Genomic DNA, 50,842 nt, shown 5'->3' with positions numbered 1-50,842 from the left:
ACTTCCTGTACACATAAAATAACACCTTGTGCTCAATAACACCTTGTGCTATTATCAGTGGTTTCAGACCACGTAGACACTTCATTAATGCCTACAGACAGCTGTCAGTGGGGTCTTTTCTATGGTACCTTTCCTGCCCTCACTCTAGCCTTCTCCTAAGATTAGTTCTAGCCTTCTTCAAGACTAGTGGTACCTTTTTATGTTTCGTTTTCTTGGTTTTATTATAAGATATTTTTTTTATGCAAATCTCTTCAAATTGACTCACTGAAATTCAGTCGCCATGTCCCTCAATTGTTTGCGGATGATGTGTCTCCTCCTGGGCAGCTCACAGTAAGGGTCTGGTCTGGGTGGGTCCTCGTCGTCTTTTGGTCAGACGGGAATTTCCCTCACGCTTCATAAAATGCTACACCGGTTTCCCTCGCAGACCCTCCCTGGAACGCTCCACAGGCAGAAACAATCATCCTGTTCATTGATGCCATTTTGTCGTACACGTCCCTCACTCTAGTAGTCTCCCTCACAGTCACTATGCGGCTGCTACCTTACCCAGGAAGAGGACATAGTCGTCCATGGTGTTGATGGTGGCCACTCTGAAGACATTCTCTACTAGGATGACAAAGACGTCACGTGTCGACTTACAGAAACTGGTTATGTTGATATCTGTCGCCGTGTACGCATTCTGTGGTGAAAACAGACAAACAAGAGACAGAAGTATCGTCAATAACCATGTGCGATTGCTGTCATCTTGGAATGAGTCTCCATTGTAAAATACATTCTGTCAATGATATAACACGTGTAATAGCAAGAATAATCAACATCGCACATGACAATCAATCTGATTCTGATAGGACACTTACTTGATTCAGGTATTTTAGACACTAATTCAGGCACCACAAGCAGCAGATGCAGTCTTTCAGCATACATCGAGCACAGGTATTTTCCTACCTACAGAAAATACTTTCAGCTTTAGTTCTCCACCCAGGGGCGCCGTATGGGATGGAAAAGTTAGAATGATTCTAAGGTCCTGTGACTGACAGGGGCCCTAAAAAATTATTAGAACATTGGGTACATTTTTTCCTACATTTTATTTACAATGCACTAATAAAACTAACGGTTTCTTTTTCTTTCTTTGTTTTTGACAAAAAGTAAACATCCAGAGAGCCTCTGTATTGCCCCCAAACCAGGCGCGAACGGTACTTGCTAGCAGTGAATTGTGAGTGAGGAGGGCCGGTGGAGCATCATGTCTCAGCTTCCTAAAGAAAAATCTGGCTTCCAAAAACGAAAAAGAAAGAAAAGAAAGACAGGAGAGGAAAGAAAGAAAATAAAAAATTTCACAAAGGTGGGTGAGTCCGTGAGTGGTGGAAATTAACCTGTTAGCATAGCCCATAGTGAAATAGGCTACTTTTACTCCCCTAACATTAGTTACTTAATATCTTCACAGAAAATTCTGAGTGTTTACATTTCGCTCCTCTTTTAGCCGACATTTAATCAATGCAGGCAAACTTTTAGCAAGCTATTCAAACTCAATCCGTTGTCCCTGTCCCTGCCTGGTGCCAGGCCCAACACATGCAGCTTCAGGCTCAGCAGTCCTTTCTCCCCATCCCCATACCCCTGAACCAGCCCTACTCCCAACTGAAGGAGGTGAGCAGCTTTGTGTTGAATGACATGTCAGTTGGGAGAATTGCAGGGACTGCAATGCATTGAGGACAGGAATGTGATTCTCCAGTCAGGAAAAATCTCACTTGACACAGAGGCAGCCAGTATCAGAGCCTTAAAGGAAGAGATGCAGGCTCTTAGAGATGGATGGGAGTCTCTCCTGTCTGAGGCAACACTGATTGCTACACAAATGGATGTTGCACCTCAATTTAGCAAAGAACACAGCCACCAGAGGAAAAGGAAGAGATTCCATGGTGAGACCTCTCAAGAGAAGACAGCTCAGGACAGTGCAGCAACAGTGTTTCAGAACACAGTGTTGTTTTACTGCTATGGACAACATGATAAGTGACTTGGACACTAGGTTTCAGAACACAGTGTTGTTTTACTGCTATGGACAACATCATAAATGACTTGGACACTAGGTTCCACACTACTGCCAAAAATTGTAGAATAATTTTCTGCTGTTCTGAAAGTTGGGCAGATTAGTGAGGATAAAGTCCCTTCTGTGTGCCAACCACTGATCATGAAGTATTCCAGAGAACTTACACCTGAGATTCAAAATGAAGTAAGACACCTGAACACTGAATATGCTGCCACTTTCCCCCCTAACTTGTCCCCTCTTGGTCTTCTGAATGCAATTTGTAAGATGCAGCTGCAAAGCATTTTTGGAGAAGTGTACATTGCTTGACGTATATTTTGCACACTGCCTGTGACTGGTGGTGAGAGAGCTTTCAGTAAGCTAAAACTGATATAAAACTATTTCAGGTCCACTATGTCCCAGGACAGGCTTTGCAGTCTTGCCATGCTGTCCATTGAAAGTTAGTTAGCTAGAAAGCTGGACTTCAAAGACTTGATCAGTGACTTTGCTAGCAGGAAGGCTTGGCGCTGGGCTCTTGGTGAGTAAGGCTGAGCAAGGACCAGTGATACCTGTTCAATGGCATGGCTATGGATATTGGATCACTACACACATGATCCCCACAGGCTGAGAACAAGATATATCTCAAAGTAATGGCTGGATTGCCATAAAATTAGTTGTGTACAATCAAGACCCCAAGTGGAAGAAACCTATTGATTTGGTGACCTCTTGACCTTTCCTCTAGCGCCACCATTAGGCCTTTTCATTTCCATTTGGTTTTCCATTTCCAGCTGCTTATTTTCTAGTTGGAATGTATACTTAGTTCAAAAATCTGCTGCTGATTTTATTATTTTGTTTGTTATATCATTCTATAGATGATAATGTTGCTTTATTTTAATTGAAGAGGTTAATGTATATTTAAGTTATATTTATTTTAAGTTATTCATTAATGTTAAGAGAATTTTCCATTCAAGAATTGTACCATTAAAACTACATTTAGACTGTAAAAGATGGCCTTTAGCACATTTCTTATAGAGGGTATCAGTCTTGCATCAAATAGTGAATTCCACTGTATGCAGAACATTGCATGCATGTCTGCACAGTGTTATATTTTCACAGCTCACTGTCAGTAAATATTGTACGGTAAATATTGGACTACAATAGAGTTTTAAGCCTGCGAAGGTAGAGCTATTTAAAGCTTTGAATGGGTCGATTGGGTTCTGGAGGTGTGTGGTTACAGCTAATGTGCAGGGTTGGTGTGGCTTGTGGTGGTGGAGCCCAATGGGATATCTTTTCATGGGGCCCAAAATCCATGTGGTGCCCCTGTCTCCAACTATTGTTTGACTTGATGGCAGCATTCGTGCAGAACTGAAAGCGCGAACCACTGCATTTAATCATGGCAAGGTGACTGGGAATATGGCCGAATACAAACAGTGTAGTTATTCCCTCCTCAAGGCAATCAAACAGGAAAAACGTCAGTACAGAGACAAAGTGGATCCCAATTCAACGGCTCAGACACAAGACGTATGTGTCAGGGTCTACAGACCATCACGCACTCCCTAGCCTCCGTCCTCAGAGCATGTGCAGACCAGCTGGCTGAAGTGTTAACGTACATATTCAATCTCCCTCTATCCCAGTCTGCTGTCCCCACATGCTTCAAGATGTCCACCATTGTTCCTGTACCCAAGAAAACAAAGGTAACTGAACTAAATCGCCCCGTAGCACTCACTTATTTCATCATGAAGTGCTTTGAGAGACTTGTCAAGTATCATATCACCTCTACCTTACCTGAGACCCTAAACCCACTTCAATTTGCTTACCACCCCAATAGATCCACAGACGATGCAATCGCCATCGCACTGCACACTGCCCTATCACATCTGGACAAGAGAAATACCTATGTAATAATGCTGTTCATTGACTATAGCTCAGCATTCAACACCATAGTACCCTGCAAGCTCATCATTAAGCTCGGGGCCCTAGGTCTGAACCCCACCCTGTGCAACTGGGTCCTGGACTTCCTGAAGGTTCGCCCCCAGGTGGTGAAGGTAGGGGGAAAAAACTCCACTTCGCTGATCCTTAACACGTTTCTCAGCCCCCTACTGTACTCCCTGTTCACCCATGACAACGTGGCCACGCATGCCTCCAACTCAATCATCAAGTTTGCAGACCACACAACAGTAGTAGGCCTGATTACCAACAATGACGAGACAGCCTACAGTGAGGAGGTGAGGGCCCTGAGAATGTGGTGCCAGGAAAATAACCTCATTCAACGTCACCGTCAACAAAGGAGCTGATCGTGGACTTCAGGACACAGCAGAGGGAGCACCCCACTATCCACATCGACGGGACAGCAGTGGAGAAAGTGGAAAGCGTCAAGTTTCTCTGCGTACACATCTCTGACAAACTGAAATAATCCACCCACACAGACAGTGTGGTGAAGAAGGCGCAACAGCGCCTCTTCAACCTCAAGATGCTGAAGAAATTTGGATTGGCACCTAAAACCCTCACAAACATTTACAGATACACAATTGAGAGAATCCTGTCGGGCTGTATCGCCTCCGCGTGTTACGGCAACTGCACCACTCGCAACCGCAGGGCTTTCCAGAGGGTGGTGCAGTCTGCCCAAGGCATCACCAGGGGCAAACTACCTGCGCTCAAGGACACCTACAGTGCCCAATGTCACAGGAAGACTAAAAAGATCATCAAGGACAACAACCACCCAAGCCACTGCCTGTTCACCCCACTTTCATCCAGAAGGCAAGGTCAGTACAGGTCATCAAAGCTGGGACCGTGAGACTGAAAAACAGCTTCTATCTCAAGACCATCAGACTGTTAAACAGCCATCAGTAGCACCTTAGAGGCTGCTGCACTATATACATATACTTGAAATCAATGGCCACTTTAAAATGGAACACTAGTCACTTTAATCATGTTTACATATTTTGCATTACTCATTTCATATGTACAGTGGGGCAAAAAAAGTATTTAGTCAGCCACCAATTGTGTAAGTTCTCCCACTTAAAAGATGAGAGATGCCTGTAATTTTCATCATAGTTACACTTCAACTATGACAGACAAAATGAGAAAAAAAATCCAGAAAATCACATTGTAGGATTTTAATGAATTTATTTGCAAATTATGGTTGGTGGCTGACTAAATTGGTGGCTGACTAAATACTTTTTTGCCCCACTGTATATATATACTGCATTCTATTCTATTCTAATGTATTTTAGTCAATGCTGCTCCGATATTGCTCGTCCAAATATTTATATATTCTTAATTCCATTTCTTCATTTTAGATTTGTGTGTTTTGTGTGTATCGTTGTGAAATTGCTAGATCATTATTTTTTAGATATTACTGCACGGTTAGAGCTAGAAACACAAGCATTTCGCTACACCCGCAATAACATCTGCTAAACACGTGAAGTGACCTATAAAATGTGATTTGATTTGACTTGACAAACTGGTGGTCGGTATGAGCGAAAGTGAGTATGTTTAAATGCCTTTCCTGGGATACTTCTTGTTGCTAATGGTCAAATCTTGCCTGGCTGCCCAGACCCATTGCCATGGCCAAACGCCACACCCATGAACTTTGTTTCTTATCAATAGAGCAGAGGAAGAATTCTGTGTGAGTCATCGGGCAAGCTCAAATCTACCTAGTGTAACGGTTTCCTTTCTCCTCTTCCTCTGAAGAGGAGGTGTAGCAGGGATCGGACCAAAATGCAGCGTGGTTATTTGTATACATCTTTAATAAAGATGACAACACGAACAATATACAAAAACAATAAACGTGAAAAAACCTAAACAGCCTATCTGGTGCAAACAAACACAGAGACAGGAACAATCACCCAGGAAACACTCAAAGAATATGGCTGCCTAAATATGGATCCCAATCAGAGACAACAATAAACACCTGCCTCTGATTGAGAACCACTCCAGGCAACCATAGACCTTTCTAGACAACCCCACTAACCACAATCCCATAACCTACAAAAAAACCCTAGACAAAACACACCACATAAATAACCCATGTCACACCCTGGCCTGACCAAAATAATAAAGAAAACACAAAATACTAAGACCAGGGCGTGACACCTAGACTGTGTTTATTTGTTCATCCCCATGAACTTAAATTCTTTTTTTTTTACGTCTTTGGAAAACGTTCCATACATCTGCAATAATTCCTTGTTTAACATTTCTGATTCACACTTTTTTTTACCTAGATCATTCCTGTTTAAAGATGTTCAACCTGGTTTGATTTTAGATGGTTAAACAATGTATCAAGATAGAAGAGAGAGATCAGCAACGTGAAGGGTTAATTCTGTTACAGAGTGCAGAGCAGCACTGGGTGGGGAGGAGCATTTTGATGTCAAGTTGCCAAAGTGAAACTTAAGTGGATAGACGATTGAACAGCAAAAGAGCAAACTATCTCCAACGCTCTCAAACTCCTCAGAAATCTTCATTAGACAGCTAAGCTGTCTCCAGGGCTTTTTTGATACTACAGTCAGAAAGATCAGAGAGAACCCACACTCTCTCTCACACACAAGTGAGTAGAGATTTACCAGGGCAGGTGAAGATACATTCTATTGTGTAACTTATTATATTCTAACTGTTTTCTTTTCTACAGTACCTATGTTAAGCTATATTTTGTAAATGTATTAATGCATAATGTATGTTGTGTGGTTAAACAGGATTGGTTTGTATCCCTTAATGCCATGTTGATGACACTGAAACTATCAAGAGCTGACTCTTTCCAGGAAATCATTTATAGTTCCGCCTTCTTTCTAGATATGGCTTCCTCCAGCAGTCTCCTGTCTGAAGAGCAGTTTCTGTGCTCTATCTGTCTGGATGTGTTCACTGAGCCAGTCTCCACTTCGTGTGGACACAACTTCTGCATGGCCTGTATAACAAAGTACTGGGATAGCAGCGACCTGTGTCAATGTCCACTGTGTCAGGAGAAATTCTCCAGGCAACCTAAGCTTCGTGTCAACACAACCTTCAGAGAGATTATAGAGAATTATAAATTGTTGAGAGACACAGGTAAAGATGAGTCCCCTGCCAAACCTGGAAAAGTGCACTGTGACGTCTGCACTGGGACGAAGCGCAAGGCCCTGAAGTCATGCCAGGTGTGTCTGGCATCTTACTGTAAGACTCACCTGGAGCCTCATCAAATATCCCCAGCATTCAAGAGACACAAGCTGATCGACCCTGTGGAGGACCTGGAAGACAGGATCTGTAAGAAGCACGACAGACTCCTGGAGCTGTTCTGTAGGACTGACCAGACGTGTGTGTGTCAGTTCTGCACTGAAACAGACCACAAGACTCATGACACTGTTCCTATAGAGGACGAGTGTGGAGAGAGGAAGGCTCAGCTGGGGAAAACTGAGGCAGAAGTGCAGAGGATTATCCAGGAGCTACTGCAGAAAGTTAAAGAGATTAAACTCTCAGTACATCTCAGCAAAAGAGATGCAAAGAGGGAGATAGCAGACAGCATAAAGGTCTTCACTGCTCTGGTGCGCTCCATTGAGAAAGGCCAAGCTCGGCTCATTGAGGAGGTTGAGGAGAAGCAGAAAGCAGTAGAGAGGCAGGCTGAAGGGCTCATTAAAGAACTAGAGCAGGAAATCACTGAGCTAAAGAGGAGAAGCACTGAGCTGAAGCAGCTCTCACACACTGAGGACCACCTCCAACTTCTCCAGAGCTTCACATCCGTGGTGTGCACCCCTCCACCCACCAAGGACTGGTCTGAGATCAGTGTTCACAGGGCTGTGAGGAGAGCTGTGTCTCAGCTGGAGGAGACATTGAATAAAGAGATGGAGAAGCTGCCTGAGGTCAAACTGAAGAGGATTCAGCAGTATGCAGTGGATGTGACACTGGACCCTGATACAGCAAATCTCTTTCTCATCCTGTCTGACAATGGGAAACAAGTGAGAACTGGAGACACGGAACTGAATCTTCCGGACAATCCAAAAAGGTTTGATCGTTTTACCGTTCTCCTTGGAAAGGATGGCTTCTCCTCAGGGAGATTTTACTATGAGGTGACGGTTAAGGGTAAGACTAGGTGGGATTTAGGAGTTGCCAGAGAGTCCACTGACAGGAAGGGGGATATCACACTGAGCCCTGAACATGGAGTTTGGACTATGATGCTAAGGGATGGGAATGAGTACACAGCCTGTGCCTCACCGCAAGTCCGTCTCTCCCTGAGCGAGAAGCCCCAGAAGGTGGGGGTGTTTGTGGATTATGAGGAGGGTGTGGTCTCTTTTTATAATGTGGAGGCCAGGTCTCATATCTACTCTTTCACTTGCTGCATCTTTACAGAGAAAATCTACCCATTCTTCAGTCCCTGTAGTGATGATAGTGGTAAAAACGCAGACCCTCTCGTCATCTCTCCTGTCAATCACAAATACTGATTAAACAAAGGACTTAATCTTTCTTTAAAGCTGCAATATGTAACTTTTTGGGCGACCCGACCAAATTCACATAGAAATGTGAGTTATAGATCTGTCATTCTCATTCAAAGCAAGTATAAAAAGCGGTAGATCTGTTGTATGTGCATTATTTCTATGCTTCTCGTTATTACATTTCATTTTGGCATCTTTTACTTTCAGGTTTTGTACACCACCTCCAAACAGCTGAAAATACAATATTTTGGGATGTGGAAAAGATATTTCACAGCGGTTTAGATGGTACAATGATTCTCAACACTATACTTGCTTTTTTGGGGTCAAAAACTGAAATTAGGCGAACTATTAGAATTTTAGCAACCAGGAAACGGCAGAGTGATTTCTTTATTGTGCATCTTTAAGCTGGTTGTTGATACTGTATACGTGAAAGTGATAAAGGACTTACTTTTCCTTTGATCTGGTTGTGGATGTAGGTTATTGTGAAAAAGGACTTTGAGCTGGTTGTTGATACTGCATAAGTGAATGTGGTAAAGGACATACTCAGCCTTTGAGCTGGTTGTTGATACTGCATAAGTGAATGTGGTAAAGGACATACTCAGCCTTTAAGCTGGTTGTTGATACTGCATAAGTGAATGTGGTAAAGGACATACTCAGCCTTTGAGCTGGTTGTTGATACTGCATAAGTGAATGTGGTAAAGGACATACTCAGCCTTTAAGCTGGTTGTTGATACTGCATAAGTGAATGTGGTAAAGGACATACTCAGCCTTTGAGCTGGTTGTTGATACTGCATAAGTGAATGTGGTAAAGGACATACTCAGCCTTTGAGCTGGTTGTTGATACTGCATAAGTGAATGTGGTAAAGGACATACTCAGCCTTTGAGCTGGTTGTTGATACTGCATAAGTGAATGTGGTAAAGGACATACTCAGCCTTTGAGCTGGTTGTTGATACTGCATAAGTGAATGTGGTAAAGGACATACTCAGCCTTTGAGCTGGTTGTTGATACTGCATAAGTGAATGTGGTAAAGGACATACTCAGCCTTTGAGCTGGTTGTTGATACTGCATAAGTGAATGTGGTAAAGGACATACTCAGCCTTTGAGCTGGTTCCACAGTACTGTACTTCGATAAAGGGCATACTTTTCCTTGGAGCTGGCTGTGGATCTAAGACAGTGTGTGATAAGGGAAATAATGTGCCTACAAGCTGGTTGTTGGTTTAGGAAAGTGACTGAAAAGTGACTGAATATGATAAAATACATACTTTTCTTTTGAGCTGATGGTACAGTGCCTTCAGAAAGTACTCATACCCCTTGACTTATTCCAGATGTTGTTGTGTTACAGCACAAACTCAAAATATATATTTTTACACACAGTACCCGATAATAACAAAGTAAACATTTTTTAATATATGTGTCACGTTCTGACCTTAGTTCTTTTGTTATGTCTTTGTTTTAGTATGGTCAGGGCGTGAGTTGGGTGGGTTGTCTATGTTCGTTTTTCTATGTTGTGTTTTGTGTTTGGCCTGGTATGGTTCTCAATCAGAGGCAGGTGTCGTTAGTTGTCTCTGATTGAGAATCATACTTAGGTAGCCTTTTCCCACCTGTGCTTGGTGGGTGATTGTTTCCTGTTTTTGTTGTTTGTGTCACCATTCAGGACTGTTTTGGTTTTTGTTTCTATTCACTTGGTTATTTTCGTATTGAGTCGTGTTCAGTTCTTATTAAAGTATCATGGACACTTACCATGCTGCGTATTGGTCCGATCCTTGCTACTCCTCCTCAGAAGAGGAAGAGGAGAGCCGTTACAATATGCTACCATTCAAATGTTTGGGGTCACTTAGACACTTCCTTGTTTTTTAAAGAAAGCTATTTTTTTGTCCATTAAAATAACATCAAATTTATCAGAAATACACTGTAGACATTGTTAATGTTGTAAATGACTATTGTAGCTGGAAATGGCAGATTCTTTATGAAATATCTACATAGGCTTACCGAGGCCCATTATCAACAACCGTCACTCATATCTTCCAATGGCACGTTGTGTTAGCTAATCCAAGTTTATCATTTTAAAAGGCTAATTGATCATAAGAAAACAATTTTGCAATTATGTTAGCACAGCTGAAAAGGGTTGTTCTGATTAAAGAATCAATACAACTGGCCTTTAGACTAGTTGAGTATCTGGAGCATCAGCATTTGTGAGTTCGTTTACAGGCTCAAAATGGCTAGAAACAAAAAACGTTCTTCTGAAACTCATCAGTCTATTCTTGTTCTGAGAAATGAAATCTATTCCATGTGAGAAATTGCCAAGAAACTAAAGATCTCATACAACGCTGTATACTACTCCATTCACAGAACAGCACAAACTGGCCCTAACCAGAATAGAAAGAGGAGGCATCGGTGCACAACTGAGCAGGAGGACAAGTACATTAAAGTGTCTAGTTTGAGAAACAGTCGCCTCACAAGTCCTCAACTGGCAGTTTCATTAAATAGTACCAGCAAAACACCAGTCTCAACATCAACGCTGGAGAGGCGATTCTGGGATGCTGGCCTTCTAGGCAGAATTCCTCTGTTCAGTGTCTGTGTTCTTTTGCCCATCTTAATCTTTTATTTTTATTGGCCAGTCTGAGATATGGCTTTTTCTTTGCAACTCTGCCTAGAAGGCCAGCATCCCAGAGTCGCCTATTCACTGTTGACGTTGAGACTGGTGTATTGCGGGTACTATTTAATGAAGCTGCCAGTTGAGGACTTGGAGGCGTCTGTTTCTCAAACTAGACACTCTAATGTACTTGTCCTCTTGCTCAGTTGTGCACCAGGGCCTCCCACTCACAGGACAAACCATCTACAGAGACAAACATACAGTATCTTTTCCAGACAGATCAAATCTAAACCAGGCCAGAACTTGTCCGTGTAGACCAATTTGGGTTTCCAATCTCTCCAAAAGAATATGGTGATCGATGGTATCAAAAGCAGCTCTAAAGTCTAGGAGCACGAGGACAGATGCAGAGCCTCGGTCTGACGCCCTTAAAAGGTAATTTACCACCTTCACAAGTGCAATCTCAGTGCTATTGTAACAGTATGGCTTCCATCCCTCTCCTCGCCCCAACCTGGGCTCAAACCAGGGACCCTCTGCACACATCAACCACAGTCACTCACGAAGCATCGTTACCCATCGCGCCACAAAAGCCACGGCCCTTGCAGAGCAAGGGGATCAACTACTTCTAGGTCTCAGAGCGAGTGATGTCACCGACTGAAACACTATTAGCGCGCACCACCGCTAACTTGCTAGCCATTTCACATTGGCCACACTATGATGGGGTCTAAAACCAGACTGATGCGTTTCGTATACATTGTCTTGAGGAGGCCGTGAGTTGCTGCGCAACAGCTTTTTCTAAAATATTTGATGTCTTTACTATTATTCTACAATAATAGTGAAGACATCAAAATGTATTCTACAATGTAGAAAATAGTACAAATAAAGAAAAACCCTTGAATGTGTAGGTGTGTCCAAACATTTGACTGGTACTGTGTATATATGCATACAGTGGGGAAAACAAGTATTTGATACACTGCCGATTTTGCAGGTTTTCCTACTTACAAAGCATGTAGATGTCTGTAATTTTTAATCATAGGTACACTTCAACTGTGAGAAAATCCAGAAAATCACATTGTATGATTTTTAAGTAATTAATTTGCATCAGAAAAGCAGAACTTAATATTTGGTACAGAAACTTTTGTTTTCAATTACAGAGATCATACGTTTCCTGTACTTGACCAGGTTTGCACACACTGCAGCAGGGATTTTGGCCCACTCCTCCATACAGATCTTCTCCAGATCCTTCAGGTTTCGGGGCTGTCGCTGGGCAATACGGACTTTCAGCTCCCTCCAAAGATTTTCTATTGGGTTCAGGTCTGGAGACTGGCTAGGCCACTCCAGGACCTTGAGATGCTTCTTACGGAGCCACTCCTTAGTTGCCCTGGCTGTGTGTTTCGGGTCGTTGTCATGCTGGAAGACCCAGCCATGACCCATCTTCAATGAGCCCATCCATCCCCCCCTCAATACAGTGCAGTCGTCCTGTCTCCTTTGCAGAAAAGCATCCCCAAAGAATGATGTTTCCACCTCCATGCTTCACGAATGGGATGGTGTTCTTGGGGTTGTACTCATCCTTCTTCTTCCTCCAAACACGGCGAGTGGAGTTTAGACCAAAAAGCTCTATTTTTGTCTCATCAGACCACATGACCTTCTCCCATTCCTCCTCTGGATCATCCAGATGGTCATTGGCAAACTTCAGACGGGCCTGGACATGCGCTGGCTTGAGCAGGGGGACCTTGCGTGCGCTGCAGGATTTTAATCCATGACGGCGTGGTGTGTTACTAATGGTTTTCTTTGAGACTGTGGTCCCAGCTCTCTTCAGGTCATTGACCAGGTCCTGCCGTGTAGTTCTGGGCTGATCCCTCACCTTCCTCATGATCATTGATGCCCCACGAGGTGAGATCTTGCATGGAGCCCCAGCCCCAACTGTGCCAACAGTTGTTGCCTTCTCACCAAGCTGCTTGCCTATTGTCCTGTAGCCCATCCCAACCTTGTGCAGGTCTACAATTGTATCCCTGGAGTCTTTTTGATTGGAATTCTTACTGGTTGGTAGGTGATCAAATACTTATGTCATGTAATAAAATGCAAATTAATTACTTAAAAATCATACAATGAGATTTTCTGGATTTTTGTATTAGATTCCGTCTCTCACAGAAGTGTACCTATGATAAAAATTACAGACCTCTACATGCTTTGTAAGTAGGAAAACCTGCAAAATCAGCAGTGTATCAAATACTTGTTCTCCCCACTGTATATATATATATATATATATATATATATATAAACTTATCAAATAAAGTCCCTTTTTCAGGACCCTGTCTTTCAAACATAAAAATCCAAATAACTTCACAGATCTTCATTGTAAAGGGTTTAAACACTGTTTCCCATGCTTCTTCAATTAACCATAAACAATTAATGAACATGTACCTGTGGAACGTTCGTTAAGACATTTACAGCTTACAGATGGTAGGCAATTAAGGTCACAGTTATGAAAACTTAGGACACTAAAGAGTCCTTTCTACTGGCTCTGAAAAACACCAAAAGAAAGATTATGATCTGCGTGAACGTGCCTTAGGCATGCTGCAAGGAGAAATGAGGACTGTAGATGTGGCCATGGCAATAAATTGCAATGTCCGTACTGTGAGACGCCTAAGACAGCGCTACAGGGAGACAGAACGGACAGCTGATCGTCCTCGCAGTGGCAGACCATGCGTAACAACACCTGCACAGGATCGGTACATCCGAACATCACACCTGCGGGACAGGCACAGGATGGCAACAACAACTGCCCGAGTTACACCAGGAACGCACAATCCTTCCATCAGTGCTCAGACTGTCCGCAATAGGCAGAGAGAGGCTGGACTAAGGGCTTATAGGCCTTGTTGTAAGGCAGGTCCTCACCAGACATCACCGGCAACAACGTCGCCCATGGGTGCAAACCCACCGTTGCTGGACCAGACAGGACTGGCAAAAAGTGCTCTTCACTGACGAGGCGCGGTTTTGTCTCACCAGGGGTGATGGTCGGATTCACGTTTATCATCGAAGGAATGAGTGTTACACCAAAACCTGCACTCTGGAGCGGGATTGATTTGGAGGTGGAGGGTCACAGCATCATCGGACTGAGCTTGTTGTCATTGCAGGCAATCTCAATGCTGTGTGTTACAGGGAAGACATCCTCCTCCCTCATGTGGTACCCTTCCTGCAGGCTCATCCTGACTTGACCCTCCAGCATGACAATGCCACCAGCCATACTGCTCGTTCTGTGTGTGATTTCCTGCAAGACAGGAATGTCAGTGTTCTGCCATGGCCCAGCGAAGAGCCCGGATCTCAATCCCATTGAGCACGTTTGGGACCTGTTGGATAGGAGGGTGAGGGCTCGGGTCATTTCCCCCAGAAATGTCCGGGAACTTGCAGGTGCCTTGGTGGAAGAGTGGGGAAACATCTCACAGCAAGAACTGGCATATCTGGTGCTGTCCATGATGAGATCCACTGCAGTACTTAATGCAGCTGGTGGCCACACCAGATACTGACTGTTACTTTGATTTTGACCCACCCTTTTTCAGGGACATACTATTCCATTTCTGTTAGTCACATGTCAGTGGAACATGTTCAGTTTATGTTTCAGTTGTTGAATCTTATGTTCATACAAATATTTACACATGTTAAGTTTGCTGAAAATAAACGCAGTGAGAGAAACATTTTTTTTTTGCTGAGTTTTTATATTGTATTTATTATTGGGTATTTTGTTTTAATGTTTTTTCCTGAGTGGATATCTTAATGACATCCAGACACAAACCCATGTCCCTACTGGAACTGATTCTCTCTTGCCCACAGCTCTCACTAACACAAGTGGTCACTGCATCTTTTTGTTGTTTTATTTCTCTGTATCAAAATGTAATCCAAAATATTCTGGGATAAAACTCTGTTTGCATTCACGAATAGAGATACAGTCATAGGGAATCGCTTTTTCTATGGATACAGTATTCCAAACTCAAATCAGGAGTAATGACTCAACGTTGCCACAATATAGGGATTTTCCATTATGGTAATGCATTGCCTTTGACATAAGACACCTCAGTACTTGTTGGACCTGCATTTCAAAATACTAATAACCAATATGAACATCCTTATCATAGTACATAGCACTGGCTATTTCATGTTTGATTTACAACAGTAAAATGCTCCATTGGGAGCTGGCTTTTCACTGATCCTGTTAAAAAAAAAAAATCTAAACGCAGAATTAGTTTTTTCTTCTATTCCATGAAGGAAATCTTTCAACAGGGTCAAAAGACATTGGGGTTGGAGTTTTCCACAGAGAAAAGTGTCTGTTGATCATCTGTTATGCTAGTTATTTGTCACAATCGAATTAGATGTACCAGTGCAGCGTAAGTAGCGACCATGATCCTCATTACCACAATGTAAAAAGACATTGATATACAAACACTTGCATTGTACAATATTAGTAGTTAAAGAAAACAACAACAGTGATGACATGCTGCATTTGAATAAATCTCTCACACAATACTTCCACACACACAAGAAGCTAAACTAAAAAACACCAACTCCACAGCCTGTACAATACCGCAAAACTACACTAACAATATTATTGACGGATGTGCTACAAAAAGACATTGTGCTTTTTTTTAAAAACGAAGCTTTCATGTATAGTGTGCCATAAATTAATAAACAGGTTATCAAAAATATTGTCGTCCCTGGGACTGGAGTGATATCCTGGAAACGTTTAGAATGCCTTTTGGTTTCCGTCTTCTGGTTTGGTTTGGTCAAGCAAAAGTCCCTCCTCCATGAGTCTACAACAACAAACAAATGGAGTGTTAATCTTTACTATTGTCTTCATCAGCATCGTCATTTTGGGTGTATGACTCTAGACTATGGAAGTAAGTGAATGCATTCTGTTGGAAAAGTTTTGTTAACTCACCATGGGCTTCATCTCACGACTGTCTCCACCTGCCTCGGCCCGGTCCCTTCCCGCCATTTTTTTACTGTTCTCTACAAACTCCTACAGAGAGAGGTAGAGGGAGAAAGAAGAGCAAGGGTGAATGTGTGTGTCGGGTGTTGAGGTAACAAGGCGAGTTTGGTGCAATACTTACATAAACACTATTCACCATATAGAAATGGATTCAAAAGTGGCACTCTGCAAAAACAATGGCTACATTCCATTACCCACACTAGCATACCAGTGAGGATGTGTTGCCTGATACATTGGAATGTTAGTGTGGATAATGGAACAGAGAAATATATATATATAAGGCTAAGTCCCGATTCTCCACAATTCTACCAAAGAATTGAACAATGGTGGAAACTCCCTCTAGCCTGCGATTGCAGCAGAGAGGAAAAGGCAACGTGAGAGGGATAACTGGGCCCAAGATGTGTCTTCTCCAGCAGATGGTGTTTTTAAAAAGGTTTTTGTATGGAGGTCAATGAGGGTCAAATTTGTTTAGCAAAAAATGGTATGGTTTAATTACTACATGAGGCTTATCTGATCGAATAGAAGTCTCGTAATGCTTAGGTTGTTTCAGTTGTACTGACATAAGTAGGACACGCGAAATCCCGGCAAGCTGTGCCTGTCGGAGTTGTGCCTGTTGTTCACACGCGTATCTGCGTATCTGCCCACACATTGGCTAGAATGGTCCCACCAGATCTTGCCACGCCACGACTGGCAAGATACATTTTTTTAAGACATTTCTTTTCATTGTTATCTGTGATTACACCAATCCATTGCTTTTAATCCATGACTGGTGGAGAATCGGGGACCCAGCCATAATCTCCCACCCAGCCTCGCCTCCCTTCCCCTCACCATGAGGGCTTTGTCCATGTAGAACTCTCGGCCGGGGCTGCCGTCGTTGTGCTTGGTGTCCACGGCAAAGCAGAGGAAGAGCACGTCCACCACAATCTCAAAGACAGATAGGAAGCAGTGGGCCACCAGCCAGGAGAACAGGCAGACGATGAGCAGGGGCAGCACCCACACCGTGTAGTCACGCTGGTAGTTGAGCGACAGTACACCGACGAACGCTGTGCAGGAGACGATCAGTACCTGGACACACACACACACACACAGGGAAAGATGGAGAAAAGTGGGGGTGGGAAAGGGAGAAAAGAGAAAAAGAGAGGGTGATAGATCAAATAGTATTACTATGCTTGAAATATCGCTAAAATGGCGTCGCTATGTGGCCGTTACCTTTCCCAGGAAGAGGACAAAGTCCCCCACGGTGTTGATGGTGGCCACTCTGAGGGCATTCTCTACCAGGATGACAAAGGCATCGCACGCCGACGTACAGAAACTGGTGCTGTTGATCGCTGTGGCCGTGTACGCGTTCTGTGGTGAAAACAGACAGAGGACAGGAGTATCGTCAATAACAATGTGTCATCTTGGAATGAGTCTCCCTTGTAAAATAGACTGTTGTCAATGATATAATGTGTGTAATAGTGAGAATAATCCACATCTTAGATGACAATCAGTCTGATAGGACACTTACTTGATTCAGGTATGTTAGACACTTCTTCAGGCACCACAAGCAGCAGATGCAGGCTTTCAGCATACAGCGAGCACAGGCATTTTCCTACCAACAGAAAACACATTCAGTTTTAGTTCTCCACCCATTGTCTGACTTGACAAACTGGTAATTGGTAAGTGAAAGCGAGAACGTTTAACAACACAATCTGGGATATGTCTTGCTTCTTAATTAATTGTCAAATCTGCCAAGAATGCCACTATTTTTTCATCCCAGTGTGGAATTTTAACTGTTGTTGTTGTCTGAAAACCTTCCATACACCTGCAATAGGTCTTTATGTTTAAACATTTCTGATTCACACTTTTTCGACCTAAATCAGTAAAAAACAAATAGAACACTCCTGTTTAAACTGTTCAACCTTGTTTGATTTTGAAATGGTAAAAGAATGTATCAAGAATGAAGACAGAGATAAGCCATGTGAAGGGTTAATTCTGTTCCAGAGCACAGAACAGCACTGGGTGGGATACACCTACTACTGTATGTTGTGCACACGAGTAAACACCCTCAAACTATTCAGAAAAGTATCTTCACGATGCTGACTCTCCGGTCGTTTTGTTGATACTATAAATAAACATCGGAGAACACGCCCACACTCTTTTACACAGACACAGGTCAGTAGAGATTTACAAGGATTGGTGAAGAAATGTTACCTGATAACAGTTTATGGTCATCTCCTGTTTTCTTCATCTACCATAGCAGTGTTTAACTATATTTAGAAAATTGATTAATTTCTACTGTCATTAGAGGAAATAAATAATGCTCTGTAAAAAATATATATATATATATATATAATGCATTATTGATTGATTATAATCTGGAGCTGGAGTCTTTTAGTATTTTGATCTTAAGTATTTCAGAGAGTGTTTGCTCTCTCGCTCTCTAAATATGGCTTCCTCCAGCAGTCTCCTGTCTGAAGAGCAGTGTATGTGCTCTATCTGTCTGGATGTGTTCACTGAGCCAGTCTCCACTTCGTGTGGACACAACTTCTGCATGGTCTTTGTCACAAAGTACCGGAACGGCAAGGACCTGTGTCGATGTCCGACAGGAGCAATTCTCCAGACGACTTGAGCTTCGTGTCGACACGACCTTCAGAGAGGTTGTAGAGAATTTTAAAAGGATGAGAGACAGGGGTAAAGATGAGTCCCCTCCCAAACGTTGACAAAAAAGCCCTGTGACATGTGCACTGTGATGAACCTCGGTGCCCTGAAGTCCTGCCTGGTGTGTCTGGCCTCTTACTGTGAGACTCACCTGGAGCCTCATCAGATAGCCCCAGCATTCAAGAGACACAAGCTGATCGACCCTGTGGAGAACCTGTAAGACAGGATCTGTAAGAAGCATGACAGACCCCTGGAGGTGTTCTGTAATGACCAGGCGTGTGTGTGTCAGTTCTGCACTGAAACAGACCACAAGACTTATGACACTGTCCATACAGAGGAAGAGTGATGCAGACAGAGAGATAGCAGAGTGTGTGCAGTTCTTCAGTACTCTGGTGAAATCCATTGAGAAAAGCCAGGCTGAGCGTGTTGAGGTGATTGAGGAGAAGCAGAAGGCAGTAGAGAGGCAGGCTGAAGGGCTCTAAAGAGCTGGGGCAGTAAATCACTGAGCTCAGTGTTCTCAGTGATATGTGTGTGGGGACCGCGAGGAGAGCTTTTGTCTTAGCTGGACGCTGAATAAAGAGATGGAGAAGCTGCCTGAAATCACACTTACGTCTCTGGACCCTGATACAGCACATTCCAGTCTGATCCTGTCTGAAGACGGGAAACAAGTAAGACATGGAAACACACCACAGAATCTTCCGGACAATCCAAAAAGATTTGATCGTTATGCTATGACCCTCTGAAAGGATGGCTTCTCCTCTGGGAGATTTTACTATGAGGTGACGGTTAAGGGGAAGACTGACTGGGATGTAGAAGTGGCCAGAGAGTCCATTGACAGGAAGGGTAAAATCACACTGAGCCCTGAGAATGGACTGCTGAGAAGCCCCAGAAGGTGGGGTTGTTTGTGGACTATGTGGAGGGTCAGGTCTCCTTTTATGATGTGGAGGCCAGGTCTCATATCTACTCTTCCAATGTCTGCACCTTTACAGAGACACTCTTTCCATTCTTTGAATCCTGTAATAATACTGATCGCAAAAACTCAGCCCTTCTCATCATCTCTCATGTCAATCACACAGACTGGTTAAACAATGAGGGGACTGTTGTTTTGCAACAGACAATTTACAAATCATCAAAATGTGTGTATTTAGTCAGATTGACATGTCACGTGATTAGAATGTTCACAGGTTTCCTCTGAAATGTCATCATGAAATGAAAATGGTTCTGTACATCTTAATATGGATAATAAATGCTTGTGCTTACTGACAATGAAAACTCAACTGGCATTAACTTAAATAAGTAATACAAGTTATGTTGCTTTGATTATTCATTTCTACCTACAGTGCACCTTCAGAAAATATTCATACCCCTTGACTTACTCCACAATTTGTTGTGTTACAGCCTGAATTCAAATGGATTAAATATATTATTTTGTTCACCCATCAACACACAATTCCCCATAATGCAAAGTGAAAACAGGAATATCGCATTTACATAAGTATTCACACCCCTTTGCAATGACACTACAAATTGAGCTCAGACACATCCAATATCCTTTGATCATCCCTGAGATGTCACAAAACAACTTGATTGGAGTACACCTGTGGCCAATTAAATTGTTTGTACATGATTTATAAAGAAACACTACTGTCTATATAAAGGTCCCGCAGTTGACAGGGCAATGTCAGAGCAGAAACTACAGTAAACCATGAAGTCTAAGGAACTGTCCGTAGATCTCCCGAGATAGAATTGTGATGAGGCATATATCTGGGAAGGGTATAAAACAATTTCTAGAGTGTTGATAGTTTCCAAGAGCACAGTTGTCTCCATCATTGGGAAATTTAAAAAAACATGGAACTACCCAGACTCTGCCTGGAGCTACCGTCCAACCAAACTGAGCAACCAGGCAAGAAGGACCTTAGTCAGGGAGGTGACCTAGAATCCAATGACCACACTAACACAACTACAGAGTCCTTAGCTGAGATGGGGGAACAACAGTCTCTACAGCACTTCACCAATATGGGCTTGATGGGAGAACGGCCAGACGAAAACCACCCGAGAAAAAGGCACATGATAGCACGCCTGGAGATTGCAAAAAGGCAAATGAAAGACAGAGCATAAAGCAAAAGATTCTGTGGTCTGATGTAACTCTTTGGTATGACTGCAGAGCACAATGTCTGAAGAAAACCAGCACAGGCATGGTGGTGGCAGTATCATGCTATGGGGATGCTTTTCAGCGGCAGAGACTGGTAAGGACAGAGGGAACAATGAATGGAGCCAAATACAGGCAATTCCTTTGATGAGAACCTTCTTCAGAGTGCAAACAACCTTAGACTGGGGTGAAGATTTATGTTCCAACAGGACAATGACCCCAAGCCTACAGCCAAAGCAATGCTGGAATGGCTTCAGAACAAGAATGTGAAAGTCCTTAAGTAGCCCAGCCACAGCTCAGGCTTGAAACACATTGAAAATCTGTGGAAAGACTTGAAGATTGCTGTTCACCACCGCTCCCCAATTAAACTTAACAGAGATTGAGAAAATCTGCAAGGAAGAATGGGAGAAAATCCCCAAATCCAGATGTGCAAAGCTAATACAGACATACCCAAGATGACTCAAAGCTGTAATCGCCGCCAAAAGTGTTTCTACAAAGTATTGACTCAGGGGTATGAATACTTACGTAAATTAGATATTTCTGTATTTCAATTTCAATGTATTTTCAAAAAAACATGTTTTCACTTTGTCATTATTGTGTATGTGTGTAGATGGGTAATAAAAACAATCAACTGAATCAATTTTGAAATCAGGCTGTAACACAGCAAAATGTGGAATAAGTCATGGGATGAATGATGAATACTTTCTGAAGGCACTGTATTTACCCACAGTTATTTTAGTCTCTTATTAGCTCTATAAGTTAATATCATGTTGATACTGTATAAGTGAATACAATAAAGGATGTACTCAGCCCTCCACAGACTTCGAAGTAGCTGTGGATTAATAATGTGTTCTCTTGTTTTGTACTGTTCTGTAGTTTTCGACCCGACAAAACAAAGAACTCTGTGTCCTGCAGGCCCAGGCATGGATACAAGCCTACTTTGTTCCAATATTTCTGTCATTCAGTGATATTTATTCCCATAGTAATTCGTTATGGATCCATAACAAAATAAACATCTGCATTTTGAAAGAGTATTTTTATCATTATTTTAACGAAAGCTTAAACATGTTGATGAAGAAGCCACATTCGCCTCCGGGTCCATCCCAGTTGCTATTCTGTAGAACCATGCGTTTTTTTTTTGGTGAGGCCTGTTGTCCAGCCATTTCTCCACAGATGTTTTATTAATTTTATTCTATTTCACCTTTATTTAACCAGGTAGGCCAGTTGAGAACACGTTCTCATTTACAACTGTGACCTGGCCAAGATAAAGCAAAGCACTGCGACAAAAACAACACAGAGTTACACGTGGGATAAACAAACGTACAGTCAATAACACAATAGAAAACTCTACATACAGTGTGTGCAAATGTAGTAAGATTAGGGAGGTAAGGCAATAAATAGGCCATAGTGGCAAAATAATTATAATTTAGCATTAACACCGGAGTGATAGATGTCCAGATGATGATGTGCAAGTAGAGATACTGGGGTGCAAAAAGAGCAAGAATAAATAACAATTTGGGGAATGAGGTAGTTGGGTGGGCTATTTACAGATGGGCTGTGTAGAGGTGCTGTGATCGTTAAGCTGCTCTGACAGCTGATGCTTAAAGTTAGTGAGGGAGATATAAGTCTCCAGCTTCAGTGATTTTTGCAATTCATTCCAGTCATTAGCAGCAGAGACCTGGAAAAAAAGGCGGCCAAAGGAGGAGTTGGCTTTGGGGATGACCAGTGAAATATACCTGCTGGAGCGCGTGCTACGGGTGGGTGTTGCTATGGTGACCAGTGAGCTGAGATAATGCAGGGCTTTCCCTAGCAAAGACTTATAGATGACCTGGATCCAGTGGGTTTGGCGACGAATATGAAGCGAGGGCCAGCCAACGAGAGCATACAGATCGCAGTGGTAGGTAGTATATAAGGCTTTGGCAACAAAAAGGATGGCACTGTGATAGACTACATCTAATTTGCTGAGTAGAGTGTTTTTGGCTATTTTGTAAATGACATCACCGAAGTCAAGGATCGGTAGGATAGTCAGTTTTACAAGGGTATGTTTAGCATCATGAGTGAAGGAGGCTTTGTTGTGAAGCCGATTCTAGATTTATTTTTGGATTGGAGATGCTTCATGTGAGTCTGGAAGGAGACTTTACAGTCTAACCAGACACCTAGGTATTTGTAGTTGTCCACATATTCTAAGTCAGAACCGTCCAGAGTAGTGATGCTAGTCGGGCAGGCGGGTGCGGGCAGCGATCGGTTGAAAAGCATGCATTTAGTTTTACTAGCATTTAAGAGCAGTTGGAGGCCATGGAAGGAGTGTTGTATGGCATTGAAGCTCGTTTTGGAGGTTTATTAACACACTGCCAAAGAAGGGCCAGATGTATACAGAATAGTGTAATTTGCGTAAAGGTGGATCAGAGAATCACCAGCAGCAAGAGCAACATCATTGATGTATAGAGAGAAAAGAGTCGGCCCAAGAATTGAACCCTGTGGCACCCCCATAGAGACTGCCAGAGGTCCGGACAACAGGCCCTCCGATTTGACATACTGAACTCTATCTGAGAAGTAGTTGGTGAACCAGGCGAGGCAGTCATTTGAGGTTGTCGGCATGGTTGCATGCTCTGAAAAAACACATGGATGGTTTTAGTACACAATTATCAATTATCTTTAGATATTTTTGTCAGATGTTACTATAGAATACTGAAGTATAATTACAAGCATTTCATAAGTGTCAAAGGCTTTTATTGACAATTACAAGTTGATGCAAAGAGTCAATATTTGCAGTGTTGACTCTTCTTTTTCAAGACCTCTGCAATCCGCCCTGGCATGCTGTCAATTAACTTCTGAGCCACATCCTGACTGATGGCAGCCCATTCTTGCATAATCAATGCTTGGAGTTTGTCAGAACTTGTGGGGTTTTGTTTGTCCACCCAAGTTCTCAATGGGATTAAGGTTTGGGGAGTTTCCTGGCCATGCACCCAAAATATCGATGTTTTGTTCCACGAGCCGCTTACTTATCACTTTTGCCTTATGGCAAGGTGCTCCATTATGCTGGAAAAGGCATTGTTCGTGACCAAACTGTTCCTGGATGGTTGGGAGAAGTTGCTCTTGGAGGATGTGTTGGTACCATTCTTTATTCATGGCTGTGTTCTTAGGCAACATTGTGAGTGAGCCCACTCCCTTGGCTGAGAAGCAACCCCACACATGAATGGTCTCAGGATGCGTTACTGTTGGCATGACACAGGACTGATGGTAGCGCTCACCTTGTCTTCTCCGGACAAGCTTTTTTCCCCCGATGCCCCAAACAATCGGAAAGGGGATTCATCAGAGAAAATTACTTTACCCTAGTCCTCAGCAGTCCAATCCCTGTACTTTTTGCAGAATATCAGTCTGACCCTGATGTTTTTCCTGGAGAGAAGTGGCTTCTTTGCTGCCCTTCTTGACACTAAGCCATCCTCCAAAAGTCTTCGCCTCACTGTGCGTGCAGATGCACTCACACCTGCCTGCTGCCATTCCTGAGTAAGCTCTGTACTGGTGGTACCCCGATCCCGCAGCTGAATCAACTTTAGAAGATGGTCCAGGCGCTTGCTGGACTTTCTTGGGCGCCCTGAAGCCTTCTTCACAACAATTGAACCACTCTCCTTGAAGTTCTTGATGATCTGATAACTGGTTGATTCAGGTGAAATCTTACTGGCAGCAAAATCCTTGCCTGTGAAGCCTTTTTTGTGCAAAGCAATGATGATGGCACGTTTCCTTGCAGGTAACCATGGCTGACAGAGGAAGAACAATGATTCCAAGCAACACCCTCATTTTGAAGCTTCCACTCTATTATTCGAACTCGATCAGCATGACAGAGTGATCTCCAGCCTTGTCCTCGTCAACACTCACACCTGTGTTAACGAGAGAATCACTGACATGATGTTAGCTGGTCCTTTTGTGGCGGGGCTGAAATGCAGTGGAAATGTTTTTTGGGGATTCAGTTCATTTGCATGGCAAAGAGGGACTTTGCAATTCATCTGATCACTCTTCATAACATTCTGGAGTATATGCAAATTGCCATCATACAAACTGAGGCAGCAGACTTTGTGAAAATGTATATTTGTGTCATTCTCAAAACTTTTAGCCACGACTGCATGTCTACACATTGATAGGCTATACACATAAAACATTTTTTTAAATGTACGGAAACCAAAATACCTTTAGTTTTGGTGATCCTCTCAGCACCGACTCATTTTCAAGTCCTCTGGTGGATACAGTCCCAACCCTGGAACGGGTAGCACCATAGAAATAAGCTGGCTTGATGAAAAGCGTTTGCCACCCGGGTTTGCATTGCAAATGAGGGCAAAAACTGGGTCAAGGCACCAGCAGAGTAAGCAGACCTTTATGTAGTAAAATAAAGGTTAAATAAAAGTCCTACAACACCTACGGTAGGCCTACAGTATATCTAAAAAATATATTTGTTCCATCTCCACATGTAGGTCTCCTGATTTAAACCCGATCTAACTTGTTTTGGCATCAACTGAAAACATTCATCCGTAACTCTACAAGCAAAGATGAACTGGTGGAGACCATCAAGATGTTTTGGCTTGAGAAATTGACGATACAATTCCCCCCTACCCTCTTTCTTGGCCATAGTCTATTGTCCTGCTAATAGTCCATAATGGGTGGATGGGTGGCTTCTTTTGTAATGAATGAATGTATTAATTACAGTCATTTACCATTCTCATTCTCGTACTGGAAACGTTGTTTGCAGAGTTCATAATCTCATTTTCTAAGTCCTTGTTTAAAAAATAACAATATTTCGGAGATGATTTCATTTTCAAATAACCGAAAGTGGAGTGGTTGGAAACTTCATAAAGGGGGAAAAGGCCATTCTTGAACATGGGGAGAGACAATTGGTCCTTTTAATTTTGTCTGGCTTGCCATTCCAAATAAAATTGAATATTTTTGATATATAATGATATAATTTAAACAGGTTGCTGTTTAAATTCTCTCTCTGAAAGGATGCAAGAAACGGTGATAACATGTGTCCTTTTAGAGACTATTATACATGGCATCCAGGTCTGGATAACCAATAACATACACAAAGCACTAACCCTGACTCTCGTTTTTTAAGTGTTCATAGGTCTATATATTTCCTGTTTTTTTTTAACAAAATTGCTTATTTTAGTTAAACGCACTTCACAGACCGTGCTTATGTGAGACCAAAACTAGCGAACAATTGTAGAGTTGTGACTTTTATAATCACTTCTATTTTTCACTTCTAGACTATCAGAAAGAATGTGGGTACTTATTTATTTTTGATCCAAAGTCACTCAGCTTTATGTAGGTGCCGAGGCTATATGACTGCGCCATCAACTTGATTATTTAGCAAACATCCCTTGCTGCTTATATTCAGCCAACACATATATCTTAATAATATCATGGAATATATATATATTTTTAAATGTACAGCTTCCAAAAGCATAATCAGTGTTCTAACTCCCCCTTGCGGTGGTCTGGAGCAATGAAGCAGTGACGGAGGATAACATACTAAACCACAAATTAAGTCCTGCGGCATAATCTCAAAACCACTGTATTTTTTTAATTAGATAACTGTTCAACCACCTGAGTCAATATGTGTTAGAATCATCTTTGGCAGCGATTACAGCTGTTAGTCGTTATGGGTAAGTCCCAAAGAGCTTTGAAAACCTTATTCTTATTGAAAACCTGCCATTATTCTTGAAAAATATCTTCAAGCTCTTTCAAGTTAGCTGTTGATCATTGCTAGACAGCCATTTTCAAGTCTTGCCATAGATTGTCAAGCCAATTTAAGCCAAAACTGTAACTAGGCCACTTAGGAACATTCAATGTCGTCTTGGTAAGTAACTCCAGTGTATATTTGGCCTTCCGTTTTAAGTTATTGTCCTGTTGAAAGGTGGATTTGTCTACTAGTGTCTGTTGGAAAGCAGACTGAACCAGGTTTTTCTCTTTGCCTGTGCTTAGCTCTATTTCTTTTATTTTTACCCCCCACAAAAAAATCACTAGTCCTTGCCGATGACAAGCATACCCATAACATGATGCAGCCACCACCATGCTTGAAAATATGAAGAGTGGTTGTCACGACTTCCACCGAAGTTGGTCCCTCTCCTTGTTCGGGCAGTGTTCGGCGGTCGACGTCACCGACCTTCTCGCCATCGCTGATCCATTTTCCATTGATTTTGTCTCGTCTTACATCACACCTGATTTCAATCCCATCAATTACATGTTGTGTATTTAACCCTCTGTTTCCCCTCATGTCCTTGTCGGTGATTGTTTGTTGTATGTATGTGTGTAGTTATGTTCTGGTGTGCGACAGGTTTTGCACCCTCTTATTTTATTTAGTATATTTTGGTTTTCAGAGTTTTTGAATACTTATTAAACTGCTCCGTTTATACCAAGTTCACTCTCCTGCGCCTGACTTCCCTGCCACCAGCACTCACCCAGTACAGTGGTACTCTGTTGTGTTGGATTTGCCGCAAACATAATGCTTTGTATTCAGGACAAAAAGTTCAATTACTTTAGTACCTTATTACAAACAATATTAGTATTGCGTACAGGCTTCCTTCTTTTCACTCTGTCATTTAGGTTAGTATTGTGGAGTAACTACAATGTTGTTAATCCATCCTCAGTTTTCTCCTATTACAGCCATCTAACTCTAACTGGTTTAAATATCGCCATTGGTGAAATCCCCGAGTGGTATCTTTCCTCTATGTCAACTTTATAGTGACTGGGTGTATTGATACACCATCCACAGTGTAATAAATAACTTCACAATACTCAAAGGGATAGTCAATGTCTGCTTTTGGTGCCCTTTGTGAGGCATTGGAAAACCTCCCTACATGTAGTCTTTGTTGTTGAATCTGTGCTTGAAATTCACTGCTCGACTGAGGGACCTTACAAATAATTGTATGTGTGGGGTACAGACATGGGCTAGTCATTCAAAAATCATGTTTAACACCATTTTGACATGGGGTGTAGAGAAAATGTTGCTGTTTTAAAGCAAGTTTCCTGCAATTCTACACATTTTGCCATGAGGTGCAGAGACATTTTAGATAGCTAGCTGCTAAACTAACTTAGCAATAAAAAAAATGTTAGCAGACATGGGCTAATTAAAATGGAACTGACAGCGTTTTAACTACTTTGCATATATGAAACAAACAGACAATAAGAGGTTTTAAAAATAGATTCTATTTGACTCCAACTTCTATGACGCAGAATATAGCATTGTTGGCAAAACAGATGAATGCAGTTCAATGCATGATTAATATAATTCACCAATACATATTGCTATTAGGTTGTAAATCACAGCTGCCCTGGTTGAGTGCTTGCTGCCTCCACCCATTCAGGATGCACTGTTTCAGTTTCAATGACTCAATATTTTGGACAAAAACTGACAAAACTAAGGCAGGGAACATCAATACAAACAAACTGGCAAGGGCAATGATCTCAAGTCAGTCATAACGTTCCTAATAGGCTAGAGTATCTATTTATTTAGCAAGCTAAAAACAAGGAGCCTAACATTAGCTAGCTAGCTGCTGGAAGGATGTCATGTCATGGCACGAGTTGGTGAGTGGCCGCCTTTTCCCCTGTCATATCGTTTTTTGTTGGCTACAGCTAGAGATGCGGGTGTCACTTTTCTAGCTAGCTAGCTACGCTGAACTTGAACAACGTATGCACAGTTAGCAAGCATATCTCTTAGTTGTCTATTAAATGTATTTGGCATCGATCAAATGGGCGAGCAGGCCGTTCCCATTCAGTTGTCAAAATGTGTATTATGAGTATTGAGATTTTTTGCCCCCGCCTGCTGTGTACCGAAGTCGGTAGACAGTGTCCTTGGCTCCCACCTGCTAAACCTAAAACTGCCTTCAACATCATTACCAGAATTGCGCGAAAACAGTGCCCAACAGGCAGGGGCGAAGGACACGGTCTACTGGTCGTCACCGCTAGCACAGCAGGCGGGAGGCTGGGGTGACACTGTGTGCTAGCTTACTACTGTAGTTAACTGGCTTGCACACGGTGACGCCCCCGCCTGCTGTGTACCAGAGTCTTCCTTAGGACAAGCTGGCTAAGCTAGCACACAGTGTCCTTCACTCCCGCCTGCCGAACACCTGCCCTTGCTGTCGTTTACAGAACTGTGGGAAAACTACCCGACAGGCGGGGGTGAAGGACACTACAGGTGTGTATTAGCTATAGCTAACTACCGTTACCGGTGTGTACTAGCTATAGCTAACTACTGTTGTCACCCCTGCCTGTTCTTCTTCTGTGGGGTTTATCGGATGTTGGCATCCAACATTATGGTGCATTACCACCATTTAATCTACTGAAGTGCCCCTGCCTCCCGCCTATGTACTGGAGTCAATTAAAAATTGACCAACAGAAGTATAAAGAGGGGCTCTTGCAGATGCAGGGATGCCTACATGCAGGAACACCCCAAATTGCGGGCTGCAGTTGCACCCTTCTCAATGTAAGAGGACCTCTGTATATACATATTTGCAGAAAGCCAATAAAATGTATCTTTGTGGCTTTTGGCGAATGATTTCTAATGTCGTGCTGTTGTTACTTACTGCTTGTAAACACACAGTTCAGTTCAAATTGAATAATGGCAGGCCGGTGAGGCAAATAGCTTATTTCCATATAGACCTATTGTAGCTCTGATTGGCTATGGTGCATCGGTCTGTGTAGAGTCCGGTCCTGAACAAGATTGCCACGTTTTTTGGGGGGTAGGTTTTATGCCGTGTCTATTAAATTGCCCAAATGCACGGTCGCTTTACCACAATAGAATTTTCACAAATACCTTACCCTACGTCCTTCCCAAACATTCTAGGAAAGTGTGAAAGTATTTCAATAACCATATCTAAAGTGTTCCCTTGTCAGAAAATGTAAACAAAAGATATCATATTCTTCCTGGGGGTGTATATGAACGGATTTTTCTAAGATTTCATGTTGCTAAAAAGCTGTCACTTTCTCTTTAAGTGACTGACATAACGAGAGAAACCGCTGATGCACGACCAAATTTCTAAACTGCACCTTGTGTATTCTACTAATCTAACTCGGAACAATAAGTTGAGACCTCGACTGAGTTCCAAAAAATGTATCCGAGGACCTTCAAAAGGAGTGGTTCGCAGCCACCCGTCCTTTTTCAAGGGTGTTCACACATAAAATTATTAATTCATTCAAGGTTTATACAAATAAGTCCATTCAATATAGAATTGTTTCAGAAAAACAATAGTTCAAACCCTAGAACCCACCATTGTTCCCTTAGGTTTATTACTGGTCATGGTTACAGAACTCACCATTGTGCCCTTAGGTTTATTACTGGTTATGGTTACAGAACTCACTATTGTGCCCTTAGGTTTATTACTGGTCATGGTTACAGAACTCACCATTGTGCTCTTAGGTTTATTACTGGTCATGGTCACAGAACTCACCATTGTGCCCTTAGGTTTATTACTGGTCATGGTTACAGAACTCACCATTGTGCTCTTAGGTTTATTACTACTCATGGTTACAGAACTCACCATTGTGCCCTTAGGTTTATTACTGGTTATGGTCACAGAACTCACCATTGTGCCCTTAGGTTTATTACTGGTCATGGTTACAGAACTCACCATTGTGCTCTTAGGTTTATTACTGGTCATGGTTACAAAACTCACCATTGTGCTCTTAGGTTTATTACTGGTCATGGTTACAGAACTCACCATTGTGTTTTGTATCAAAAAGTGGGTTGGGTCTCTTTGCATGTAAGGAGAGAGCAGCATTTGCTTGTGTTTATCTACAAGGCACTCATGCAGAAACTTCCTATGTATCTATCATCATGAATTCAATTTAGATTTACAAATGACCAAAACCCAGTCTCAGGCTTGGATAACCCTGGAGGCCCCTTTGGTCTCCACAGAGTTGGGTAAAGCTGCTTTTAGGGGGGGGGGGGTTGCGCCTTTTGTGGAACCACTTCCAGAGCTCTCTGAAATTAGATGTTCCCCTTGGTCAGTTCAGAGTAATGACCTCTTATGTTGATAAATGTCTGTTTTTCTTCATATGTTTTGTAATTTTATATATTGTATGTGCTTGATGTATTTAAGTAGGGCTCCTCTGTGGAAGAGATCCTAGTCTCAGTATGACTTCCCTGTCAATATAAAGGTTAAATCAAATTTTAAAAAGTACAAGTATATTATTACGGTTATAATGTTGTAGAGAACAATTGCATTATTCATTATATGAGATTTATAATGACATAGGGCAAGGAAAACTACGTCTTGACATTCATTTTGTAGTACTCTCTTGAATTGCCCCGTTTTTCCTCAACATTCTAGACCAGTGGGTGAACACCCTACATACTCTGCCATTGAACTGATTGTGGATGTCAGTGATATACACCTATTGTATTCGGCGCATGTGACAAATACACATTTGATATAGCTGAATGAGATAAAGTACCTACTTTTCCTTTCAGCTGGTTGTGGATGTAGGTGAGGATGAGGCGAGGGATCTCCACCAGGGTGATGATGAAGGAGCCTTTGGCCACGGTGCCCAGATGGTAGCGGGTCAGACGCAGCATAGACGACACGATGGGGGTCATGGGCAGTTGAGATTTATTCCTGATGTCCACCAGAGGATAGAGGAAAAGAAGAAGAGTTGTAAAATAGTCAAATTAACTGATACAGGACTGACTTGGGATTAAATAGTGTTGTCCGTACTAATGGACCAATAAAGCAGGCGCTGTGCTGTAGCTAAGATGGGTGTGCTTTGCACTTTTGGGACAATTCCATTGGTTCAAATGCACCAGGCAAGCTCAATGAAGTGCAGCTAACGTATTTGACAGAAGAAACCCAGAAACCTGTACCCAGGTCTGATATGGGATATTTCCAAGTGAACACATCACAAGCATGCCATTACTTTTATTACATTTCATCACATAGCATTTCATCACATGGCATTTCATCACATAGCATTTCATCACAACAGCATTTCATCACATGGCATTTCATCACATGGCATTTCATCACATAGCATTTCATCACAACACTCTCTCCTGACCTTGTGAAGTAGTAGGTGACCACAGCTCCGGCCACGGTCATCTGCTGGCAGGCCAGGATGAACTGACTGATCCAGATGAGGCCCACAGCGTGGTACCACACCATGTACTGGAGTGGACCTGACATACGAAACTCCACCAGCCCTGTCTCCTCACTCTGCACTGGGCTACCTGTAGGGGTTACACACAGACAGGGTTCGAGGTCGCTCTGCACAGGGGTTCCTGTAGGGGCACACAGCTAAGGTTAGGGGTCAATCTTCTCGTTCTTTACAGGGTTCCCTACAGCCAAGATTAGGGGCAGGCTGATCTCCTCTGATCTGCAAGGCATTCAAGGATCATGATTGTGTTCCTGGAAGATTTTTTGGGGAAAATATTTTCATTCAAATATAATACAGCAAGATGGCACCATTTTGCAACAACAAACACTGCAGCTCGGATGAGTTTGTTGGACACTCTTTTTTAAGGTTATCTAGTTTATCGAACTCTAATCTGAATAACATCCAGGAACAGCTAAAAGGCAGACAGAGGAAGATAGTAGGCAGACAGATTCTACAAAAACAGGTGGCTCTGGTGTTGTTGTTGATGAGGGATATACATGATGTATTGGGTAGATTTCAGAGACCTTTTCTTTGACTGTGCGCCCGAGCTGCCACCCACAGCACCAGACCGACCCAAGAATCTAAATAGGAGTGGGCGTCGAGTCGTGCCACTCTAGCCATGCGCTTTCAGTTCCAAAATGTCACATGAGTGTGTTAATCACATAGAAGCAGGAATTAGAATACTAGAATGGACATGAACCTTCTTGTGATGGTCCTAAGGTCACCCATGCTGGTCAACCATGGTTTGCCAGTGCTGTCATAAGATAGTGTGTAAAATAATGAATGTGAAGGATTTATCTGCACTGTATGTGTGTAGGTCGGTAGAGGAATGTTTCCATAAATGTTTCTAATTAACTGACAATGTGCCAACATTCCATTCAAACAATGCGGTCAATCCACAGTCCTACACTGGCTCAAATCAGTTGATGGGCTGGCGTGGTTACACATGGTCTGCGGTTGTGAAGCCGGTTGGACGTACTGCCAAATTCTCTAAAACGACGTTGGAGGCGGGTTATGGTAGAGAAATTAACATTAAATTCTCTGGCAACAGCTCTGGTGGACATTCCTGCAGTCAGCATGTCAATTGCACGCTCCATCAAAACTTGAGACATCTGTGGCATTGTGTTGTGTGACAAAACTGCACGTTTTAGAGTGGCCTTTTATTGTCCCCAGTACAAGGTGTACCTGTGTAATGATCATGCTATTTAATCAGCTTCTTGATATGCCACAACTGTCAGGTGGATGGATTATCTTGGCAAAGGAGAAATGCCCTCAACATTTTTGAGAAATAAGCTTTTTTTTGCATATGGAACATTTCTGGGCTCTTTATTTCAGCTCATGAAACATGGGAACAACAACTTACCTGTTGCGTTTATATTTTTGTTCAGTATATAATATTTTGTTTAAAACGTTTACATGCTTCGCAAGAATAATGATTTCCCTAATTATCCTGTTTACATGGACACATCTGAAATCAGGCTACCTGATGGGACTTAAATAATTGCAGAAAATCGGCAATGAAAATAAACGTTCCACCAGTGACCATGTTGTTCCACAAGTGACCAAGCCTATTTGATTCTGAGTTCGGACATATAACATTTGTATGTGAAAACTATTTCTAAAATGCATATTTTCAGTTTTTCCGAACTCGCTTCACTCGCGCATATGAGGGAGGCTTGCGCTACCGGTTCTGGCACATACGCACATCAAATACACAGCTGGAATGCTGATTAAGCTGTTTACGCGTCCTAATAATTTGAAAGAATGCTCAGAAAACCAGGTGTTTTAATCAGCGTATGCTTATTTCAATTTTGACCTCACGCCAAATAAGATAAGTAGAGTAAGGTGTTTACATGACTATTTCCATACTCTGCCATAATCATTTTAATATTGAATTATTAGTGTGCATGTAAATGTACTCATATAATAGCACTCACAGCTTTCTAAGAAAACTAAATCTGAGACATTTATGGTCCGTTTACATATATTTGAGAGGCTATTTATACAGACAATGTGTGTAAAACACATATAAACTGTATTTATATGACAATATTTGATATTGACTATAATTCCATTACACAATTTCTGATGCATCACATACCTTACTTCTATTTTCCTGCGTAAGTAAAGACAGGAAATGCATCTCGTGCCTCTACTGTCATTTATTCTAATTCAACTGGTTTTGGATTTCTCCCTGACCAAGATGGCTGCCATTTACACCCCATTATGGAACTTTGTGGGTTTATGACACAGCCCATTTAGTAATTTAATAGGATCTCTATGATTAATCATCACATCACTAGCAGGATGAAATGAACCAAACAGTCCATACTTACAGTATCCAAACTTTCCATAGTGACGCAAGTCCACTCACTACCTTATTATTTTTCGGGGCATAAAACAATTGGAACAAATCTGTAAAAAACAAAATGGTATCCTCGCCAAAAAGGTTTATTTAGACATAAATATCTTGTTGAAAGGGGAAAATAAAGACATTAACAAAAATGTCTGTTTCACAACGTGACAAAGTTGTATTCCATTCTGACCTGTGGTTCCAAGGAAGAGGAACACACCGAGCCAGGAGACCCAGAAGAGCATGAGGCTGAGGAAGGTCCAGAAGGGCTGCAGGGCCAGCAGGGGCAGGTGAGTGAACACCTTGCCCGCTACGTGGAACAGGGTGATGGTCAGTGCCACGCGCTTCCTCATGAAGAACAGCAGCAGCAGCAGGATCACCTGAAAATGGGATACAGGATATGAAGTATTCGGAAAGTATTCAGACCCCTTCACTTTTTCCACATTTTTGTTACGTTACAGCCCTATTCTAAAATGAATTAAATAAAAAATCCTCATCAATCTACACACAATACCCCATGGTGACAAAGCGAAAACAAGTTTTTAGAAATGTTTGCAAATTTATATATGTATTTAAAAAAAAACAGAAACACCTTATTTACATAAGTATTCAGAGCCTTTGCTTTGAGATTAGAAATTGAGCTCAGGTGCATCCTGTTTCCAGTGATCATCCTTGAGATGTTTCTACAACTTGATTGGAGATTATTTGGAAAGGCACACACCTGTCTGTATAAGGTCCCACACTTGACAGTGCAAAAACCAAGCCATGAGGTCGAGAAAATTGTCTGTGGAACTCCGAGACAGGGTTGTGTTGAGACACAGAACTACAGGTACCAAAACATTTCTGCAGCATTGAAGGTCCCCAAGAACACAGTGGCTTCCATCATTCTTAAATTGAAAAAGTTTGGAACCACCAAGACTCTTCCTACAGCTGGCCACCCGGCCAAACTGAGCAATGGGGGCGAAGAGCCTTGGTCAAGGAGGTCACCAAGAACCCGATGGTCACTCTGACAGAGCTCCAGAGTTCCTCTGTGGAGAAGGGAGAACCTTCCAGAAGGACAACCATCTCTGCAGCATCTCTGGCCAGACGGAAGCCACTCCTCAGTGTAAGGCACATAACAGCTTGTTTGAAGTTTGCTAACAAGCACATAAAGACTCTCAGACCATGAGAAACAAGATTCTCTGGTTTGATGAAACCAAGATTGAACTCTTTGGCCTGAATACCAAGTGTCACGTCTGGAGGAAACCTGGCACCATCCCTATGGTGAAGCATGGTGGTGGCAGCATCATGCTGTGGGGATGTTTTTCAGTGTCAGGGACTGGGAGACTAGTCAGGATCGAGGGAAAGATGAACGGAGCAAAGTACAGAGAGATCCTTCTTGAAAACCTGCTCCAGAGCGCTCAGAACCTTAACGACCCTAAGCACACAGTCAAGAAAACTCACATCCAATTCGCGCATATATGTACAAAATGTATTTCAGCAGATTTTGTGTGTTTTTGTGCATTTTTGTGTGGTTCAATTCGTTCGAAAATACACAAATTTATGTGCTACTTAATTCGTGTGAAAATACATTAATTTAACCAGTAGGCACACAAGCCTTTGCAACAACCATATACGCGACTATACCTTACCCTAACCTTAACCCTAACCTTAACCATTCTATTAACTATACCTAACCCTAACTCCAACTGGACCTAATCCTAACCCCCACCCTACGGACAGACGACTCTTTAACCCAACCAATGGGTCAATCTACAAGTGGGCAACCATGGGGCCCACAACTTTGGCCGGCCGCGCCCGGACCCCTCCGGCCTACGCGCATATGTGTGGAGTGCAACCCCTCCCTTCCCCCCTCCGGTTTCCACGTGTCAGAGATGGAAGTGGATCAACCGACTCAAAACTAGAAACCAAACTCCTAGGTTGCACTATGCTTTCCACATCCGTTGACAAGCGGACCTAGACATCATGACCACACCACTCGATATGGACACATGGCAACCAACCGAGGACCAAACCTGCATAAGGTGCGCAACTCAAAGGATTTTGCCTGATCCTACATCGAGTTTAAGAACAAAAATTAAATATAAACTATCGCGTCTATATGGTTGTTGAAAAGGCTTGTGTGTAGCCTACTGGTTCAATTTGTGTATTTTCGCACAAATCAATTTGTGTCTTTTCGCACGAATTAAGAAGCACATAAATTTGTGTCTTTTCTCACGAATTAAGCCAGAAAAACGCACAAAAATGCAAGAAATTTGCTGAAATGCATTTTGTACATATATGCACAAATTGATTGTGAGACTGTGTTGGTATGTGGGAATGCAGTGTTTTCCACTAGTGCCAACCGTCGGCAAAACATCAGATTACAGACTCATTAAATAGCCGCGCTGTTAGGGTTGCGCATTTTGGGGAATATTCAGAGGTGGAAACTTTCTGTGGGAATTAACGGAAATATTACATTAATATTAATACCTTTTAAATGTAGATGTTTTTTACATTGGATATATTTACCACATCATATGTAGACAGAAACATAAACCTTTTACCTTATCATAAGTAGACATAATTGCAAATGATTAAATCCTTCCAATATAAATTTTAAAAAACTATTTAGTTAAGAATTGACCTTTAATTAAATGAGTTGACTCTTCACATGGGATGATTTCACTGAACAACAAAATAAAGTGAATATTGAATGATCCCCAATTATCCATCACATCTCCAAAAACATTTTCAACATACATCTGTAAAATGATAGTCTAGAAACTAAAGGTTTGGTTGTCTTCCTCTCAGACTTCCATATCTTCTCCCTCAATGTCCACCTCTTGAACATCAGACTCTGAGGCCTCATATTCACTGTCACTTTCCAACCTTGTTGAGGATGGCTCATTGTCAGGCTCAAATAGCCTCAAATGTGCCCGGATGCCACCAATTTTTCAACCCTTGTATTGGTCAGCCTGTTGCGTGCTTTGGTGTGCGTGTTCCCAAACAAGGAACAGTTGCGCTCTGAGGCGGCTGATGTTGGTGGGATTTGGAGGATGATGGAGGGAACAGGGGAAAGAGCCTCAGATCCACAAAGTCCCTTCCACCAGGTGGCTAATAAGTTATGTTGGCATGACTGCGATATTGCATCTCCATCCCAAAGCCCTTACTTGGAAGTGTACTTCGCCAGACTGCCAAGAACCTTGCCCTCATCCAGGCCAAGGAGACGAGACACAATAGTGATGACACCATAAGCCTTGTTGATCTCTGCACCAGACTGGGTGCTCTTGCCAGCTTACTTGGCATCCAACATGTACGCTGCAGCATGTATGGGCTTCAGGCAGAAGTCTTCACGCTTTTTGATATATTTCAGAACGGCAGTTTCCTCTGCTTGGAGCAACAGTGAAGTGGGCAGGGCAGTACGTATTTCTTCTCTTACATCTGCAAGCAGAGTCTGAACATCAGACAGGATGGCTTTGTCTCCCTCAAACCGAGCAATGGCTACTGCTATAGGTTTCAGGAGTTTCAGGCTGCTTACCACTCTCTCCCAAAATACATCATCCAGGAGGATCCTCTTGATGGTGCTGTCCACATCGGCAGACTGTGATATGGCCATTTCTTGGAGAGACTTGTTCCCCTCCAGGAGACTGTCAAACATGATGACAACACCACCCCAACGGGTGTTGCTGGGCAGCTTCATTGTGGTGCTCTTATTCTTCTCACTTTGCTTGGTGAGGTAGATTACTGCTATAACTTGATGACCCTTCACATACCCAACCATTTCCTTGGCTCTCTTGTAGAGTGTATCCATTGCTTTCAGTGCCATGATGTCCTTGAGGAGCAGATTCAATGCATGAGCAGCACAGCCAATGGGTGTGATGTGAGGGTAGGACTCCACTTTAGACCAAGCAGCCTTCATGTTCGCAGCATTGTCTGTCACCAGTGCAAATAAATTCTGTGGGCCAAGGTCATTGATGACTGCCTTCAGCTCATCTGCAATGTAGAGACTGGTGTGTCTGTTGTCCCTTGTGTCTGTGCTCTTGTAGAATAGTGGTTGAGGGGTGGAGATGATGTAGTTCATTATTCCTTGCCCACAAACATTCAACCACCCATCAGAGATGATTGCAATACAGGCTGCTTTCTCTATGATTTCCTTTACCTTCACTTGAACTCTGTTGAACTCTGCATCCAGGAAATGAGTAGATAAAGCATGTCTGGTAGGAGGGGTGTAAGCTGGGCAAAGAACATTCAAAAATCTCTTCCAATACACATTGCTTATGAGCATGAGAGGTGAACCAGTTGCATACACAGCTCGAGCAAGAAATTCATCAGTATTTCTCTGACTATGTTCCACCATTGAGTCAAAAACACTTCTGATTCCAGGAGGACCATGAGCTGTTGCTATCAATAAGGTGTCTGATTCCTAATTTTCACCTCGAATAGAAGTAGAGGGACTTCTCAGAGGTTACTTGTTATGATTGCTGTGGGAACTTTATGCACTTGGCCAGATGATTCTGCATCTTTGTTGCATTCTTTCTTTGGCTGGATTGGGTTCTGAGCGCCGTTCTCAGATTATGCTTTTTCCGTAAAGTTTTTTTAAAATCTGACACAGCGGTTGCATTAAGGAGAAGTCTATCTTTAATTCTGTGAATAACAGTTGTATCTTTTATCAATGTTTATTATGAGTATTTCTGCAAAATCACTGGATGTTTTGGAATCAAAACATTACTGCACGTAATGCGCCAATGTAAACTGAGATTTTTGGATATAAATATGCACATTATTGAACAAAACATACATGTGTTGTGTAACATGATGTCCTATGAGTGTCATCTGATGAAGATCATCAAAGGTTAGTGATTAATTTGATCTCTATTTCTGCTTTTTGTGACTCCTATTTTTGTCTGGAAAAATGGCTGTGTATTTTTTTGACTTGGCTATGATCTAACATAATCATAAGTTGTGCTTTTGCTGTAAAGCATTTTTTAAATCGGACATGATGGGTAGATTAATAAATCCTCTTATGGATAGGGGAGGCGCTAGCGTCTCAACTGGCCAATTGCCAGGGGAAATGCAGAGCGACAGATTAAAAAAAAATGATATAAAATTCAAACTTTCATTAAATCACACATGTAAGATACTCAATTAAAGCTACACTCGTTGTGAATACAGCCAACATGTCCGATTTTAAAAATGCTTTTCGGCGAAAGCATAAGAAGCTATTATCTGATAGCCTGCAGACATCTGCACCAGCAGTAAACAAAGGAGCTAGCGTAGCAGGCGCTACACAAAACGCTGAAATAAAATATAAAATATGCATTACCTTTGACGAGCTTCTTTTGTTGGCACTCCAATATGTCCCATAAACATCACAATTGGTCCTTTTGTATGATTAATTCCGTCCATATATATCAAAAATGTCCATTTATGAAGCGCGTTTGATCCAGAAAAAAACAGCTTAGAAAAACACAACGTCACTACAAAATATTTCCAAACTTGCCTATAAACTTGCCAAAATATTTCAAACTACTTTTGTAATACAACGTTAGGTATTTTTAAACGTTAATAATCGATACATTTGTAGACGGGGCAATCTGTATTCAATACATGAACGAAAAGAAAAAAGCTCTGCTCTTCACATCTTGCGCAACTCACAAAAGTGTCCTCTGTTCCGAGTTGGCCTACTTCCTCATAAGACAAAGGAATAACCTCAACCATATTCCAAAGACTGGCGACATCGTGTGGAAGTGGTAGGAACTGAACATAGGTTCCTATTAAATATCCAATGGCAAAGACAATATAGGGAACAGAGATGGGAAAAAAAGAAAAAAAATTCTGAACAGTTAGTCCTCTGGGTTTTGCCTGCTACATAAGTTCTGTTATACTCACAGATATGATTCAAACAGTTTTAGAAACTTCAGAGTGTTTTCTATCCAACTCTATGAATAATATGCATATCTTATATTCTTGGCATGAGCAGCAGGAAGTTGAAATTGGGCAGCTATTTATCCAAAGGTTAAAATTCTGCCCCCTAGCTTTAAGAGGTAAGATGTTTATCTTTCATTTGCTGTATTGGACTTGTTATTGTGTGAAAGTTACATATTTCAAAAATATTTTGGAATTTCGTGCGCTGCCTTTTCAGCGGAATGTTGTCGAGGGGTTCCGCTAGTGGAACGCCTGCCCTAGAAATGTTAACAGGCTCAAGCAACCTAAAACCCACATGGTAGCAAACACTAACTAGCAGAAATTGTTAACAAGTTAGAAATGATTTAAACACACTTTGCTGTAGGCTACTATTTACTTGTTAAAAGAAAATTATGTATCTCGAATAAAATACATTCACCCCGCCTAGTATTGTAATCAAAACTTACCAGAAAGCATGTAGTCCTTGGCTCAGACAGTGTAGTAGTGTGGGCTCAATAGCATCTCATTAGTGAGCAAGAAAGATCTTGAGAATCAGCTGTACATGTGATGGAAGAGTGCACTGCACATGTGATGGAATGTGTGCACTGTGCATGCAGAGGGTTGCAATTCTATTGAACTGGGGATAGTTTCACCAAAATATGCCACAAGACCTAGATTTGCCTTGTGTGTATCCCACAAAAACGTTTCACTGTTATAAGCTAACTTTTTTGATGAATTTAAGCAAAATTCCAGTGCTTAACTTCCCACCGGAACCCTAATCATGAGTGTTGGGCCAGTAACCCAAAGGTCGCTGGTTCAATATCCCTGGTTCAATATCCCTGAGGTGAAAAATCTGTAAGAGCATAAGCTAAGTCTAAAATGTAAATATGGGTCCGGCCATTTCTGTCTTTTTCTTGTTGCTTAAACAAATCTGGTCTTGAAGAGCAAATACTTGAAAACCCAGTACAGTAGAAACACACGGTACCCATATAAAACAGAGAAATCACAACACATGGCAACACAAGCACGCATGCACACACACACGTACCGTGAAGACGGTGGCAATGACAGCGTAGACCAGCAGAGCCTGGACGTTGCCTGTGGCCAACTGCTGTTGGGGTGTTGGGGTGTTACCAGTCTGGTCAGTCAGATTCATCCTGTGGTCCACATAGAGCCACCACAGAACCCCGGTCCCGCCTGAAACGCACAAGGACGAAACCATTAGGCTACCATTGGGTTCAGGCTAATACTGGGTAAAATGTAGTTTTCTGGTTGTAAACTGGTTTCTGGATGGATATCAGAGAAGAACCAGGTAAAGACTAGTGATGGGTTGTTTGAGAACGGCCGGCTCTTTTCGAACAGCGGAAATTGAATTGCACCTGTTCATTTGGCTTCCTGATTTGCATACTGCTACTACTGCTTTTTGAGCTCCTGACAACAATTATCTGGATATTAGATCTAAAAACATTATCTGGAGATCAGATATAAAAACATTATCTGGAGATCAGATATAAAAACGTTATCTGGTGATCAGTTCTAAAAACATTATCTGGAGATCAGTTCTAAAAACATTATCTGGAGATCAGATATAAAAACATTATCTGGAGATCAGATATAAAAACATTATCTGGAGATCAGTTCTAAAAACATTTATAAAAACATTCTCCAGAGATCAGTTTTAAAACATTATCTGGAGATCAGATATAAAAACATTATCCGGAGATCAGTTATAAAAACATTATCTGGAGATCAAATATAAAAACATTATCCGGAGATCAGTTATAAAAACATTATCTGGAGATCAGTTATAAAACATTATCCGGAGATCAAATGTAAAAACATTATCCAGAGATCAGTTATAAAACATTATCTGGAGATCAGATATAAAAACATTATCTGGAGATCAGTTATAAAAACATTATCCAGAGATCAGTTATAAAAACATTATCTGGAGATCAGATGTAAAAACATTATCTGGAGATCAGTTATAAAAACATTATCCAGAGATCAGTTATAAAAACATTATCCGGAGATCAGTTATAAAAACATTATCCGGAGATCAGTTATAAAAACATTATCTGGAGATCAGTTATAAAAACATTATCCGGAGATCAGTTATAAAAACATTATCTGGAGATCAGATATAAAAACATTATCCGGAGATCAGTTATAAAAACATTATCCAGAGATCGGTTATAAAAACATTATCTGGAGATCAGATATAAAAACATTATCTGGAGATCAGATATAAAAACATTATCTGGAGATCAGATATAAAAACATTATCTGGAGATCAGATATAAAAACATTATCCGGAGATCAGTTCTAAAAACATTATCTGGAGATCAGTTCTAAAAACATTATCTGGAGATCAGTTCTAAAAACATTATCTGGAGATCAGTTATAAAAACATTATCCAGAGATCAGTTATAAAAACATTATCTGGAGATCAGATGTAAAAACATTATCTGGAGATCAGTTATAAAAACATTATCCAGAGATCAGTTATAAAAACATTATCCGGAGATCAGTTATAAAAACATTATCCGGAGATCAGTTATAAAAACATTATCTGGAGATCAGTTATAAAAACATTATCCGGAGATCAGTTATAAAAACATTATCTGGAGATCAGATATAAAAACATTATCCGGAGATCAGTTATAAAAACATTATCCAGAGATCGGTTATAAAAACATTATCTGGAGATCAGATATAAAAACATTATCTGGAGATCAGATATAAAAACATTATCTGGAGATCAGATATAAAAACATTATCTGGAGATCAGATATAAAAACATTATCCGGAGATCAGTTCTAAAAACATTATCTGGAGATCAGTTCTAAAAACATTATCTGGAGATCAGATGTAAAAACATTATCTGGAGATCAGTTCTAAAAACATTATCCAGAGATCAGTTCTAAAAACATTTATAAAAACATTATCCAGAGATCGGTTATAAAAACAGTATCCGGAGATCAGATATAAAACATTATCTGGAGATCAGATCTAAAACATTATCCGGAGATCAGATATAAAAACATTATCCGGAGATCAGTTATAAAACATTATCTGGAGATCAGTTCTAAAAACATTATCTGGAGATCAGTTCTAAAAACATTATCTGGAGATCAGTTCTAAAAACATTTATAAAAACATTATCCAGAGATCGGTTATAAAAACATTATCCGGAGATCAGATATAAAACATTATCTGGAAATCAGATCTAAAACATTATCCGGAGATCAGATATAAAAACATTATCCGGAGATCAGTTATAAAACATTATCCGGAGATCAGTTGTAAAAACATTATCTGCAGATTGGAATTCCTTACAGCAGGGACAGTAGATAGTGAGGAGAAAGTTTCATTCTGGTCCATGCTCAATTTTTGCAGTGTGTTTTTGCAAGCAATCTGATTTCGTGAGGTAACATTGATTTGAACTCACATTTCACAATCTGACATAATGCTAGGCGACCGTTTAGGCTTTACAATAGAAATGTGGTTTTTCATACCTTTTTTAAGCACTACAGAATGAAGGAAGAGACGTTTGGGAGCCAAATGAACGGCTCGTTTTAGGTGAGTGGAGCCAAAAGATCCGGCTCACCGAAAAGACTCGGAAGGCCCATCACTAGTAAAGACGTCTCTTTCATGACATCACTGAGACGTCGGTAAGAGGGAAGCTTACCTAAAGAGCCCAGAACCACGAGGGCTGTGAGCATCCAGACCAGCACGACAGAGATGTAGCGAATCACCACCATCAGGATTATGGAGAGGACTAGAGACAGAGGGGATAGAAATAAAAGAGACGAAACGATGCTATTGTCATGACATAAAAATGCCTTATTATTGTATAACGCTACGATTCTTGCTGCTATATTTATTGAAACACAAGGCTGATGTTTCGTGTAAATTTAAGGGGGAGGGAGGACTACTTATTTTGAATGCCAGCGCTCTACAGTGCGACCTTTTTACTTGCATTATGCGCTTAAATATTTTGCTGTGCGACCTGGCATTTTTATTTAGGAGCACCAGTGCGCCTAGAATGAAAATCACCCAGATGATAATTGTTGCAATGACTAGGCGACTTCACTGTACTGCAGCCCGAGTGCCATGGGGCATACACTGAGCGCAGATTCACGACTGTCATGCTTCCACTATTACTGCAAAGAAAACGGCTCAAATATTCTCCACTGTGCTCCGAATTTCTTTGTGTGCTCCTAAACGTTTTTTTTTTTTTTTTTTAAGTCGGCATGGAGCCCTGGATGCCGTCAGATCTCCAGGAGACATTTCCTGTTATCATTTCCTGACCCCGTCTCAGGAAAGGCAACTTTCTAGGGGGAGAGCAGAGGCCTCTGAGGCACAATCAAATCAAGCAGTATACAGAGAGCGAGAGAAGTTATTTAGGATATGCACTATTATGCTTTAGGAGGCTATACGGACAGGTAGAACATAAAACGCCACTTTAGAATGCACAGTACCTAGAGCCAGCACACAGAGGCCCATGATAATCTCCTTGCTGGCCATCACCCCGGCGATGACCCTGTGCAGCATGCTGTTGTCACTGACGAAGGTGACGAAGGCCTCAGCGAACTGGGCATAGCAGGAGATGTCCACGGGGGTACAGCGGTGGAACACCGGGAGAGACTTACTGCACAAGGGGAGAGGATGGGGAAAATGGTATCGTCAACATAAGTCTCGCTAGTGTCATTATATTTACTCGCTGTTGACTTGACACTGGTAAAAGGACTGTACCTTGGTGGCACGGGGAGTTTGGGGCACTTTTTGGATCTCTCTCCGTGGCTTGGATACCTGGAGACTGGAATGTCGTATGAGCAGAGCTCCGATCCTATGTAAAAGTGGAGAAATAGGAAGTAAACTTTGTGCAATTGATTTTCACCAATTACCAATGGAATAAATGCATACGGTACGGATTAGAGCAGGAAGAACTCTCACCATTTTGCAGTGCAAACTTTTTGACGTCAGTGTACGTCTTGAGCTCTCTGTCTGGACACCTGGACACACAGAGGGCCATGGACTTGATCTTCCTGTTCAGGATGTCAATGTTGCAGGGGTCCAGGAAGAAGACATACCTGGGAAAGGTCAAAGAACAGGACCTCAATAAGGATGGAGGGAAGTATAAAAACGTCCTGAAAAGAGGGAGATGGAATGTATTTGCCAATGGCCCAAGTCAAGTAAGACGGAACTAAACATCTGCACATTTGAGTGACATCCTTGAATGTTGGAAAATGTACGGTTCCATCCTGCAATACAATAAACTGCATATTGTCCTAAGTATATTTTCATTGTGGACTTTTTGACTAGGTAGGTTGTGTAAAATGTTGATGTGGGATAGAGCTTAGCAAACAGTCAAATCTCTGTAGCCAAAACGCCCCTGCTGCTCCCTCAGTCAAAACGTCAATGGGCAACCAGCCCAGCTTAAGAAACAAAGCCCATTGTCTCATTGAAACTGTTCCTAGAGACTGCGAGAATGGAAACTTACTGGACTGAATGTATGAACAATTTATTAGAATATCTTCCCAAAAAAAAGAACATGGACATGAATTAATGCAAAACATTGTTGCACTCAGGCTACATGTGAAATGGCACCCTATTCCCTAGTGGACTATTATTGACCACCAGCTCTGGTCAAAAAGAGTTTTTTTCTGACCACAAGTAACAAGAAGTGAGTATAGTAACATTTAGAGTAAAGTGTCTTACAGTAATGAACTGTGCTGGCAAACTGAATAAGCAAAAAGGCGGGGGGGGGGGGGGGGGGGGCCTGAATGCTGATTGGCCGACAGCCGTGGTATATCAGACCGTGTACCACGGGTATGACAAAACAGTTATGTTTACTGCTCTAATTACGTTGGTAACCCGTTTATAATAGCAATAAGACACCTCAGGGGTTTGTGGTTAAGGGTTGTTCTATCGCATGGCACAACAAGGAGTGTCTGGATACAGCCCTTAGCTGTGGTATATTGGCCATATACCACAAACCCATGAGGTGTCTTATTGCTATTATAAACGGGTTACCAACGTAATTAGAGCAGTAAACATAACTGTTTTGTCATAGCCGTGGTACACGGTCTGATATACCACGGCTTTCAGCCAATCAGCATTCAGGGCTCCCAGTTTATAATCCTCTGTAACCCAATGATCTCACTAGTTAAGCCATCAACAGAACAAATGAGCATCGAGGCTTTAACAGGCCTTGCATCAGATGAGCAAGAGAGTATAAGTGGCAAACTGGATTACAAAATTACAAGATCCATGTTTGTGCACCAGTAATGTTAAACTACCACAACAAAGGCTTGTCGATTGTGGAGAGGAAGGGGGAGAGGAGCTAGCCTGGTTAAATCACACTGAACAATGGTGAAGGTTGTGTTCTGTCTGGTTTAACCAGGCTAGGAGAGAGGAGTCAAAACCTGCTGAGCCTACATTGTCATGGGAGTGGAAAGCTCAACCAAAACATTGTTATTACTTTGCTATTCCATGATAGGCTAATAACTGGTAAGCATCCATCTCGAGATTATCCACATTTCCAGCGCAACTTACTTGTTGTCGGTCTGATCCCGGCCACTGAGTTCGACCCCCTCGATCTTCCCGTTCTTCTGACCGCAGGTGTTACCGTAGCTGTCGTAGCCAGAGATGAGCCTGGATGCAGCTCCCGTGGAAATGGAGAAACCAGCGATACAGGCCTACCGGGGAAGCAGCTTCCATTAATAACAACATGATCATCATCATCACCACCACCATCATCATGATGACAATGCACAAAACAATATCAGGGTAGAGCTGAACTACGCTGGTAATTACAATAATCAGTATATAACGCCATGTACTAAATGAACCATCGAATAACCTTCGCGAACCATAAACAGTGTCATTTTATTCCATACATGCAATCGAACAGAATAGGTGCCAAACAATGTACCACTATGCCTCATGTGGTTGGATTGACCAGTGTGCTTCATATTATCATATGTCATTACAGTTAACAGTGCCAGTCCTATATAATGTCCGCTTACTGAAAAAAAAAAGAGAGATCAATAAGATCTGCATGTGCTCAATGTAAGCCCGAGTAAAGTGTTGCACACTCAGCATGGGGCGCGTTTGAGTGGCAAGGCGAAAGCAGCCGTCTGTAGACTGAAGTCGACGAGCACCGACAGATTTTTTTTTGTTGTTGCAGCGTATGGGACATGCTCTGTTTGCCGTTACTTCACGCCCTTGTACCTTCCTCATTGTTATTTGTGATTGCGCAACATAGACTTGTAACAGATGGGACAAAATGGAGTCCAAGGTTCTTGCTGCATGGTAATTGATTGCAGGTCAGCATCAGTAGAGACCGTTGTGTGTTTCTTTCATTCTCAGCCTTTATGTTGCTTGTCAGTAAGCAGAATTTGATTAAGTCGCATGAAGGAGGAAACGCTCACTGTACAGAAACGTATTAGACTGTATATGTACCAGTGTATCAGTTCAAATAAGTTACTCGGGGAAACAATATGCCTAGCAATATGCCAAACAGTCATATGCACTTAGTATTGACCCCGTGACTGGTGTCTGGGGTACTTGCTTATTACGGGATGGTTTCCTGAACACACATTAATTGCCAGTGTAGAAAACATCTTACAATTGTAATAAGCCTGTGTGTAGCTGGTGTAGAGGAGTCAGGAGTAGGACAGCAGATATGAGTAATCGACGTAATATTTACTCAAATATATTCTCAAATACAACACAAATAAACGAGCCCACAATAACGGGCCGTATTACATACAAACAATCACTCACAAACAAACATGGGGGAACAGAGGGTTAAATAATGAACAAGTCATTGGGGAATTGAAACCAGGTGTGTAAAACAAAGACAAAACAAATGGAAAATGAAAAGTGGATGGGCGATGGCTAGAAGGCCGGTGACCGCCGAACGCCGCCCGGACAAGGAGAGGGACCGACTTCCGGCGGAAGTCGTGACAACAATGACCCATGTGTAGCCTACAATACGTATTAAATTGTATTCACACTAAATATACACCCAACAAGTTTGAATTTGTTTGGTGACAACAATATTACAGACAAGACATGTTGTAGGCTATGACATGGGACACAACATTACAGTAATATTTAAATAAACCCATTAGCTGTATTGTCAGCAAGTAGGATATTTAATTTATTTATATTAGAAATGTGGATCACGTGTAGGCCTATGCAATTAGATTGTAAGGATGTAAGGACAAAGATCTATTTAAGCTCTAAATAGTTATCCACACAAAATAGTCCATGTGTATTGGTAATAACCAATGATAAGTGGCAACATCAACAATTTAATAGCATGTAGTGCCTTTTGCTTCCAACAAAACAGAAGGTTGTCTCCCACAATGCTTTGGTTCGGACTTCAAGTTGCAGTTGGTGAGGACAGAGAGGAAAGAAGCGAAGCGAGAGGGATAACTGGGCCCAAAGTCTGTCGTCTCCAGCAGGTGGTGTTTTTGTCGAGGTTAATGAGTGTCAAATTTCATTTAAAAAATGTATTGCTTATTTGCTCTAATATAATTGTTGTCATGATTAGGTTGTTATTTTTTGGGTGTTCAACCTTTATAACTTGGCAAGTCAGTTAAGAACAAACTCCTTTTTACAATGACAGCCAAGGAACAATGGGTTAACTGCCTCGTTCAGGGGCAAAACTACAGATTTTTACCTTGTCAGCTCGGGGATTCGATCTAGCAACCTTTCGGTTATGGGCCCAACGCTCTAACCACTAAGCAACCTGCCACTGATACTCATATAAATAGGACACCATACATCCCAGCAACTTTGAGAACAAACTATCAGAGTTATACCTGGTCGTTACTAGTTAACACAGCCACAAAGTCATAAACCCTGCCTATTTCTACAATTTAACTTCTCCAAATGTGATTTTAAACCTAACCACACTGCTAACATTATGCCTAACCCTAAACCTTACATTTGGACCAAAATGCAAATGTTTGTTTTCATGAATTTTTACGATACACTTTGTGGCTGTGGTAACTAATGAAAAAAATTGTGCCTGGTCGCACGCGTATCTGCCCTCTCATTGGCTAGAATGGTCCCGTCTGATCTGATTATCTAGTCAATATAACGGATAATCTGTGGTGAGGAGCGACTGCAATCTAAAGATCATGACCTTTGATCACATGGTTGTTGTAAAAGTCATGCAGTCGACATGTAGTCCCAAATCGAACAATGTTTATAATAACGCTACACACTTTGAAAGGCGGTGACCAAAATTAGTCAAAGTCTTGACGAAAGTGATCAGCTCGAACGCGCCCATGGTCATCTACAAAGAAACCACAGCAAACTCACCATTCCCGTACAGAACAATGCGAATATGATGAGCCATGGAATATCCGTGCAGCTTCGATCCTCCAATGGTTTCCACTCGCGCTGCTTTTGCTAACAAATAAAAGTTGGAAACAATCAAATTCGTCATCTGTGAACGCCTGGTGCATGCACAACACTGGTTTAACCTGGCGTGCCCCCCCCCCCCCCCTCTTAGTCAGTGCTAACACACAGAAATACTGTATACTATTTGCCTAAATAACTTACTTTCACCTAAATTAACATGAAAGCGTTTATTTTAGACACGGAAGTAGTCCGTTGTTTAAGTGTAAACAACTATAGTTAATTACATACAGTACAGACAACGCCGCGAAAGATCTGCAAGACAGTCGATAACAACTTGTTCGTTTTTGTAGCTAAATGGGTATGTTACCCCAAACAGATAATGTTAGCAACTAGTTTGGAACATCTAAAAATGTCTAGCTAGCTAGTAACAAACGTTTTGTCTTAAATATCCCTAAACCCGATTACCTCTGAACTGCCACAGCATCCCATTGTTGACAGGCGATTTAGGGAGTGACTGGAACTTCCAAAACACAAAAAGTGCCTGCAAAACTTCCTTGCCTGTAACACTGCGCTTGTAAAGAGATTAGATGCAAGGATGTGTATGCACATGCGATGAACTTTTTCCTTGTGAACGAGGGGAAAGTGTCACTGCAATCATACGTTTTTTTTCTAATATTATTTTATGGCACTGAAAGGCTTTCACTGTAAGCTAAACGTTGGATGCAATGCTGAAAACCCATAGACATTAAAACAGTGAAAACCCCAATGAGTTTACTGCAGACATTCACCTATTGTCGGATAAAAGTTTATGGAAATAAATATGTTTCTATTAAAATGCATGTTATTTTGACATGAATGCAAGTTGCAGAATTTGCTAACTGCTTTAGATAAAACATGCTTTGTTTTATTGTATTTTGACGTGTTGGGGTGTTAGTTGACACAGTACACTTTTGTTATCCAGGAAACAAATGTGCTTTTGTTTGTCTTGGAACATAAAAACCTTCAGCTACTACAGAGCATAAAAAAAGCACCATAAACTTCCACCAGAACCTCAGTGACAATGGCACATTCTCTGACCATCCAGAGCCATTTGTAATGAGCATATCAAAATCATCTGACAATTCAGTGTGAAATGGAATTCTAATCCCACTGCCCTGAGTGATGCCAGTATCTCATGATTTGATTCTGAAGCATAGCACTCTAATCTGTGATGATTCACACACACAAACACCGCCCAGTTGCTGTCTTCTGCTATTAGAATGTTAATATTTTAATATTTATTTCTCTTTGGAAAATGACAGGAG

General features: G+C 41.7%; 2 protein-coding genes across 2 annotated transcripts; one reads left to right on the top strand and one right to left on the bottom strand.

Moving 5' to 3' along the window:
- The first annotated feature begins 6,337 nt into the window (after positions 1-6,337).
- On the top strand, positions 6,338-10,149 carry LOC110497450 (E3 ubiquitin-protein ligase TRIM21-like). Its single transcript, XM_021573556.3, has 2 exons — positions 6,338-6,557; positions 6,800-10,149. The coding sequence occupies exon 2, from the start codon at positions 6,802-6,804 to the stop codon at positions 8,416-8,418; it is 1,617 nt and encodes a 538-aa protein (XP_021429231.3). The 5' UTR covers positions 6,338-6,557; positions 6,800-6,801; the 3' UTR covers positions 8,419-10,149.
- A 4,711-nt stretch (positions 10,150-14,860) lies between these two features.
- Positions 14,861-50,497, bottom strand: LOC110497449 (choline transporter-like protein 1). Its single transcript, XM_021573554.3, has 16 exons — positions 50,004-50,497; positions 49,497-49,586; positions 46,713-46,855; positions 45,111-45,247; positions 44,910-45,003; positions 44,636-44,805; positions 43,843-43,932; positions 41,200-41,348; positions 34,459-34,645; positions 31,817-31,985; positions 31,221-31,377; positions 17,492-17,575; positions 17,194-17,331; positions 16,813-17,049; positions 15,934-16,014; positions 14,861-15,805 (listed from the first exon to the last, which is right to left on the bottom strand). The coding sequence occupies exons 1-16, from the start codon at positions 50,145-50,147 to the stop codon at positions 15,779-15,781; spliced, it is 2,097 nt and encodes a 698-aa protein (XP_021429229.3). The 5' UTR covers positions 50,148-50,497; the 3' UTR covers positions 14,861-15,778.
- Between the last annotated feature and the right edge of the window lie 345 nt (positions 50,498-50,842).

Source organism: Oncorhynchus mykiss, chromosome 19, assembly GCF_057628025.1.
Source record: "Oncorhynchus mykiss isolate SJ-2025 chromosome 19, ASM5762802v1, whole genome shotgun sequence".
NCBI lineage: Eukaryota > Metazoa > Chordata > Actinopteri > Salmoniformes > Salmonidae > Oncorhynchus > Oncorhynchus mykiss.
The sequence above is the reverse complement of the archived record's forward strand: the minus strand, read 5'-3'. Positions and strand labels throughout refer to the sequence as shown.

What these genes read in the sequence shown, in the direction of transcription:
- LOC110497450 (XM_021573556.3), top strand. Translation starts at nt 6,802, where the DNA reads ATGGCTTCCTCCAGCAGTCTCCTGTCTGAAGAGCAGTTTCTGTGCTCT.
- LOC110497449 (XM_021573554.3), bottom strand. Translation starts at nt 50,147, where the DNA reads ATGTGCATACACATCCTTGCATCTAATCTCTTTACAAGCGCAGTGTTA. An exon ending in GTCACCTACTACTTCACAAG is followed by an intron (nt 31,378 to 31,816) that starts GTCAGGAGAGAG and finishes GGTGGACATCAG; the next exon opens with GAATAAATCTCAACTGCCCA. An exon ending in GTCGTGAGATGAAGCCCATG is followed by an intron (nt 15,806 to 15,933) that starts GTGAGTTAACAA and finishes TTGTTGTTGTAG; the next exon opens with ACTCATGGAGGAGGGACTTT.